General features: G+C 37.9%; 7 protein-coding genes across 10 annotated transcripts; 5 read left to right on the forward strand and 2 right to left on the reverse strand.

The window, feature by feature from the left end:
* Positions 1-291: 291 nt before the first annotated feature.
* On the reverse strand, positions 292-9332 carry LOC148911380 (uncharacterized). Of its 2 annotated transcripts, none has more exons than XM_089029609.1 (6): positions 9126-9332; positions 8748-8912; positions 7834-8061; positions 7307-7406; positions 6550-6613; positions 292-832 (listed from the first exon to the last, which is right to left on the reverse strand). In XM_089029609.1, exons 5-6 carry the CDS (start codon positions 6589-6591, stop codon positions 293-295), a joined length of 582 nt encoding a protein of 193 aa, XP_088885735.1. In that variant the 5' UTR covers positions 6592-6613; positions 7307-7406; positions 7834-8061; positions 8748-8912; positions 9126-9332; the 3' UTR covers position 292. The 2 variants fall into 2 exon arrangements, with proteins under 2 accessions (XP_088885735.1, XP_088885734.1); XM_089029608.1 differs by having other exon boundaries at positions 6550-6622; positions 9126-9328.
* A 5686-nt stretch (positions 9333-15018) lies between these two features.
* LOC116308272 (uncharacterized) lies at positions 15019-29840 on the forward strand. Of its 3 annotated transcripts, none has more exons than XM_089029592.1 (19): positions 15019-15160; positions 15243-15363; positions 15705-15781; positions 18103-18143; positions 18576-18654; positions 19231-19287; positions 19422-19517; positions 19988-20067; positions 20409-20479; positions 20978-21115; positions 21453-21677; positions 22222-22305; positions 23059-23378; positions 24466-24667; positions 25221-25462; positions 26236-26367; positions 26782-26868; positions 27899-27982; positions 28532-29840. In XM_089029592.1, the coding sequence occupies exons 2-19, from the start codon at positions 15330-15332 to the stop codon at positions 28664-28666; spliced, it is 2184 nt and encodes a 727-aa protein (XP_088885718.1). In that variant the 5' UTR covers positions 15019-15160; positions 15243-15329; the 3' UTR covers positions 28667-29840. The 3 variants fall into 3 exon arrangements, with proteins under 3 accessions (XP_088885718.1, XP_088885719.1, XP_088885720.1); XM_089029593.1 differs by having other exon boundaries at positions 15282-15363; XM_089029594.1 differs by lacking the exons at positions 15019-15160; positions 15243-15363; positions 15705-15781; ... (2 more) ...; positions 19231-19287; positions 19422-19517 and adding an exon at positions 19741-19860.
* Positions 29841-30764: 924 nt separating this feature from the next.
* LOC116309113 (large ribosomal subunit protein uL29m) lies at positions 30765-34296 on the reverse strand. Its single transcript, XM_031719676.2, has 6 exons — positions 34203-34296; positions 33994-34112; positions 33327-33387; positions 32964-33060; positions 32249-32293; positions 30765-31565 (listed from the first exon to the last, which is right to left on the reverse strand). The coding sequence occupies exons 1-6, from the start codon at positions 34262-34264 to the stop codon at positions 31320-31322; spliced, it is 630 nt and encodes a 209-aa protein (XP_031575536.1). The 5' UTR covers positions 34265-34296; the 3' UTR covers positions 30765-31319.
* A 5496-nt stretch (positions 34297-39792) lies between these two features.
* LOC116309109 (uncharacterized) lies at positions 39793-40993 on the forward strand. Its single transcript, XM_031719673.2, has one exon. The coding sequence runs from the start codon at positions 40040-40042 to the stop codon at positions 40940-40942; it is 903 nt and encodes a 300-aa protein (XP_031575533.2). The 5' UTR covers positions 39793-40039; the 3' UTR covers positions 40943-40993.
* Positions 40994-50333: 9340 nt separating this feature from the next.
* Positions 50334-53439, forward strand: LOC116309115 (uncharacterized). The gene is made up of 4 exons (XM_031719679.2): positions 50334-50573; positions 51066-51216; positions 51608-51724; positions 52454-53439. Exons 2-4 carry the CDS (start codon positions 51092-51094, stop codon positions 52851-52853), a joined length of 642 nt encoding a protein of 213 aa, XP_031575539.2. The 5' UTR covers positions 50334-50573; positions 51066-51091; the 3' UTR covers positions 52854-53439.
* Positions 53440-55172: 1733 nt separating this feature from the next.
* LOC116293734 (uncharacterized) lies at positions 55173-57376 on the forward strand. The gene is made up of 2 exons (XM_031701195.2): positions 55173-55429; positions 55525-57376. The coding sequence occupies exon 2, from the start codon at positions 55702-55704 to the stop codon at positions 56944-56946; it is 1245 nt and encodes a 414-aa protein (XP_031557055.2). The 5' UTR covers positions 55173-55429; positions 55525-55701; the 3' UTR covers positions 56947-57376.
* Positions 57377-66544: 9168 nt separating this feature from the next.
* On the forward strand, positions 66545-68333 carry LOC116309110 (uncharacterized). The gene has a single exon (XM_089029607.1). It carries the CDS (start codon positions 66902-66904, stop codon positions 67490-67492), a length of 591 nt encoding a protein of 196 aa, XP_088885733.1. The 5' UTR covers positions 66545-66901; the 3' UTR covers positions 67493-68333.
* The last annotated feature ends 2460 nt before the right edge of the window (positions 68334-70793 follow it).

Below are 70793 nucleotides of genomic sequence, written 5' to 3' on the forward strand. Positions count from 1 at the left end.
GCTGATATCAAAGGCTGACTGTTAATGTCAACTATTTGAAACTTTGTAGGGTATTGCTTGCCTTTTCTTTCAATCACAAGTGTTGTTTCTCCAACTGGCTTTAATACTGTTCCATCACATAATCTTAGACTCACTTTTGAATTTTCAACTGCTGGATCTCCATCTTGTAGCAGAATCATTAAATCTTTGTGGCTCATCACATTACAGGTTGCACCTGTGTCTAGTTGACATTCAATCACTTCTTTGCTGTTGTCTGGTGTTTTGAATGATAACTTTGTTGTTAAGCGTTTGCTTATCCTTTGACTGCTGATATTTCCTCTATTGTTAGAACATCCTCGTCCGATTCTTCGTCTGATTCCTCTTCCTCCAGCTTGTTGACTTGTCGGTTGCCTTTCTGCATGCAGACCTTCGCAAAGTGATTTGCTTTCTTACACTTTCGACACGTTTGACCATACGCTGGGCAGTCTTTTCTCTTCGCATGTCGTTTATTTCCACAAAATAAACACAATTCTCTGCTTCTACTTGTTAATTTTGACGAGTTTGCTTGACTTGCTGTCTGTTTTGACTGTGTTGGTTTGCCTGAGTCGCTGGCTTGTTGACCTTTGTGACCGCGTTTGGCTCTCACTATGTTGATATTTTCGCTGCTTGGTTGTTTGTTATGAATCGCTTTAACTTGCTTCTCAGCATGTTCACTAGCTCTGCACATTTCTAAAGCTTTGTCTAAGGTTAACTTTTCTTCTTTGAGAAGTCGGAGTTTGATGCTGCGGCTGTTTAAACCAATGATCATTCTGTCTCGTATGAATTCGTCGGTTTGGGCGCCATAATTACATGTCTGTGACAGAGTCAAAAGAACGTTATTTTGAACAATAGTAAATCGGACTTTAACCTAGTTTTAATTAGTTTAATTATAATTTCGGATACTAAGGAATGTTCTTCCTCTATATCAAGTGAAATCTGCAAACAAGTAGTTAATTAATTTCCTGGGATTACATGAGTAATGTTAGCATAAGCCACGTTTTACGGAACAAGTGCGCCTTGGGCGTATTGCGCGTGGATTATTGTAATACATGAGGAATGCAGACTCAAGCATAAATAGAGCTTTTTAAGTAAATTTAGTCAGTATAGCAAGAGAACTTGGAAGAGCGTCGAACCACAGAGTCAAGACAAAGAACTCGCGTCGTTAGAAGACAGAGAGCTGTAATCTCGTTCTCGTTTTGTACTGATTTGTGATGTACTAAGCTGAGTTGTGAATAAACTCTTTTGCCAACACACTTGCAATCTGTTTAGTGATTTGAGCGCCTTGCCGCCGGTTACATGTCGATGCGAGTTTGCGTAAACGATTTACGTAGCTGTCGATGCTTTCGTCTTCATGTTGACAGCAAGTGTTGAACTCATATCTTTCGTATATGACATTTCTCTTAGGTATAAAGTAAGCTTGTAGGGCATCCTCGGCTTCTTTTACGGTGTTTTCGCTTGTAATACCCAGGTTTTGTAGTACTTGAACACAATCTCTTCCCATGATTGAACGAAATGTGGCGAATCGTACTTTCTCATTTCTTTTGTCGAGACCGGTCGCTATTTCATAATCTCTCCATTGTTGAAGAAAAAATTCCCAGTTACCTACTTGATCTCCACTACATACCATTGAAGTTGGGACAGGAAAATTCGACGGAACCATTGGAGGTTGATCGTTGTTGTCGGACATGTTTGCCTTCGCTATCCACGCACGTGGCCGTTGTGTTGTTTGCTTGTAAGAATCTCGTTAATTCTTTGTTGTGATCCTTCGTCGACCTGTTGTCTGTTTTCGGATCCTGTTGTTGTTGTTCCTTGTTGATCTTTGTTCTCTTATCTCCGTTTTTCACTAATTTCTGACACCATGTTTCGTGTTTCAACGTTTGTTGACAGAGTCACGATGGGGTTAAGAGGTGCTTTGTTCGCTCTTACCTTTCTTAGTTTATATCTTCTACTATTTCATCATTCATATGAAGATAGTGATTCCTTAGGATACCAGATACCGTTGAGGGGTGAAATATCCTCGATATCAGTGAAGGGAAGGCAATTTGGCCAAGAAATATTGTCGAAGTTCACTCCTTATGGATCTATCCCGTCGAGAGCTGTGTTCAGAACACTGAGAAGACCGAGTCTGGTGACTGTTCCTATGAATAAGTACTTATTCGTTTTATTTCTTTTAATTTCCAATGATATACAATTTAATCCTGGTCCAGTCAACAAGAAGAAGTGCACTATTTGTGAGAAAACTATAAGAAGGAATCAACAAGATATTGGATGTGATGGCTGCCTGCAGAAGTTCCACTTGAAATGTGCGACTTTAAGTTATACTGGTCGAAAGAAAAATCCCAAGCCAGTGGAATGGAGGTGTTTTAACTGCGTATTTCCTTTTAGTGATTCTTTCATGGAGGAAATTGTACAAGATTCTTCTACAATTAATATTCATAACCAAGAAGTACAATATTCAAATTCATCTCAAGATTCATTTGTGGACTCCCAACCTCGCATCATCACCTCTAGACAAAAGGATAGTCGCGGCCTTCTGATCCTGCATTTAAATGTGAACAGCTTGCAAAATAAATTTGAAGAACTGGAAACTCTAATTCAACATGATTTTCGAGCGCAAGTAGCATTGTTGACAGAAACCAAAATAGACTCTTCGTATCCCAACAGCCAGTTTAAAATAGAAGGATATAATATGTATCACAACGACCGAACCAAAGGAGGCGGAGGGATTATGGCTTACTTTTCTTCTAATCTACCATCAAAGAAATTAAAACTACCAAGAAAATTCACCACAATTGAATCTCTTGCAATCGAATCTAAGTTTGGCAGTCATGATGTGGTTGTGCTGTTAATATACAGACCTCCAAAGGCGTCTGGCCAAGACTACTACCTTCGACTGGAAAAAGAACTTCACGATATTGTTACATGGGCGTCCCTTCAGAAGCAGTTTATTGTCATTACTGGCGATCTGAACCTGGATCGACTAAGACCAAACACTAGGGAAGGAAAGATTCTGTGTGATTTGGAAGATGTATTGGGACTCACCTCATTAATAAATCAGCCAACCAGAATTACCGAGAACAGTCAGACACTGCTCGATGTCATCCTTACTAACAAACCTCATCTCTTCAAGGAGAGTGGAATTTATAACCCTGGAATCAGTGATCATTCACTGGTATATAGTCTTATGACTGAAGCCGCTATTCGTCATCCTAGTAAAACCATCTCCTTCAGGTCTTTCAAGAACATCAATGTGGACGATTTTCATCAGGACTTGCAAGCTGCACCATGGCATGTCGGGGAGATATTTGAGTCAGTAGATGACCAGTATTCGTACTGGAACACCCTGTTTAATAACATCTTACAAGATCATGCACCCCTTAAAAGGATGAAAGTCAGAGCCAAGGACGTGCCCTACATGACTACAGAATGGAAACGTGCTATAAGAAAAAAACGCAGATACGCAAAAGAATTTGCAAGGAATCCCACGAACGAAAATTATAGAGAGAGAAATAAATGGAGAAACATAGCCACCAAGCTTCGACGCAAGGCGATAAAGGAATACTGGAAAGTAAAGACGGAAGACTTCAATAAGAATCCCAGAGAGTTCTACAAAGTATTTAGGCCGTTTATCGATAGTAAGAGCCAAGGAACTGATAACGGTGTGATTAACTTGGAAGTCGATGGAAACATCATGAAAGATCAAACCCAAGTAGCTAATCATTTCGCAGACTATTTTGCTACAGTGGCCAATGAAATTGGTGATAGACAAACGCTCTCGCTCGCACAAGAACAACTAAAAGATCACGTCAGCGTGCAGACTATAAAAGACAACAAAAGAGTGGTCAATGGCCCGGCATTCGAGTTCAGCGAAATCAACGAAGCTGAGGTTACCAAAGCACTCAATGCATTGAATCCTAAGAAAAGTATGGGACATGACTTAATACCCCCCCAGGTTCTTAAGATGGCAAGTGATGTACTAGCTCCTTCACTAACCAGCATATTCAATGCATGCATCAAGTCCAAGTGCTGGCCCTTAGAATGGAAGAAAGGTATTTGGGTACCTGTCTTCAAGAAAGATGATCACTTAGATGTCAAGAACTATAGACCAATAACATTGTTGAGTGCCATAGACAAAGTCTTTGAGCAGCTTATAAGCAATCAAGTATCAAACTTTATGGAGCCTCGTCTCTGTAAGACCATGACTGCCTACCGAAAAGGTCACAGCTGCGAAACAACGCTAATTGCCCTGGTAGAAGATTGGAAGAAAGCTGTGGATGATAAGGGCACTGTAGGGGTGCTTTCAACCGATATGTCTAAAGCTTTTGATTCCCTACACCATCCCTTATTATTGAGTAAACTGGAAGCTTATGGATTCTCTGCTGATGCTACTTCTTTACTGCGATCTTACTTCCTTGAAAGACAATGCAAAGTGTGTATCACTACATCCTCATCAAGTAAGTGGGTCGAGGTCGAAAGAGGTTGTCCACAAGGGTCCAATCTTGGTCCATTGTTATGGAATGTTTTTCAGAATGATTTACCATTCAGTGTCAACAAGGGAAAACTGATGATGTATGCTGACGACCATCAACTCTATTCCACCGGGAAGAATGTCAGGCAAGTTCAAGATACTCTTAACGAAGAGGGCAAATCTATATCTGACTGGTACCAGGTTAATCAGCTGAAAGGTAACCTTACGAAATATCAAGTGCTGAGCATTGGTTCCAAACAACAGGATAAAGTACTGGACGTCACAATGATGAACACAAGCATCAAGCAAGACAAAGTGCTGAAAATACTTGGAGTATCCATTGATGAGAACATGGATTTCAGTCATCATGTTAGCTCAGTGTGTAAAAGAGCTGCCAAGAGAGTCGGTGTCCTAACTCGTCTTCGTAACATGTTACCTGTAAAAGCAAAGCTAAAGATATACAAGACTGCCATACTGCCAATACTGACCTACTGTCACACAGTATGGCATCATTGTCGTGCTTCGGATAGGAGAAAGTTGGAGCGTGTTCAGGAGCGAGCCCTAAGAGCTGTGTACCGTAATAGGACTAGTGATTATGCAACACTTTTGAAATGGGCTAACCTAAGTACTCTGAACGATCGTAGATTACAAGATATAGCTATACTTATGTATAAAGTTAAAAATCGTTTAAGCCCTTCCTATGTTACTGACTTATTTAATCAGTCCAGTTGCAGATATAATCTTAGGAATTCTGACTTCATCATACCAAGATTTAATACAGTCAATTTCGGAAAACACAGCATAAGATATCTCGGACCAGTCTTATGGTCTAAGCTTAAGAGGAACGTTAAGTCATTAGATACCCTAAGTAAATTTAAAAGACACATAAGAACACTTAACTTAGGTGACCTCATGAGTGATAATTGCCAAAACTGCCTCTTATGCGCTACCTAGTAAGCGTATCGATCTGAGTATCGAACACATGTAAATTAGGATCAGTTGGGGGTGGGAATTATCTTACAGTTACTATGGGGTCGGTGGGGTAAGGATTTAGCTTGTAGTTTACACAAAAGTGTAAGAATAATGGGTATATTTAGTCGGAGGGGTGGGATATTACCGTAAATTAGATAATTGTAAATATCATATAGGGGTTGTTTTAAGGGTTGGAAACATGGGATAAGATTTTTATTGGTTTTATAGGGTTCTAGATAGGTGTCCCCAATTAGTTTATTTAAATAAGCTAGAACGACATGACACAGTAATAAAGTTTATTATTATTATTATTATTATTATTATCTAGACACTTCCTGGAACAAATGCCTAGAGAGCAAGGTCAAGATTCCAGCAACAAAGCTGAGAGATGCCAAGGGTAAGTGGCATGTCCCTGAAACATGCTATTGCTCTGGAACTGTGCCTGATGATGAGGATGACAATGCCATTTCTACAGAGCAAATGATTCAGCTAATAACAGAAGACAGTGATGTTGGTAATGCCTTGGCTGATGATGAGGACAACATGGATGGAGAAGCCTTTACAACTACATGTGACATAGAATCAGAAGAAGAACAAATGGCTGCACATCAAGAGATGACTGAAGAAATGCATGGAAGTGTCTTGGGTGATGACAAGACCAGAGGGACAGAGAATGTATTGACTGCTGTAAATAAAACACCAACAACTGCTGAAGAAGGAAACAAACTACATGGTAAAAGGCCATACACAAGACAGAAAAGTTCTAAAAGGACTACTACATCAGAACTTTGGCTCTGTGTAGACTATATAGTCCCTGCTGATCAACTTATAGTTGGAAATAGCGGAATGACACTGATACTGATACTGATAAAAGGCCATACTCATTTCCTGAGGTCAATGAATGTACACCAGAAACCAAAAAGAAAAAGAATTCAGATGAAACAAACAATCAACAACTCAACTCCAAGACAGCAAAAGCCTTATGTACAGTGCTAGGCCCCTGTGAGGAAGTTTTGAAGTATGACAAACTAAGAGAGAATTTAAGACATAATTCCAAATCAAGGTTTCACATTGAAAGATATGAAACTCACCTTGTGAAAATCCAAATTGCAGTTCTCAAAGCTTTCAAACATCTGAGCTCATTCCTTGACGATGCTGAAGAGCCTGTAGTACAAGTAGATGAGTTCAAAACAAAGAAAGTACAATTAAAAACAGCTTCAGAACTTCTTAAATTATGGAAAATAACTGTACACTTCCAATAGGTAGTATGATGTTTACATGTCTCAAGAAATATAAAAGGGCCATTATATGTATACATCATGTATATTAAATTAATAATTTTTTTGTATGAGATTAATAAGATAGTATTTCTAGATGAAGCTGCTGTTAGAACTATTCACACCAATGACTAAATACAGATGTTAAGAAGCATTCACAAACACAACTACCTACTGCAGTGAATATGTTTGAAAACAACTTTGTATATAGAGAAAGCATCCATTACTGCTATTTTTGTATTTAATTGTATAAATATTTAAATAACTTTGTATATAGATGAAGCATGTATTGTTATTTTTGCATTCGAGTGTATAATATTTTAAATAACTTTGTATATAGATGAAACATGATTTGCTATTTTCACATTTTTAAACGATTTCGTATATACATCAAGCATGTATTATTAATTTTTTACATACTTTTGAGGGCACAAAAAATTTCTAAATAAATTATTTATTTATAAAGTTAGAATCATCATGTTATGGGTTGTATATAGGGAATAATCCAGCTATAGATTGGGACATCAAACTAAAACAAAGATCAATTAAATTGATAATGTACGAAACTTACCATGAGAAACGACAACTTTTGTCCACCAATTATGATGACAAGCTAATGTATTATAAGCCTATCAAATAGCTTATAAATACACCCAGCAATATTACATTGTCTGGAAGCAAATACAAAATTAGTGTTGTAGCAAATTTCTGGAGGCAATCACTGATAAAAATACAACGCAACAACAATTCCTAGGTTAGAAGAACTCGGTATTGTGACCTGTTTCATCCGCAAAACATATAAGATTTATAAGTTCAACTTGTAAACAAGCAGCAAAAAAACCCGGGCAAAAAAAAAAACAATGGAAAATTTGAAAAACATTCTTACAAAGCTTGGTGAATAAGATTTGCATCGCTTTGGATAAGCCTTATTGTGTTTAACCTTCAACGGCTCTAATGTTTCTCAATTCGACTTGTAGCAGAGTCAAACAAAAATGCAAACTTCGTGATAATACGGTTTCATTACCGTTGCGTTCGAATCTTTAAAATTTTAATTGACCTTAAAAGGTCAAGTTAAAACAACAACTTGGTATCACTCACCTTCATTCATCATATCTCATGAACTTCTGTTGTTCCCATCTTCAAACATACAAACTCAGCTTTGTACAACCAAGAAAGAAAAATACCTTTCATAGCAAACAACGCTTCGAATCTCATTTTGAATCTTCGGCCGGGTGTATCCCTAAGCATCCGCCATCTTGGATTTGCCAGCAAAGGAAAAAGCTTCGCGGGGGATATTTTGAAACTATTTACCAGGCCTTAACACACCTGAGAAAACCAAGAAAATTCGAAGACTCTGATACTTAGTGTGAACTCATACATAACTTGAAGGTGCAGTTGGATATTTTGATTGCACTTGTGCAAATAATAAAAGACTGACTCTCAAAACAGTAAGCCAAAGAGCAAAAGATTACAACAATGACAGAGAAAAACACAGTTTTCATCTTAGCTGATGGGTTATTGAATAGAGCGATAGTTTATACACATTTCGTATATTCGACTGTCTGTTCTAAAAAGGCTTTTAGCTTCAAAGCTTTAACTTATATAAAGTGCTCTATGAATAATCGGGAGCTGCATGTATTAGAGCAAATATTTTGAATGTGATAAGATGTCAACATAACTAAAGCAACGTGAAACACGATCGGCACACTCACTCACAGAGAAAAATCAAGCTACAATAAATACTACAGTAGTATAACTATTAGCATTTATATTATGAAATTGTCAAAATATACTGAAATATAATAAGGTTTCAGGATGTTATCCTTAAAAAAATTCCCCGCTACAGAGTTGAATAATTCACATGCATACCTTACAAAGTGTAAATCTAATCAAGAAGGAAACGCGCCACTAATACTTTCAATGCGACTCTTATTCGCACAGTACAAAGTAACGAGTGTTAAGAATTATCTTAGGAATATTAAAAAAATCAAGATGACTATAGGTTTGTTTACCACAAATTCCGCAAGCTGTACAGCTCGTCGCCACAGTGTCGAGCCGGTAGCGTGTTTCGGGAGAGTTCTCCTGCAGTTTTGACGATATATTTACCAAATTTCCCTTGGTATTGTAGAGTTTTAAAATATCGTAAGGGCTTGCTTCAGCAGCACATCGAAACAACTCTAAAAGGAAGTAAATTATAAAAAGAATTCACTAAATTTGTTAGTGATGAAACAGCAGAGTGCTTGAGGCTTTCAATTTCTTAAAAATCAACTCGTTATTTCAGGTAATTACTTATAACACAAGAGTAAAAGAATATGCGAAAAACTAATCGAAAGCTTTGCTTGTAATAATGATAAAAGTATCAATGGTGAATGAAAAAAATAGTATTTAACCTTTGATGTCCTCAGTAGGAACGTCCGGTCCGAACTCTGCCTGCTCGTCTTTCTCTCCGACTTTAAAATAAATCACTTTTGCCGCCATGACTTCTTCAGGAGAGAAGATTTTAAATTAAATTAGCCACTATAAACTAGCGGTTACTTCTTGAAGGATAAATCTGATTCGCTATTAACACGTTGTTTACATGTTGATTTCTCCATCCGGGTGCCTCGCAACGAGACCGCGGCAAACAATGACAGCGGTTAAAATTGCATTCCTCTGATTGACTTCACATTTTCTCATCCCTTCGATCCTTTCTTTCTCTCTTTCTTTTTCTCTTATTTTCATAAACGTACAACACTATCAGGAGTTGACAAATTAAAATGATATAATTCCAAGTTATTTATATGTAATAGCAAATTTTTTTTTGTAATCGATTTAATGTAATTCACTGAGTGCATTCAGTCAAACTATTGAATAGTTGGCGTCACCTAAATTAGATAAGTTAGCTACTATTTTAGCTGACCTCACATAAATTTGAAACTACGAGTAAACAGCTACTGAGAACAGGGGGAGAAACGATGATACAAATGAATGTCTATTCACTCATTCTCTGGTAAAACAACCCCCCGGATTAACATGACCGTTATTTGGCGCGCTTTTAATACTTTAGGTAACGTCAACTAAATAGTTATCTAAGTTAGATACATTTATCTAACTATTCAACAGTTTGAATGAATACACTCTAGTACAAAACTCTACCTTTATTCAAATTTTGAATTTATTTGTACACTTTCGTTATGAATATTAAGAGGGCGTCTCTGTAACAGCGTGCCACTCGATCTGGGCTCGAAAAATAGATTTCTTTTATATTCCTACCATCGAAAGTACTATCTATCCTCACTACAAAATTGCAGTTAGAATTGTTCTAAATTCTTTTTTCCACCCGCTATGCGAATTTTTGTCCATCGACCCCAAATCAGTGAAAGACGCCGATTTTCGAGGTCGGCCGAGGGCTACTTTCAAAGTCTGTTTTCTCGGGTTTCTCTCCACATAAAAGCTAATTTTTCTATCCAGAACTTTAGTCTAGTGTAACTTCTGCATAAAAACAGTAATAGTTTTTTTTGGAATGCTCGAATTCTGAAAAATAATCCTAACTGATCGAGATTACTGAAAGCGTGACGTGGAAAGCTAAGATTATGAGACCTCGAATATTGCAAATTTCTCATTTGTGGCACCTAACCCAGCCCTAAAATATCATTCAACCTTGAGATAAGAAGCTATTTTATAGATGTGTGCAATAAAATTTGCGGCACATTGCGTTTCTACGAAATAAGCTAAGTTTCAAATTGTTCTATTTTCAGTTATTTCCTTGCGTGACACGACAGGCCGTTGGGTCTGTGACGGCTACTTCTTTGCTCATTATCCTCAATACCATTACCTAAAATATAATATGATGAATTAAACCTTAACTTTACAATATTTGTTCCAATATAAAAGAATTCAATGATCTACGGCTTCATTTAATAGTGTTTCTATAAGCTGTTTTGAAATTTCACCGCACAGTATTTTTTTTATTTGAATATCTCGAGGTCGGGAGGTCAATCGCTATTTGTTTATTTAATTGTAGTAAAGAAATCCTCGCTTTATCTCGAAACATACTAAAGAGATCCAAAAATGAGAAGTGTTCTTGTTTGTAGAGCTGAATATTTCTAGTTTTTTTTAGTTGAAGGTAACATATTATTTATATCATTGTGAGTGAAGGATGTACTCGCCCGCGTTAGCAGCGCATTGATCAACTCTATACTTATATTAGTAGTACTTGGAATACTGAATCTATATGTCTTTGTACTGAATACTAGTGAGTTAGACTAGGACGTCTAAATTGAAGACTCTTGCAAAAAAATAAAATAAAATAAAACAAAATAACAATGCATAATATATATTTTTTAATATACATCTTTAATATAATACAAATAACCATAATTACAAATACGAATATATATCTAAGAGCTGAATTATCAGAGAGAAATGAAACTATATACGATGGGCTCCGCCGAGAACCAGACGAAGCTTCTTATACAGTATATCACTTGTTCAAGAGACATCTTCAACACTTAGCATGGGCTGGGCTCTAAAACCAAGATCCGGAGCTGCTCTACAGAAAATGTGCGGTCGTATTTGACAGTGAAGTTTGACCTGGGTGAGAGGACTGGTTGAAAAGCAGACCCTGAACAAGTTGCCGCGGAAATGCGGTGCGCGAGAAATGATAACAATGAAAGGCGCTTTGAAAGAGTAGAATCGGGCTATCGAAGACCCAGATTGCAGGATTCTTCTCGCGTCTTTCCACTTCTCAGCATCATTAAGGCATGGCTCTCAGATGAAAAACTGATTAGCTATATCATAGCCAGTTTTCTACGAATCTTCCCCAAACTTGGCAAGTTAATGTCTTTTGTGAAAAGAAGGAACCTTAGAGCCTTGGTTACCATGAAAACTAAGTCACGTGACCACAAGGCCGCCATATTGGATGTTTAAACAAGCCGTTTGTAAACGTACCGAAACATCTTTAAAAGTCATGAAAATGCAGATTACTATTCATATTTACGATGCCTATATGGATCTAATTGGATATCTTGGAAATTATTTTAAGTTTAATTTTTAGAATATTTTCTATTTTTTCCAAAAACTTAAAAATATTCTAAAAATTAAACTTAATATAATTTCCAAGATATCCAATTAGATCCATATAGGTATTGCAAATATCAAAAGGAATATGGATTTTCAGGATTTTTGAAGTAGTTTCAATACGATTACAAACGATTTTTTTTAAAAATCCAAGATGGCGGTCTTGTGGTCACGTGACCTGGTTTCCATGGTAACAGATATGCGGTAATTGCTTGCCTTGAAGAATTACTACTACGAGCCAAATTTGGGAAACATTCATAGTAAACTGTCAAAGATATGAATAAATAACTGATTTTCCATCACTTCCTCAAAAGAGCTATGCCTTAATGGTGCTGAGTTCGCGAAAAAAATCCACAGTACGAGATATTTCCGTGACCAGTCCTCAACAAAATGTACGATCTTTGGTGGACGAGGAAGACATTCAGGATGTAATACGAGAGTCAGAACGTAAATCTGTTACAAGAAATTGAGGATAGCATTGGCCTGCAACACCCCATTATGCACTAGTCAATTGAAACCCCCACCCCCCGACCCCCGCGAAAGAAGGATAATAAGAACCTATAAGGCTACAATTTCAAGAAAGGTTCCAAACAGTGGAGTTCAGTGTAAAAGTGTATAGGTAGAAACTACTATAAGTTTGTTTGAGCATGTGTTTTGTGTAGAACATACTGCTATGCATTTGGCTACGGGCTGCCTGTGCTTGGAATCACAACGCCTTCTTTGGTATTTTTCAAGATGGCCGACCTCTTGTTTCCAGGCTATTACATATTCAAACGAGCGTTAAAATCCCCGCTCGATTCCCCGCTGAGAAAACCATTCGTTAAATCCCCGAACCCCGGGTGCAATCATGCTCTTAAAAGCACATCAAAAACGCGTCACGACCCCGTTCAGTGCCCGGCTAGCCGCGGGGGTTTCATTTGACTAGTGCATTATGACACGTACGATCTATGCGACTACTATATCAAAGAAACAAGATCTCTGCCTTCAATGGCGGAAGCTGAACATTAAAGAGTTTTAGATTGACCAGGCGCAAATATTCTTTTGATGATCGATGATAATGACACTGACACTGACACTGACACTGACACTGACACTGACACTGACACTGACACTGACACTGACACTGACACTGACACTGACACTGACACTGACACTGACACTGACACTGACACTGACACTGACACTGACACTGACACTGACACTGACACTGACACTGACACTGACACTGACACTGACACTGACACTGACACTGACACTGACACTGACAATGATAATAATAATAATACAGCAAAACAACAATAAAAGAAAAGGCCGTCCAATAAAAACATCAATAAGAACAATCTACCAAAGATTTCAGGAATATCAACCATCACAGATTTTGAAAGAATGCTTTAGACGCAACCATAATAGCTTGGCTTCAAAGTAGTTGAACTTACTCGGGTAGAGTGAAAGCTGAATGTTTCTCTAAGAAAAATGAGCAATTTACAGAGTAGCTCTATATCTTCAAAATTATTAAATTGGAGGAGCCAGTACCCGCAACCTCCACTTCCGAACCGCCGCCCCTATATGATCATAATTTTCACAATCACTCGTTCTGTAGTTATAAATGAATTCATACGTTTGTTTGCACCTGTTGCTATAATACTAGAAGAAAAAATGACCTGCACTTACCTTTACCTAAATTAAGCTTAGGTAAGAAAACGTTTAAATATTCAGGATCTCTTATGTTCAATACACTACCTAGAGATATTAAGGATATTTCATCTTTAAGTATTTTTAAGAGTCGCCTAAAAAAGTATTACTTAGCCTAAAAGTTTCGTTTTTTTTGTTTTTTTTTAGACATATAACATATATTTGGTTTTTTTTCCTAGGTACATGTTATTCTTAAATTTAAATTTTATATAAATATTAGTTAGGATTTTTTCAGATTTTATCATAGAATTAGTTTGTATATAGTGAAGTATATATTTTTATAGTTTGTAATTAGTTTATTGTTTTATATGCAGGGCCCCTATGGATATCAGCCTAGTTGCTGAAAGGGCTACCCTGTTGAAATTAAGTCTTTATTATATTATTGCAAAAATGATAGTATATGGAGTTCGAAAATATCGGAAGGACGAAATACCTTTTCACAATAAAAGATGATGGATAATTTATAAAGGAAATAAACGTTGAGAATGTTAAAAGACTAGTGACAAAGATATCAATGATATATTACCTACAACTTAAAAAAACTATAAATATTCAGCTCTACAAATAAGAACAGTTCTCAGTTTTGGATCTATTTAGGATGTTTCGACATATTACTAAGCGAGTATTTCTTTACTAAATTTACTATAATTAAATAAACAAATAACGATTGACCTCCCGCGGAGCTCGAAATAAAAAAAATACTGTGCGGTGAAATTTCAAAACAGCTTATAGAAACACTATTAAATGAAGCCGTAGATCATTGAATTCTTTTATATTGGAACAAATATTGTAAAGTTAAGGTTTAATTCATCATATTATATTTTAGGTAATGGTATTGAGGATAATGAGCAAAGAAGTAGCCGTCACAGACCCAACGGCCTGTCGTGTCACGCAAGGAAATAACTGAAAATAGAACAATTTGAAACTTAGCTTATTTCGTAGAAACGCAATGTGCCGCAAATTTTATTGCACACATCTATAAAATAGCTTCTTATCTCAAGGTTGAATGATATTTTAGGGCTGGGTTAGGTGCCACAAATGAGAAATTTGCAATATTCGAGGTCTCATAATCTTAGCTTTCCACGTCACGCTTTCAGTAATCTCGATCAGTTAGGATTATTTTTCAGAATTCGAGCATTCCAAAAAAAACTATTACTGTTTTTATGCAGAAGTTACACTAGACTAAAGTTCTGGATAGAAAAATTAGCTTTTATGTGGAGAGAAACCCGAGAAAACAGACTTTGAAAGTAGCCCTCGGCCGACCTCGAAAATCGGCGTCTTTCACTGATTTGGGGTCGATGGACAAAAATTCGCATAGCGGGTGGAAAAAAGAATTTAGAACAATTCTAACTGCAATTTTGTAGTGAGGATAGATAGTACTTTCGATGGTAGGAATATAAAAGAAATCTATTTTTCGAGCCCAGATCGAGTGGCACGCTGTTACAGAGACGCCCTCTTAATTATTGTTCGTCCCTGATATTGGGCTTCCTGTGGAGTAATAGTCCAGGAGTCTGGAGCAGAACTATTATTTTGTCGACTTTCACAACAAAGAAATAATTTCTTTTAATAAAGACTCTTCATTCTTAGGAGATCAAGAGAGCCCTATACCTTGGATCTTAGTCGTTCCAATCATCCAACAACAATGCTAGTCATATGTTAAAGGTTCCATAAATTTGTAAGTAGTTCAAAATACGTTTCTTAGTTGTTTATGACTGTTAATATAGTGTTTGACTTGACATAATTTCCCCTCATAATAGCCTTGGAAGCATAAGTCATTAAAAGAGTTTGGTTCTCAGAGGTTTAGTGTACATGAAAAGAAATGAAGAACTGAACGTTACAGAACTATGATCCCTTCTTGGAGGAAACATAACATTGTTGGTAAGATTTCAACAAAGTTAGCAATAGACCCAGGTAATGTTTTGTAGTGCAATGTCTTCCCATTCCAGACGGCCACGTTTCATTGTCTTGAGAATAAGATTGTTTGTTTGAGTTGTATCATTTATTTGTCTTTTATGCACAACTGTTAAAAAAAGAAATGACACCCTAGGGAATGGCACATGGTCTGAAATGGGAAAACATTGCATCACAACAAAATGGGTCTATTTTTGCTAGAATATTATTTTTCTAATTATCTACTTTTTACTTGTTTTTCCCCTTTGTTTTTGAACTAATATTAAAGCTTGTGTTGTATAATCACATTGTACAAATATTACTGACAGAAACTGAAGAAGAAGTTGCTAGGAACAGAGAAATCAAGAATAGAATCATCAATGAGCTGTCAATCACTGTCAAAGAAGTATGTTGTTTAATAGTGAATCGTTTCTCCTCATACCTGAAATATCCTCACTTTTATCCCTCGCAGATGAATAATAGACGACTTGCACTAACAAGTCACGTGACCCCATCCCCCTTAAAATGAATAAATGAATCAAAATGAACTCCAGAGATGAAAAGAGCATTTCAAATTTAGTAAGAGGGTGAGGTTTCAGCTTGAAATGTTGACTATAGAAGAAACAACATTAAATAGAAAATCAAATATTTTACAAGGATTTGTATGGGAAAAGTGTTGGCTGGTAAGCTTTTGCTATCCAGCGCATTTTCCCATACAAATCCTTATAAAACATTCAATTTTATATCTAATACCATTTCTCCTGTTTTGCTTATTATGAGCTGAAACTCTGCCTCCCTACTGATGCCAAGATGCTCTTTTCATTTTGGTTTTTTTATCTTGACAAAACTGTTCATTTTAAGGGAGTTAGGGTCACATGACCAGTTAGTTCAAGTCATCTATTATAATGGAAGGGAATCGATGATGGTGTAGTTTCTTCTCGCCTCTAGGGTCTTCCAATTCCTGGACTGGGCATGATATGTGAGTCAAGTCTGTCTGGTCTCTCCCTTGATTTAAGGTTTTTTCTCTAGTTTTCCTGGTTTTGGTGGCGAAGAGGATGATGATGATGATGACGATCATATGGTGGTAGTGGTGGTAGTGGTGATGATGATGATGGTAGTGGTGATAATGATGATGGTGGTGGTGATGGTGGTGGTGGTGGTGATAATGATGATGGTGGTGGTGATGGTGGTGGTGGTGGTGATGATGATGATGGTGGTGGTGATGGTGGCAGTAATGATGGTGATGATGATCATTTGGTGGTGGTGATGATGATGATGGTGAAGATGGTGATGATGATGGTGAAGATGGTGATGATGGTGATGATGATGGTGATGATGATGATGATCATTTGGTGGTGGTGATGATGATGATGGTGAAGATGGTGATGATGGTGATGATGGTGATGATGATGATGATCATTTGGTAGTGGTGGTGGTGGTGATGATGATGATGGCAGCAATGATGATGATGATGGTGATTAGGGCTGTCCACAAGTTGCTCCAAAAAGTCCAAAAAGTTGTCCCAAAAAGTCCAAAAAGTTGCTCAATAAAAAGTTCATATTTGCAATCAATTTGATGATTTAATATCATAGAATCCAGTGAATAAGTACTAAGTAATGTCTATATTTAATACTGAGGGTAATACTAAATATGCATATAATATAATATTTTATACAAATTTATAAATAATGTTATAAATACTGTACTATAATAAATTTGTAGTCAATCATGTGATAGAAAAGCAATATATAAGCAAATTTATAGTCAATCATATTATAGTCAGCTTTAATAGAAGTATAAAGGCTTTATATTTTGTTCCTGTTGTATCTAAGCATAACAGAGGCTTAAACTGTACTTCACTGTACCGCAGACATTTCTCTTCTTTTCTGCAGGATTGCTCTGCACTTTCCTTTCTCGGGCAATACTAGCTTTCGTTGGCTAACTCAAATTAGCTCCAGCATTGGCTGCTATTGTTAATGGGCTTTTGTTCTGTGTCAGAATTGTGTCAGAACTTCACAAAGTGTATACAAATTGCAAAGACAAGCATTGAAACCATTGGAGCAAAAAAAAAATTCACTTTTTGTCCTTATTTGGCGTGATAATTTGTTTAAATTCATGTAAAAGTTAAAAAAAGAATGAAAGTTGCTCGAAAGTGAAAAAGTTGCTCGAAATCGGAAAAGTTGCCCAAAAGTTGCCAAGCAACTTGTGGACAGCCCTAATGGTGATGGTGGAGGTTATGATATATAATCTACCATACTTGGACTTGATCCTTGCCGTGTTGGCTCTCAAGTTTTTTGAAACTGAGAAAAACTGAATGCATTACACAGTGATTTAAATATAAAAAAATTAGTAGCTATATTAAAGTCCAACTAAAAAGCCATGAATACCAAAAACATGTCTGGAATGTTTATTGTGTTCTGATCAATCATGTGCAAGAATGAATTCATTACAAAATAATGTACTGGTATATGTTATTGGAACCCTTGTGCCGTTTTGTACCAAGTTTGTTGTGAAAGCTACAAAAATCGTTCTATACCAAAACTGTTTCTCAAATTTCTTAAAAATAAAATGATTAAAATATGAAGTTTGAAACTTTTAAATGATGAACAACTTTGGCACAATTTCAGACATATATTACATGTTCACAGTTTTCTTAGTTTGACTGATAGTAATGATCAGCATGTTCTTGTAAACACACTCCTAAAGATGCTGTATTTTCTGTCATAGATACAGAAGACTCATTTGGATGGTGACTTTGATATTGACAAGTATGTTATGTTTTTGTATTTTATTTTCATTTATTAAACTCATTCATAATTCGTGAGGAAAACACAACAGAAATCACGACCGTGAAGAGTTTGGTAAATCAGATACAGAATCCTGTTCATTTGCATAAACTTTAAGATGGATTTTCTTGGCTAGATTCACTTTTATCTTGAAAATTTTAGCGAAACACAAAGGAACTAACCTAGACGTTTGATAAGTAATCTACAATGTTTGTGTCCGTGTTGTATCGAATATACAAACTCTTGGCTATGCCTCGAGTTTGTATAGCGGATACAACACGGCCACTCATACTGTATATATTACTTATAGATTGGGTAAAAATTGTATTGAAATTTAATTATTAATTAATTTTTTGTTTTTTTGTTTGTTTTTGTTGTTGTCTCCTGTTTTGTTCATATCTTGTTATTTTCCAGGAATGACCAGTATGCATCAATGCTGTGTACATTGATAGAAGCAGTGTTGCTACATGGATACCAGGAACATGGTATCAAGGTGTGCGGAAAACAAAATAATGATATTATATACATATCACTCACTGTGCCACCTCACCACTGAGAGCCCAGAATCACAAAATTGCTTTTTAATCCATGAGTTAGCCATGCCCTAGTTCTAGCTTTGGTTAGCCCAGAGGTTGTTACAGAGTTTAATCTGTGAGTTAGCCATGCCCTAGGTCTAGCTTTGGTTAGCCCAGAGGTTGTTACAGAGTTTAATCTGTGAGTTAGCCATGCCCTAGGTCTAGCTTTGGTTAGCCCAGAGGTTGTTATACAGAGTTTAATCTGTGAGTTAGCCTTGCCCTAGGCCTTACTGTACTTAGATCAGCCCAAAGGTTGTTACAGGGTTTGTTGTGTGAGTTAGCCATGTCCTGACTTAGATCAGCCCATGGCCAGAGGTTGTTTCAGGTTTTGATCTGTGAGTTAGCCATGTTGTAGGCCTTACTGTGATTAGCCCAGAGGTTGTTACAGGGTTTGATACAAGTTGAAGGTTTTTGAAGGTTGAACACACAGCTGACCCTCAGAAGCAAATAAATTTACTACAATTGAAAAAAACATTCTTTGTCTGTGGTTATAGATGTCCAATTTCTATAATCTGCTTGGGAAGATTTCTTCAGAATCCATGCCATCACATGTGAGTATGTATAAATCTTCCTTTAAAACGATAACAAATAATATAGAAAACTGCACTATCAGCAAATATTAAAGGAGCAGATTGTAAATTTGAAAATTAGTTCTGAAAAGTAGTTTTATTTGTTGCTTTTTCAGTCTTTTTGGAGTTTCCTTGTCCATTTCACCCATAAAGACATTACGCAGGAGCTACAGCACCTATCACATATAACCACACCCATTGGTCAATGCAGGGTGAGTACAGCACCTATCATGTATAACCACACCCATTGGTCAATGCAGGGTGAGTACAGCACCTATCACATATAACCACACCCATTGGTCATTGCAGGGTGAGTACAGCACCTATCACATATAACCACACCCATTGGTCAATGCAGGGTGAGTACAGCATCTATCACATATAACCACACCCATTGGTCAATGCAGGGTGAGTACAGCACCTATCATGTATAACCACCCCCATTGGTCAATGCAGGGTGAGTACAGCACCTATCACATATAACCACACCCATTGGTCAATGCTGGGTGAGTACAGCACCTATCATGTATAACCACCCCCATTGGTCAATGCAGGGTGAATACAGCACCTATCACATATAATCACACCCATCAGTCAATGCAGGGTGAGTACAGCACCTATCATATATATCAATGCAGGGTGATGCTAGTTTGTTGATAATGATATTACTGGACTGTTTCAGGCATGGGTGCGTCTGGCTTTGAATGACTGTCTGATGGAAAGTTATCTTGATGCAATGCTGTCAGACACCAAGAAAATACAGTGAGTCAAGATATCTTCAGTATCTGTTATAATTCTCCTTTCCCATAGATCTATTTTATGGGTTGATGCACTTATAGCATAAGCCATTGTTCATGAGGTACACCAATCTTGTGGCTGAATGTTCATTCTTGTAATCAACTGGCTGATCAACTGAAATTGAGTGTCTAGTCTGTCCATTGAAGTAATGAGTACTTCAATGAAGAATGGAGTATAAATAGTTTCACCAGAGTAATGGAAAAATAATAAGAAATAAAGATGGCTAGTTAAAGTTGATGTAAAGATGTTTTTTATCCCATTCTATGTCTTCTACAATTATTACTTTTATTGCATTCCATGGATAGGATGTACTACAAGCCAGTTGCATTCATGCTAGAGGAAGAGTTACCATATATAATGATCAGCTTCTTGCAAGGTAACAATTGCACATGCAATTCAACTATGATAATCTACAAGATATCGCTGGCTGTGGTGGCCTAAGGGTTATTGCATCTTAAGAAAAAGACTGATTAAAATTGAAAGTGCCTCACTCTCCACCAATATTATCTATGCTTCTCCCAGGTCTGTCAAAGGGGTGCCAATAAAATGGGGGGGGGGGGGGTGTGGGTGTGGTAATCTGTGGGGTAACTTGGGGTACTGGAATTTATCCAGGGATTGTAGACAGTGCTATTTAATTTTATCTTTTTAGTACTCTTTTTATGGATCTTCATGATAGTAACGATTAGTGAAGGAGTTCAACATCAGCATATTTTTTAGGGTTTCTTATTTTCCTATTTTGTTTATTCGTTCCTTCGTTCATTCATTTGTCATTCATTTGTTCCTTTTGTTTGTTCATTCCTTTGCTTGTTTGCTCGTTTCTTTAGTTTATAAAATACTTCGTTCATTTTTTCATTTTTTATTTTAATTCTTTTAGGAATAACTGAATTCAAGTTTAATTTTAATTATAACACACCAAGCTTGAATACCTGGACAGGTGATACCCTTGCCCTGGCAGGAATATGGCAGCTACCTCATTATGCCATTCACTCCCCCCAACCAGTAACTACCTCAGGTAACAACCAACAAGCAATCATAAATGTAGCTCAATTATCTAGTACAAAGCATCTTGGGAAATTGAGTATTCATGCCATGCTTCCTCCGATTAAACTCACCTAAAGATTTTTAAGTACATTTTGAGTTTCATAACACTTACAGATAGATCCATCTCTTGTGTCTGCAGTACTCAATTTCTTATAACCCTTTGCGAGCTGTGATGCACATTGTCTACAGAGGATTTGCAACAACATGTGATGGTAGCCATGACAGGGGGCACAACAATACAGTTAAAAGTTTGAAGCTTTTTTTCATAGCTCTAATTCACAATTACAATTTTTATTAATATGATCAAGCATTAGAGACACATGGAGCTACAAGCAGTCAGCCACCATCGAGTTCTACACATGTACGAAGACCAGTAGCCATTCCACATAAAAGGTCTATCAGTGACGAGATAGAAGTTGCCAGGAGTGTACATGAAGTTGCGGAAGGAGAACATGTTGTAATTTGTGAAGAAAATCCTGTTGAAAGAAGGGTGATAATTGACGAACCCCACATTGAGCCTGAGGATGAAACAGGTATGCTACTCATGTAAGAATACTAATAATTTAGGAGAAGGGAGCATGTTGAAATTTTGTTTGTGTCTGTTTATCTTCAGTTTGTCTTAATCTAATAGATTAATAAATAGATCAAATCAAAATTTAGGAGTCGAATTCTTTGGGGGAGAAAAACCAGAGAACCCAGAAAACCTTTGAGCATAGGATAGAACCAACAATCAACTCAACTCACATACAACATGAAGCCTGATGGGACTCGAACCTGTGTCACCTTGGTGAGAGGCGAGCACTCTCACCGCTATAGCATCTGTGCTTCCCATAATGTGACAGGCAATCCTTGTAGTATTTGTTTGTGAGATGAATGAGACAGGTGTTTCTAGTTGAATATGGCACTTTATGGCAGGTTTCCTTTTATTTTACGAGGAGTGTGGACCTTTCAGTAACGAGGAAGGTCCGTGTCATTCCTCTCATAAACAAATGCTACAAGGAATGCCTGTCACTGGTTAAAGTCTTAAGCATCAGAAGACCAATAATCTTACTTTACTCTAATCCTGTTTTGAAAAAGATATGATTGAAGAAAAGCCTTTTTCTACTGAGGAGATATCACATCATACAGCTGATGACAACAAAGATCAAATACCAATACCAGGTATGAACAGCTTTAAATAGCAATTCCCAGAGCCGTTCAACTCAGAGGCTAGAACAATAAGTTTCAGTTCCAATGAGAGTAAGATTCTATTGTTTTGTCCTCAGAATTAGGCTGCATTGGGAGTATCCTGCAAGGGGTCTATGCAGCAAAATAATGATTTTCTGGTTCTGTACAGAAGATTGAATAATGTACAGTGTATAGTGTATAGCTCAAAAAGAATGGTAAAGCCCCTTTGAATAATTTTAAAATAATTTATGCCTGGAGTGAAGCTGTTTTGTGAGGTTATTTCCACAAGCACTACAAACTACAATCTTCCCTACATTCAGCACACAACACTTAACTCACACGTTGATTTTAATAGAGGGAAGAAACCAAAGAACCCAGAACCCAAAAATTCTGATGGCAAGGGAGAAAACAACACATCAATCAAACTCTACTGTCTCGTGTTTGCGGTCGATTTGAGAAACGAACTCACAACACCAGGCATGAACTATGCAGCAGTGAGACAGTGCTGTAGTAATGCATGCTACTCCACAACCTTGTTTGAGTCCACACCATTGCTCCTCAAAACAAGAGAGGATGTTGGATCCACACTTGTCATCGGTAGAACTCGGTGTTCTAAAGAAGATAGTACACAGTCTTGGGTCATATATACAACAGAGGTTCACTTAGGGTACATATATGAAAGAACCTCTATTCAGGATATAGGGATCAGTATATTTAACATAATATTATTTTGCACACAATCTACAGAGGCTGATAGGTCAACAGCGATCAGTCCAGTTCCCATGATGGGCAGCAATAAGCTAGGAGTCAGCACTGGATGGTCATCAGCCTTTGATACAAATACCATACCTAGTACTAATACACCTAAGGAACCAGAAACTCCTGAAGAAAATAAGACCAATGAACAATCAGCTCCTCCTGAAGACAGCAAGCTGCAACATGTACAATCAACTACTGGTATGCCCAGTTATACTAACCTGCTGAGCAGTTATACCGTACAGGGACAAGCAAATTTTGATACTTCTGTGTATGATGAAGAAGATGGAGGGAAGAAAACTACAGAGAAGGTACAATATTACAGACATCCGTGAATGTGTAGTACCAGAAATTATCCATACTACCCCCTCCCCCCCACAGAGGAATTTTGTAAAGACCTCCCACCTATGCCTGGAAATTCCAATTTTCTTACATACGAACTCTGTAATTTTGTTCTTTCTCTGACCCCCCCTACCCCTCGGAAATTCCAAATTCCTCTGTGGGGGGAGGGGGAGTATGGATAACTTCTTGAACTGCACAATGCAATATTCCGTTCCCAATATTCATGTTTCTAAAGAGGAGAGTTCGAGGAGGTAATCTTGTATGTGTTATTAATCGATAACCAAACACCACCACCGATCTTTTACATTAACATCTGCACCAATAGTTATTATGATTACCATAATCATCATCAGTTTTATCATTATCAGATCATCGACATCATTATCATCATCATTATCTTCATGCATCATTAATCAACGACAACAACAGCACAAACATGCCACCATCATCATCATCATAATCTTTATTATCATCAACTTATGCATCATAAATCACCATCACAGCACCAACACACCATCATCATCTGCACTTTTATCATCATCATCATCATTTTTATTATTATACATCATTAATCAACAAGAACAGCACCATGAACACAATCATCATAATTATCTTCATCATCATCATCATTATCATTATGAAATAACTGCTTTATCAGAGCAAGTGTGCACACTTTCAGTTGCCTCATTTCTATCCAAAATAACAGCTAATGAAATTTGTGTAAAAGAAATAAAAAGTGTGCTTGCTGTGCTGCATGGAGTTATAAAGCACTAGGGAATTGACAGAACACTCGAGAAGTGTTGAAAAGCACTCGAAAAGCTATATGCCGTGTTTCTCCAAACACTTCTCTCATGTTCTGACCATCCCCCTGTGCTTTATGACTGCACACAGCACACGCTCACGTTTTCTATTTCTTCAATGACATCAACAGCAGCTCCATTGTCATTGAAGTATATTTCATCATAGTCATAATCCTACCAATTTTATTATAATTAATAAAGGAATATCATTTGATACAGCTTATACCAATAAATGTTTGTGCACCTTAATTCTCAGATTCCCATCCCAAGGCCCATCAGTCCAGACCAGACAGAACCACAAATGCCAGGATTTGAAGTGGTACCACACAGTTCATCTGTACATTCAGAACATGCTGATGACAAGATACACTTCTTGATGTCTATTCTTACTCGGATATCGAATGAAAAAGGGCTGGACAGTCAGAATTACCAGTGCAAAGGATGTGGAAGGAACATTGGTACTAAGGATATTTATAGCTGAGAATTAGACTATTAATCATATCCTTTTTGTAATCACTACCAAATCCTGCAATCTGATTGGTTCAAAGGAGTGCGATTAATTCCAAAATTGCATCCTTAGGAGCTCTTAATCGCATCCTAAAAAATAATCTTTTTTAAACAATAAAATAAAACAAAATAAAACAAAAAAATCAACAACAACAAAAATATTTTTTTAGATGTTTTTTTTTGTTCGCATTTAGTTCTTCTACTACATGAAATTGATTATTCTGCACTCTTTATTGTGTCTTTTTCTTATGTATGATTACAAAAAGGATATGATTAAGTGGTAACTGAACTTCGTGTCGTGCAATTTTGGTCTGAAATCAAAATTGCAATTACAAATCGCACTTCCGCTACGCGGTCGTGTGATTTTGTAATCGCGCATTTGATTTCAGACCAAATTGCACTCCACTCAGTTCAATTACCATCATTTATTTGTCTTCATCATCATCCTTTTTCATATTTCTACATATTATTCTAGCACAAGTCTGACCCATGGTGTGTTTTTAGGCATGATATATGGACAGGCTAAAGTGTGTAGGTATGATGGCTGTTACTACTGCTATGAATGCCATAGTGATGATGAAAATGTTATACCAGCAAGGATCATTTACAATTGGGATCTTAGAAAACACAAAGTATGCCGAGCTGCGAAGTTGTTCTTGTTACAAATTGAAGAAGAACCTTTGCTGAATATCGATGAAATGAACCCTCTGTTGTACGACGTTGTTGAGGAGCTGCAAGAAATTAAGGTGACCCATTAAAAGATTCAATCAAACACATTCGTATGAGACGTATCTGTACAGAATAAAAAATAAAATAAATCAGTTTTATTTAAAGGAGGTGGCTGAAGGAGAAGTCATTGCCATTTTACATGGTCATTCAACACAGTGAAGGTCTAATCATTTGCAGATATCCTTAGAGCAAAGGCAGCACCTTCTATTTGAGATATTTTAATACCCTGAGTGTTGGACTTGCCAAGGCTTGATCCCATGTCCTTCCACACAATAGTCCAGTGCCCAACATACTGAGCCAATTTTAAGCAACCATTATACTATTACTTCATACAAAGAGCTTAGCGATTCACTACCATTCAATGAAAGTCCAAAAGATCTACCATACATTCTTGTCAATAACACATGCAGAAGTGTGAAGCATGGGTGGCGTAGCGGTGAGAGCGCTCGCCTCTCACCAAGGCAACCCTGGGTTTGAGCCCTGCCATGCTCAGTGATGTACGTATGTGAGTAGAGTTGTTCGTTGGTTCTCTCTGTGCTTCAAGGGCTTTCCTGCCTCTGTAAAAATCGCAGAAGTAGGGTCAATCAAAGTGGTTCTATGAAATTGCATGGGCTGCAACTTGTCGGCTTGAAAACGTGGTGTTTTCTGATAATGTCATTAACACTTTGATTGATGTCCACAAAAATCTTATCTTTTTGAAATGGCAAATTCTACTTTTCCATCCATACCTTTGAAAAGCACTGTGATCATGCAATAGATCTTCATTTGCAATTTTTTCTCTGTTCTTTAGATGTTGCGCAAACAGCTTCTACACTTGAAGGGGTTTCTGTTCACCTGTAAGGAACCCATTGCTGATGAAGTAAGACGAAGAATATGGCCTCGTGAATACTTGTGGGATGACATACACCAGTATTCTGTTCTGGTAATTATAATTAACACTTAACTATGCACTTGTCTATCTTTGATACTATTTTATTTAATATAGAGGTTTTGCACCATCACGCGATGGCAGCCATGACAGGATCGAGACAGGAACAATTGATTCTGGTCTAATGTAATTTACATGAGAAAGAATTCACTTTCTCGGGGAAAAAAGACTATTGTTGTGCCTCCTATCTTGGCTGCATTGACGTGATCATGCAAATCCTGATATAATTCACTGTCATTTAAACTAATAAGTTCACACTGAATCATGGTGTCCCTCAGGGAACTGCCTTGGACCATTTTTGTTTTCTTAATCATGTGGGCGGCCAGCTCTATTACAGCACTGTCTTTCCCCACTCACCCCTTTTTTTGTTTTCAGCATTATTGCTTAATTTTATGAAATATATTTCAGGACTTGATTCAAACTAATTCAGGCCAGCTTGCTCATCATTTGAAGAAAGTGATATCATTCTGCAAGAAACATGTCTATAAATGCAAGGTATGTTATTGTTTTGTATTTTATTTCGGTTATTTCTGTAGGCTGATCTCCCTCGTCCTACTGACTGGAGTATTTTTATTTGCTTTAATTTGCTTAGGCTCATATCAAACAACGAACTTCACATGAGCTGAACCTAACTACATCAAAGAAGACCGCTTTCTTAAAGTGCTACTCAAAATCACTCAAACTACGAAAATCACTCAAACTTAGATTCAGCTGAAACTTCCTAAGAATACTCTTTAAGGGTCCAATATTCACTGTATGAAGTGTTTTCTCGATATTATGATATTTTTACGATTATTTTTTGGAGTCTGTGATGTCATACACTCAACATCAAACATTGCTACATATATTTTTTTGTATATAAATCCTTAATTTATTTTATTCCTATGAAGCCCAAAGAGTGGCTAATGTGCTTATTTCACATTACTTGTGACTATAATTTATATTTTGGGGTGTTTGGGTATTTCTTTCTCCCTTTACTACTGATATTTTGATCATAAACTACAAAGAAATGTATGGAGCGATGTTCGATGTTGAGTGTATGACGTCACAGACTCCAAAAAATAATCGTAAAAATATCATACTTTCGTCCTGAATATCGAGAAAACACTTCATACAGTGATTATTGGACCTTTAAAGAGTATTCTTAGGAAGTTTCAGCTGAATCCAAGTTTGAGCGACTTTCGTCAGAGTAGCACCTTAAATCCATTAGGTTTGGCTCATGTGGAGTTTGATGCTTGACTTGAGCCTTACTTATCGATCATCTAATTTTATTAAACATAAATACTAGCCTTTCATTTTTGAATCAAATGTACTTCCCGATACCAGAAATAACATATGGGCTGGCAATTTCTAATGCTGTTTTTTCAGAAGATTAAGAAATTCTTTGCATATATGGTTAAACTTTGGATTTCATCATGTTAATACTCTTTGCAACAAAATCTTAATATTTTTTTCCCTAGTATTTTAAATAAAGGCCATTGCATTAGTTTTCAATTCTCATTTTCAGGCCATTGTTATTTTTCAGCTGTGTTGTCAAAAGGGTTTTATCTGTGAATTCTGTAATGATCCAAAAATTATTTATCCATTTCAAGTCAATACTACAACACAGGTTAGTTATAGATGATCATAATATAATTATGGTTAGAGAACCCCTACTTTATCTCTTATTTATTTAATCCCATTTGTCCATTCATTCATCCATTTATCCCATTCGTCTGTTCTTTGCTTCCTGTCATTAATTCATTGCTCATTTGTTTAATCCCATTCATCCATTTTTACATCTTATTTATTCATCCCCTACCTATAAATATACATCCATCAGTTCATCCATCTATTTTTTCATCTCATTTATTTATCCCCTACCTATAACTATCCATCCATCCATCCATCCATCCATCGATCCATTCATTTATTCATGGTATAACGATACACCGAATCGAAATATGGCGACCAATCTAAATAACTATTGTTCAGGACTGACTAGCGACTGACTAGTTTCAAGGTGAACACAAGGCTAGTCAGTCGCTAGTTAGTGAAGAACAATAGTTAATCAAATTGGTCGCCATATTTCGATTCATTGACTTGCATCCCTTCAATCAGTAAATATCAATCTCATATCATTATTTTATTGTATTATCACTATTGTTGTTGTCTGCAGTGTCCTGAATGCAAAGCCGTCTACCACAAACAATGCATTGCAGATAGAAACTGTCCAAAATGTGCACGAAGACTTAAAAAGAAGGCTGCAACAGCATTAGAATCTACAGCCTTAGAGTTTAATTCTCCTTGGTAACCATACCATGACAACAGCCCGTAAGGTAGAGGATTAAATAATCTTAAATTATCCTGCAGCCTCAATTCATGGTTCCCCTACCCGTAGTTACCGCTGCTTAATGTCCAACTAGCACAACAAATGAGCTAGAATATCTTAGAATCTAAAACTCTGATAGCGGGATAGGCCCTTTGCAGCCTAGAAATCACGTCCTGATTAATTCACTGAGAGCAAATGAATGAACATCTTGATTCCCATGGGTTAAATATACTGGAGAGCAAACAAAATTTCTACAACCTGTTTCGAGAGATCGTAATAAAACTGCATTTCGTAACACACTGGTTACACATCGTTTCAGTTCTTTACAAGTAGCTAAAAAGAATCACCAATTTAAAATTAAAAAATTTGCTTACCAGTACAGACACGCGACCGTTAACTGCAAAGGGCCTATTATAAATTGTTTCTGTTAATTACTGTCCTTTGAAAATAAAATAAAATTGTCTTGTAATTCAAGTAGAACTTTTTCAAACAGATGCTGTATATAGTTTTTAAAAATTGAATTCCTCTCAATGGAAAACGTTTGCAACGGTGATTAATTCGCTAACCTTTTTTAAGGGGAACCATAAGATGAAAACTGTCGTTTTATTCAAGGACATGGAAAAGGAATTGCACGTGGTTGATTTAATCTCTTTTCCCTGTCCCAGATAAGCCCGCGCCAACACTAAATGCGGTTTTAGTTTTGTGAAACGCTTCGTGAAACTCTTCGCGCCCACGCTAGCGTTCTTTTAGCGTTTTTTTTTTTCTCGCCCGTCCAAACTAAAGCGATCAAAACGTTTTCCCTGTTTATACCAATACCATAAATGTCAAATGTATGTATGAGTTTTCAAATGAATGCGTTTTCGATCGTTTTGGGGTAAACGCAAAACCAAAACTCATCGGCGTAATTCTTGCCTCCTTTGGTTAAGCAAGCCGAGCCAGTTTTTCAGCCTTCTTGTTGGTTGACATGTCAAGAGGTAGAGAGTTTTCATAAAATAACTTAGGAAAAGCTCATACAGAGCTAAAGTAAAATGGCTACAAGTTCTATTGAGATAAGTAAACCCTATTTTGAAATTTAAATTAAAAACTAAGTATTTAAATAATAGAATTTAAAAGTTTAAATTTGATAATAAATTTCAATAAAACGAATGAAAGCATAGCTATTATACAAGTGTTCACATTTTATATTCGCGCGATCAGCAGAACACAGACTCAAAAAAAATTACTAAGAAGTGCATGGTTGCCGGTGAACAAAGTAATCCATACATTCCTTATTGAACTTTTTAGTTTCTGAATGGGTTTGTAAAATAACTGTTATAAATCTCCCGTTCTGATTGGTTTGGAGCGCGTGCTTTATGAGAGTACACAGCACGTGCTCGCACTTTCAGTTCAGAAATTCCTAGCAAAACACAACTTGCTTGCCGTGCTGTTTCCAGTTATAAAGCACTTGGCAAATGGCATAACACTCGAGAAGTGTCGAGAAGCACTCCGCTACGCGTCATGCTTCTCCTAACACTTCTCTCATGTTCTGCCAATCCCCGCGTGCTTTATAGCTTCACAGCACGTGTTTGCTATTTCTTCAATATCTTGATTATCGATATTCAGGGACTCGTAACGAGTCCCTCACGATATGAAATCAGGCATGGGGCTATAAACTAGTGTTAACTTTGTACCATACCGAAGATGTATAGTATTTATAAAATTTACCCTTTTGTGGATATATATAGTTTTTGTTAAAACTGAATAAGCAGCCTAAGCTGTTGGTTAGAGAGAGGTAAAGTTCTTGGTCACTGACTTCTGCAACGCCAAATACTATCCAAAAATGGCCCCAGCATATTTATTGTAAATAACAAAACAAAAAATTAATGTTTTCGCTTGATCATTTCATAAGTTTGTGTTATATATGGAGCAAACTATCACCGCCTCAAATTTTCTTCTTTCCCATACCCATAATAGCTTGTGGCTTTCAGGGGTAAACATGGGGGAAAACCTCACTTATATCGCTGAAGGCTGATCAGACAATGATGAAAATACCTCGTTTTATATACAAATATAAAATGAGTTGGTAAGAAACAGAAAGAGATAGAGTCTTGAAAAAGTTTATAGAAAATTCTAAATATTTCTTCGTAAGTTGGTGGATTTTCTGTAACACCCAACCTTTTGACGTTCAGAAAGTGAAAATAAACTCAGAATGAACAGATAATCAATATCGTACAGATAAATGATAGTACAGTGTCCATTCAATTGGAGAACGTTTAAATTCGGGACAGTGTTTTGATTGGTTACCCCCAAGGATATTTTCTCTGACCGTATTTTCACCTCATTCTTTTTCCCACTGATCTATCTGTGTTAAAGTGGGTTTTGTTGGCTTTGAAAAAGTTTGGTGATAATTTCTGATTTTTTTCCTTTTTTTTTTATGTGTTGTTCTCTCCTATACCACAAGTTTTTTTCTCAGGAATTTACCCCCCTTCTCTATAAAAATCATGTGAGTTAAGTTGTGTGCATAGAATATTCAAATATAGTAAAGAGTGTGTGTGGAGGATACATGGCCCCACAAGCTTCTAGCTTTAAAGCCTACTGTGTATGGATGATTAAAAAAAGATTTTAGTAGCACACAGTTTCTTAAGATGTTTTTTTTTTATGTTGGTCTCAACAGGTTTGGTGATAATCCCTGATTTTCAGTATGTAGTTTTGATTTAGGTTGTTCATTGAGTGTTTTATCTTCTGATGTCCGTAGCACTGATGGTTCAGGTGCAGAATGAACCTCACGAATCTCTGGTTTCTTTTCTTCACCAATATTTGTTTCTAAATTCAAGTTATAATCAAACTCTGTTTGTTCATCAAATTCCCACACTTGACTCTCAAGGTCTTGAAGGGCTTTTTCCTACAAGAGAAAACAAAACTTTAGTTGAAGGTATCAAGAATTTTGTAGCAGCAGCAGCAAATTTCATTATCTGGGTTTTAAGTCCCCCCCCCCCCCCCCCACAACACCCAAGAATATAACTTGAACAGGGTTTTGTTTGAAGGAAGTATTAGGAGAAGCAAACAGCACAGCACACAAGTTTTTTTTCTTTTATAAAATACAAATAGAATAACTGATATTTTGGATCTGAAAGACAAAATAGAAAGCTCCCGTTCAAGACAAGAATTTTTTTTCATATATATTCTAATACACATAAAATAGAATTAAGTGCGTGCACATCCTGTGTGCTCTCATGAAGCACACTCCCAGTCAATCAAAATGTGAGATCCATAGCAGTTATAATTTTTAAATAATTGTTATAGAACCTTGCGTTTTGATTGGTTGGGAGTGTGCTTTATGTCACACATCAGGGGTGGACCCAGGAATTTTAGAAGGGGGGTGACTATTACAAAGGTTATACCAGGAATGTGAGGAAAAGGGGGTGACTGTTACTAACGACATACTGAGAAATTTGAGCAAAAGGGGGTGATTAGTCACCTATATTACCACCCCTGGATCCACCTCTGCATATGTAGGTTGAACTCTCTTCCATGCTTTTATTTATTCATTTATTACAGTAGAGATGTTCAAAGATAGTTTATTACCCTTTCTCCAAGAACCAGTTTGATAACTGCCATGGATTTCTTCACCTATCAGACACCAAAATACATTGAATATCATTCTTATGCCAATATTAACATGAAACCTGCTTAATATACACCATAGGGAGCCCAAGCTTGGTTTTTGTTTCAGTACATGACAGTAAATGCATGAGGTTAAAACAGTTTTTGTATGAGTGGAAAACTTACGATAGGGACATGTTGTAAACAACACAACATGCCATAACATTCAAATGGCTTCTTATTTGTCCTCCAGTAATTCATCAGTCACACCTACAGTAAGATACACTACAACTATACACTATGACTACCATATTCTGTAGTTCCAGAAATTATCCATTTAAAGAGAAATTCCAAATTCCTCTCGGTGGGGGGGGGGGGGGGGGGGGGGGGGTTGGATAATTTCTGGAACTACACAGTTGTCGTTTCCCACTCATAAGAAAACCACTCTAACCATACCAAATTTTAGCAAAATCAGTGCACTTTTAATGAAAATAGTGAGGAAGGAAATTATAAGAAAATGAAATGCCATATTAAATTAATGTAATATCTTAAAACAAAATATGAGCATGGGTTGCCGTTCCCTGTATATAAGAGGAGTTTGAATGAGACCCTGCGGTGCATCTAGTATTCCAAGTTCACTCAAAACCAAACATAAATTTTACATTTATTTCTCTACATTAGCCCTAGCTATACACACCTTATGATATCTTTCTGGAGATGGCATGGGTACTCCCTGTCGGTTTGCCTCATGTTTCAGAGTATTAAGCATGTTCCGTTCTTTTAACAAAACATACCTATTTTAAGAAATAAAGAGTTTTTAATATGAATTGCACAAAATGCTTAGGCTTAGAGTAGGTTACTCTAGGCATTCTGGTCTCAACAATTTTCCAGCAAGTGAGCAACTTTTGCTTTAACAAGAAAAAACCTTCCACTACTCCCACAAAGTGTACTGTTAATGTGTCAGCACTTGTGTCCCAAAACTAAGCACTAGACTTTGCTGTACTGTACAGGAAACCCTGTACCAAAAGCTTTTCAAAATTATTTTTAAGATAAAACACACCATAATTTGTGCAAATCCTCATTTGATTTGGTCCTCAATTCTCCAGCTCTCCATCGTCTACCTGTAAGGATAAAAACAACCGTCTGAGGTTCAGTCACATCGATTGTGTTTAGGGTAGAAAGAGTAAAGACAATTTAGAGCATTTTCATGTGACGTCACAGCGGCCATGTTGGTGTACCAAGACAAAACATTTACTATCCTAGGGGAATTGACCTCCATTTTTATGCAAAACTTGTGCAGAAAGTTTCTGTTGTTTGGTACACCAATATGGTTGCCTGCTTTCATGTGAGTGAAAACACACTATAGCACTGGTTGGTGTTCCCAAACATTAGCGATACCATTGTGACCATTTATCATGCACAATAGTTCTTGTCACGTAGGTTTGTTTCATCAGCAGATCAGTCTCTGGTTAGCATATTAATGACAATAGGTTATGGGCAGCAACTACCGCTATTTTACTGAAAATTACTTCTTTTCTATTCACACCAATCTCAACCAATCTCCAATTTTCGACACAGCCACAGACATTTGTTTTTTTTTTTTTTGGCTTCCATCAATCAAAAATCATAACTTAGTCAATTAACGCGACGCCTAGCTAGTTGTCTGGTTCACGTAATGATCAAAATAATTTAAATCCTTTACAACTTATCGGTTTATGAAGTCATACCTGTTTTTACAGTCTCAGGAGCAAGTTCCCCCTTGTCCAGTACACCAGGAGGAAAGAATTCTTCTAAACCACGAGAACAAGATGATGTCTTGAAACCTTGTGAAACGATGGAGGGACACCTAAAGAAACGTAAAAAAATGTTCAGTCCAAGAGATTTAGACATGCTCAACCTGTGAGGAATCTAATAATAATTTTCTGTTGTAAAATACCTAAGTACTGATGTAGAATAACAAGGTATTCTGTACAATACGCTTCGCAGTTTGGCCGCCATCTTGAAAATGCTCGCGCATAAACGGTGTATATTTTAGTTGCGCAGTAGCGTTACCGCTGTACAGTTGACTACAGACTCTCTTTTTCTCTTCCTAGCTTCTTTCGTTGTTTCTTCTTTTTGTATTTCATTTCTTTCCTTCTTTTCTTCTTTTGTCCTTACTTTGTCCTCTTTCTTTCCTTTCTCCTTTTTTTTAATTTCTTTCTTTTTTCCCTTCATGTCTTTCTTTCTTTTTAAGAGATAATTGAAAAATGATATTAGCCATAAGGGGAACATAATTTATATTTAGCCAGAGGCTGGTACTCTTCGCCGGATCTCGTTTGTGGGCTTCCTGTGTTAGATATTTAAAGTAACGCATGCATGACTTCCTGTATCTTCTGCAGGAAATCAATATTCTTGAAATTTCGCGTTGCAGCATCGAGTGTTGGCTTGACATGGCTGCGTTAACTCCTTTCATCAATGATGTAGAAGAGAAGGTTATTTGTTTCATTTGTAGTAAAACCTTTACAGATCCTAAAACTTTGCCATGTTTGCACAGTTACTGTACAAAATGTATCACACAGTTGTACGAGAAGAGCGAAGAACTTGGGGAGGTTTATGCTTGTCCTCAGTGTCAGACACGAATCGACTTGTCGGAAGGAAGAGATGCTGATCAACGGCGTTCCTTCTACATTGATGCTCTTTTGAAATTACTTGTCGCTATGAAAAATTCTTCAATTCAAGATAAAGAAGAGGAGGAAGATATGATAAGAAGTGAATGTACAAGCTGTGAAAAATACGCCAATCTTGTTGCATTTTGCCCACAGTGTAAAGGAATGATTTGTCAAGAGTGTCTTGGTGCCCACAAAAGCGTGAACCAACTCCGACGTAAACATCAGGTAGCCATGTTAAATGAATTCAAGCAAGAAAACTTGAAAGATTTTGTCGAAAAACAAATGTTCTGTATGGAAGAATCCCACGAGGAGAATAGTGATCAGCCAACGGGTCAATATTTTTATTGCAAAGAAGAGACTTGCAAACGCTTTATTTGCCAGTGCTGCTTATTATTGGCCCACAGAAACCATAACACAGAAATGGTAGAAAAGGCAGGAAAACAGTTCAAGAAAACTATAAAAGAAGACATCGATAGACTTAAAAAAGTCAAAGAGGGCTACGAAGAAGAGCTATCGCTATCCAAACAAAACATGGTTCGCATTTTAAACGAAGTAGAATTAGCCAGGCTTAAAATCGACGAAGAAAAGGATGCCGTAATCAAGATGGCTAATGACCACGCTAAAGCAATGAACGAAGCTTTAGATAAACTGTTACTTGACCAACGAACTGCATACCAAGGTGAGCAAAGCACTATTAACGAAGTTAAGAAGCAAGTAACTGAATATCAGGGCCGATGTCAGAATGTCATTGAAAGAAATATAACGTACGATATGTTTGAAAGACAAGAACTAATTCAAGAAAGTACTAAAGCTTTATCACAACCATCTTTCAAACCAATGAAGCGCTTGAGAGTACGATACCGCAGCGGTGACTATGCTCATTTTTTGGCCTCGGGTATTGCGGGAAGCATTGTTGAAAGCGTGATTGACCCCTCACGCAGTTCCATCGAATCGCTGAAAGAGGTTAGACAATGTTTTTTGAATGAGTTTGAAATCGTAACGAGAAATTCAGACGGGAAAATGTGGTATGCACAAGATGAGCGGATTTGCATATCAGTCACTCCCTCGAACACTACTGGGGCTTATGATATATTGACATCCTTGAATAAAGAAGTTATTGACGAGAAAAATGGAAGGTACCGCGTGAGATTTAGAGCCGCGGAAGCCACACAATACGAAATTAAAGCGAGCATTGGCGAAAGAGATGTTGGAAGTGAACCGATCAAGAACTCACCTCAAATCATAAACACACTAAGTATTGATTCAAAATTCAACCCTCTAAAAACCTTTGGAGAATATGGTGTGGGTAAAGGGCAGCTACTGGTTTCCAGGTCCATAGCCATTGGCGATGGAAAGATTGCAATTGCGGACTCTGCAGCTCATCGCATCCTATTATTTGATCTTGACGGAAAGAATTTGCGAGAATTTGGAAGTAAAAGGCTGGAAGGAGGAGGAGGGGAACTAACCTGGCCATTTGGCGTTACCTTTTTCAAAAGCAAGCTAATTGTCAGTGATTATCCAGGAAATGGTAGAATACAGGAGTTTGGCTCAGAGGGTACTTATTTAAGAACTATTTACAAACCTGAAGAAGAGTTCATACCACGTGGAATGTGTGCTGCTGATGATAACGTTGCTGTGTGCTGCTGGAGAAATGAAGGAGAGGGGAGTGTTCTGCTGCTTCTTGAAGAAGTAGAAGAAGAAGAAGAAGTGATAAACGAAGAGTTTACCGTTACAGGGCTCCCCTTACACATCACTTTTGGCGACCGTAAATACTTTGTATCGTTTGTTAACAAAAACTACATTCATGCCTTCAATAAACGTGGTGGTCTGTTGTTTACATTTAGAGACCTGGAACAAGTGGATGGGCTACTTAATACAGTGTGCGGCTTATCCTTTTATGGTGGTGAAATGATTCTTGTTTGTGATGGTAATAACCATAGAGTGGAGCAGTACACAAAGGAAGGGAGGTTTGTGCAGTCATTTGGTACTATTGGTTCAGGCATTGGTCAAATGCTTCACCCTCTTGATGTAGCCGCTTCGGCTGATGGACGAGTGTTCGTGTTAGAGTCGGAAGGTAAAAGAGTGCATGTGTGGAAGTAGCTCTATGACGCGAAATACAAGTCAAAATACATGTATAAATACATGTATCAAATACAAGTAAGCTATTGTTTTCAACAATAGAACTTGACACTTTTTGTGACATTGATTGCGCATGTACAAGAATATGGCGGATTCTTCGACGTCAGATTTCTACGTAACGTACTATGCTGAATGTTTGAGAAATACTATACCTCCAACGATAATAGATGTAAACGATACATCTATTTGGGGAAAATTCAATGGAAACAATAAACCAGTAGAAAAAAAATTAGATAGAGCCCTCAATTTCCTCCAAGTTCCTCCATAAACTCATTTAAGTCTGTTCCATCCCGGTATATCTCATTCGTCGCAAAAATATTACAAAGTTATGATCGCCTTTGGACGTCCTCTGATTGCCCCCGTGTTATTTTTATGAAGACGTCTCACAGTTTGACAAAAGTTCTTTAACCTGAGAACGGCAAGTTGGTTGCACATTGTCATTACTGAAGGAAGCTTTCCTTCGATGTTTAACTGTGAGACTATAAAGCAGCATATTTTATAGTGGGCTTAGAGGCGTTTTTGCTGATCAACATTTTGATTCCTTGTATTTTTTGCCTCAATTAGCGAAGAGGTTACTTCAAGAAACTTTGATATTTCTTCTGAAAAGCCACTCATTTTGCAGTCAGTAACGACTAGTATACTTTACTTAGTAGTTATTTAATGCCTTTTGACCTGAAAAGCCACTCATTTGCAGTCAGTAACAACTAGTATACTAGTAGTTATTCATGCCTGTTGACCTCTGTTAGTTATTAAAAGGTTTTCAACATGGTCAAGTATAATAATATCTTTCACTTTCATTAACTAAAACGGATTAATAAAACAACCAATCATGTCCTGTATTCTCGTTACTGTGATACATGTACCAACCAATCACGTCCTGTCTCTTTCTCAGCACCATTAAGGCATGGCTCTTTTGAGGAAGTGATGGAAAATCAGTTATTTATTCATATCTTTGACAGCTTACTATGAATCTTTCCCAAATTTGGCTCGTAGTAGTAATTCTTCAAGGCAAGCAATTACCGCATATGTGTTACCATGGAAACCAGGTCACGTGACCACAAGGCCGCCATCTTGGATTTTTTAAACAAATCGTTTGTAGTCGTATTGAAACTACTTCAAAAGTCCTGAAAATCCATATTCCTTTTTATATTTGCAATATCTATATGGATCTAATTGGATATCTTGGAAATTATATTAAGTTTAATTTTTAGAATATTTTCTGTATTTTCCAAAAAATTAAAAATATTCTAAAAATTTAACTTAATATAATTTCCAAGATATCCAATTAGATCCATATAGGTATTGCAAATATAAAAAGGAATATGGATTTTCAGGACTTTTGAAGTAGTTTCAATACGACTACAAACGATTTGTTTAAAAATCCAAGATGGCGGCCTTGTGGTCACGTGACTTAGTTTCCATGGTAACCAAGGCTCTAAGGTTCCTTCTTTTCGCAAAAGACATTAACTTGCCAAGTTTGGGGAAGATTCGTAGAAAACTGGCTATGATATAGCCAAACAGTTTTTCATCTGAGAGCCATGCCTTAATGATGCTGAGTTGTTTTCAATACATGTATCAAGAACGTGATACATGTACCAGACACATGTATCTTGTCACTTTCTTTACAAATACATGTTTAACAAACCTGTATTTAATTGAAAGGATGTATTTAAGTACACGTTCCAAACGCCATTACATATATGATACTTGTATAATACATGTATACTACACGTATTTTTGACCGGTATTTTACCCCATATAGCTCGCATGTCACAAACTCATGATGCACAATGCACCATGGGACATGTTGCAATGAAAAGCGGGTATTTGATGTAACGGCAATCATGGAAGAATTTGAAAGTAAAAAGTAAATACATTACTCCATGTATGACTAGATCGCAAGATCATAATAGATTATTAAATTTACGTTTTATATGAATAAATTATTAGGCAAGAGAATTTTTGGAATTGAAAGAGATAAGTTTTTTAATTCAGTGTATTTTTGCCATCAATCTGAAAGTTAATTTTGCTGAATCAAGTGACTAGTCTGAATTTGAGATCTCGTCAGTTTTTTTGTGAGAGAGACCTCCCCCCCCCAAACACCCAACAGCTGGACGCATTTCGCATTTCGCATTTACAATCGACAACATAATGGGCTCAAAACTAAGCCTACAGTGGGACGGGCAGAGCATAGAGGGTGCTCAGAAAGCGTCTGTTGGTGCAAGGCTCCGACATTTAGCAAATTTCAAGCTCTTGACTATATATCTGCTAGCTCGTTGAGAATAGTCAGGTTGCTCAACAAAATAAGCATGCTAAAGCAGGGTTTTTTGAGGCAGTATTGCGTGAAATGAGGGGCAAATCTAGAACCCCAGATTCTTAACTGATTGTAAAAGGTACCTGGAGGTGCTCCTAGGCAACAAAGACTTTTGTCAACGAAGACCATTTCTTTTTGACAACAAAAACAACAACACACACACACACACAAAAGATAGAGAGAGAAAAAAAGAAATTATTGTCAGTTAAAAATATCATTAAATGCAATAAAAAAATAGTTTTCAGCGTACTTTTTCAGCAACACTTCAAACAACTGTACTCTGTGTTTTGGTAATGATCATTTGTGTCCTAAAACCAAATCAATTTAGAAAATGGTTGATAAAGTAGAAATTAATTAAACCGTTTTCGGCTGACTTATTGATAATCATGGCATGGTCAATTCTAGTGTTTATTATCTGATGGTCAGTTGTAGAGAAAGAATGGGTTACCAGGAGAGACGTCACAATAGTCCAGTAATCCATATGATAGACAAAGCCGGTCATTGGTATTCAGTACTAATGTCTTTACGATCATGTCGTCTTTCATTTGGGCAGGCAAATTTTCTAAAAGTTCATCAAACGTCACTCACTTTGTTTACCTAACGAAGATTAGCTTGTCTATGGATTTATACAAGACAGCAGCGAATAGTTAATGAAAGAGGACTGTTTTTTTAATGAAAGCCGATAGACAATTGAGTAGCGCTAGTGACATCAGTCGGGCTTTCAGCTTTGTGCTGATGATTATGGAGGATTTCGATACGGATTCCTTGTCGTCAGGTAAAAAAGTACGCTTTAATTCGAACGATGAAATATTTGTTATTCCAAACAAGTGGGATAGGTTAAGCAGGAAAACAGTTGCTGGCAAAGAAAAACTCCAGAGAGAATCACGCACAACTAGCAAACCAAAAGCAGTGGATGCTGAACGGCGAGGCAAAAGTAAACAAAGAAGCAAAAAAGTCAAGAGAAGTACAAAAAGCATTTACACTAAAACTAGTACAACAAAAACGCTTGCTTCACCTTCAAGTCAGGTAATGGAGCTTGAGAGTTCTGTACTATCAACTGAGATATCAAAAACTACAAGGGAAAGGTCTAAAATTTCTAGTCTTGAGAAGGACTCAAAGAAAACTGAAACACCGGAAGTCAAACTCAAGCTATCTCATCGAAATAACAAAGAATTATCTCAAGATGACATAGTATTACCCAGGATTAATTATAATTCAAATTTAAGAAAAAGCATCGAGAATGCTGTTGTTAGGAATCGTCCATCCTTTGAAACAGGATTAGCAAGACTACACGAACAAAGTCGCGACAATTTGGGCTTTTCGTCTCTCAGAACTCGATCATATTCTGATACTAATTCTTCTACTAACTCCTCGATCCTAAGTGAAGATCAAGACAATATAACATACCAAGAAGAATGTTTGTTTGTTTTGCCTGAAAGCGAAACGGCAAAGTTTAGTGAACTTTCACGGTATGTGGAAGGTTGGTCGCCATTTTCAAGCGGCCACTCGACGGAAAATAGATTAACAAGTAGGCAGAAAATGCCGGGAAGTATTCCAAATAGCATTTTATACTGAATGTTTATTTATAATTTAAGAAAATAGATAATAAAGAATTTTAGCTATTAATTCCTTGCGGTAGAAATTTAATTAGTGCTTGTTTGATCAGCCTCTTCTAAACGACCATTATCCTGTAGTTAAACCTTGGTCAACACAAGGGTTCCTGGTGACCACAGTTCAGTACCTCCACGAACGACCAAATCTCACGAATCAGAAATCTTTGATAAAAAATACTTTATAAACTCCATAAGCGTCTAAATCTCATGGTTGAGCAACCTTTACAAGCAAACAGTATCATGCCGTAGCAAAACCTCTCAGAATAGCGACCAATTCTCATTGATCACTGCGGGCTACAACCTTTATATCGACCACATCACTGTCCTTAGTTAAACCTCCATGATCGAACGCCCAGACCGCGTTTTTTATAGTGTTAAAACCTCTTAAGCCGATTATACTTTTGCATATTAGATGTGAGAGAAAGTGACAGGTTGCCCTGCAAAATGTTTTCGAATACTGTAGATTTTAATTAATAAGGATTTTGGTTAATCCAACCTTGATCCTGAAGTATGAATTCTTGAGAATTCTCTACGCTCCATGAACAACTGAACTTAAAAAATTTGACTTGTCCTTCATTTGTGAAGGTCTGTTTCTGGTAACTAACAAAACCGATCGAATTGTTGCATTTGTTTTAATGTTATACGTTTTCTTTTTCTTTTTCTTTTTCTTTTTTTATAAAAGAAAAATAATAAGTTAAAATGAAGTTGCTGAATTAACGTAGAGACTCTTGAATTTGAAAATGAGTATTTTTACGATGTGGTGGATAATCTGGTCTAAACTGACACGACGGCAAGCTGGGAGAACCGACAAGACAAACGCAGAAAAACCACGACGCCAAGATTCTTGCTCGTTTTAGAAATGCTCTGAATGCAAAATTCAAAGGAAAAATTCAGAGCTTTTTACCTAGCGTTCACAAGGTCAGTGTCTTTACTTCAGCAACGAGAAACGAATAACACCCCAAGAACATGCAGAGATTACATTCCAACTATACAATGGAAACCGCTGAAATTCTTCCAAGAAGACTATTCTTTATATAATGTACTGAATTAAAATCAAAAGAAAAAATTCAGAGCTTTTAGCTAATGTTGTTAAGGTGTTCTAACTTCTGCAGTGAGAAACAAATAAGACCCCATAAGAACATGCAGAGATTACAAGCCAACCGACAATGGAAACCACTGAAGTTGTTTCTCGCCATAAATAAAAATGGGAGTTTTCATGTCACCTTGGAGAAGTCAGTGAACGTAGAACAGAAAGCTAAAACAGACTACGAAAAAAGGCCATATTTATAGGTACCAATTAAGGTGCCAAACAAGGTCGAGGACAAAACTCGGCGAGTATGGAGCAATATTATTATTAGAGCTTTCAAATTATAACTTAAAAAGAACATTTCATACTTAAATGTGCAATAGTTCCGATATGATAACTAAGGAAAACTTGTTATTAATATCTTGATTATGGAAAAACCACTCCTACTTATAATCACCTATGAATATTGAAATACATATATGTGTTTATCTCATCTTGTAATAAATTGTTTATCACTAACACACGATCACATCAGTTGTACTGTAAAAAAAATCGTGTATAAATAAATCATCGGTTTTTCATTATTATTATTATAATTAACGCGAAACAAAGCAAAATTCAGTCTGAAAAAGACCTGAATTAATACAAATACTGAGAATATGGCGGCCCCAATTCTCACAGTGCCTAGTTCGTGTTCAGTGTTAATATTTGATATTAAAAATGACATGCAGAAAAATCGGCTCCACGCAAGCTATACTTTTTTAGTCATTTCATTAATCAATTTTCTTGCGAATAGAAGCATTCAGTGTTGAACATTCTAATACACTGAAAATGTTTTTTTAAGCGCTGTAGTTGCGCTGTGCGCTCTTTTCTATATTTTATAATAGACATATTCATTTTACATCGACGCAGCTGGACTAACGTACTACTCTATGGCCTGCATTCCAAGTGTTTTTAGACGCTGCGTAGCACATTTGACCATTCGTAAGAGCGAAAAATTGATTGACATGATGTATCTTCGTACCAGTTGGTCCTCGAAAATCTTTTGGAAACCATATAAGTGCTTTTTGCATTTTTTCTTTAATTTCAAGACCAGAGGTTTTTCGAATTGAGGCCTTCATTAGATCAAGACCATGTATATGAATAGAGTTCTGCTCCAACACCTACGACAATTGGCTAAATTCTTTAACCCATTAGTCTTTTATATTAAAAAGCTTAACGACCTGCTATTAACTCGTATGTTTAACTAACTCCAGCATTAGATGGCTTCCTGCTTGATGGCCATTAACATTTTGCAAGTTCGTAAGAATTACATTAAAGATGCATGTCGATGCACTTAAGTTAATAAAACGAAAGAAATTTGGCAAAGAAAAATTGCCAAAGAATAGTTGCCTCATTATTGGTACAAGACTCATCAGGGACTCAAGAAAAAGATGAAGTTCTAATGAGTTGACGCGGATTGAAGACTCAAGGTACGAGTCTGCATGATGATTTTGCGAGAAGGGTTGTCTTTAGAGAAATTGTATATTCTTACAGGCCTGACTTTGATGTTCCAATTTCAGATACACCAGCCCCCACCACCGAAAGAAAAATCTTTAAAAAGTAATTTGTCCTGTTCAAGTTGAGTTTACGATTTCTCGCTTAAACCTCTGAAATCCGTCAATTCTCGAGTTTTTGCTTCTACAGTACCACTAAGGTGAATGAATTCATCTGAGTGGACGATCTACACAGAATTGCGTGAAAGTGTAGGCGAATGATAATCTTAACATCCTGTTTCTTGATCCATCAGTTGTGTTGGACAGGAAAATACCAAAACAAAAACACAATCAAATTGTATGAAAATATTGACGTAGTAACTTAATTATGGCGTCAAATGACAGAACAAAAGTGCTACAAAGTCAAGCACTAGTAGAACAACGGAGCTCTGCGATAAACTGTCCTACTGTCGATAAAATGCTATAAAAGTAAGAAATAGATTTTCTCTCCAGTGGATTCATTATCGTTGTGCTTTTCAGGGCAACGTGTTGAGAGCGCAGCAAGGCTGGCAAATCCGATTTCCAGCAAACTGCGCAACAATCAGTCTTACAGACAGTGCAAGTCTGCTATTCATGACCAACTAGAAGAAATCCTTCACTGGAAGAGCCTTTTTACTTGTGGAAACCATTTAAGGGGAAATAAAGATTCACATAAAGTTATACGAAGTACCCAAGGTCAGGCGATCGTGAGTGAGAGCCAACATTATTAGTGCAACACAAAAGATACTTAGTGATATTGGATCGTGGTTCTTGCGAATGAAGTGTTGAGTTGTTAGGTGAGTTTCTGGTTCATTGTCTCCTAAAGAGAAGGAGGGCAACCAGTAATATTGGCAATATTGCAAAGTCAAGAACAAATGGTTTTAAGAAATTCATTCAAACTGAAAGGACTGGTGGTTATATGAAGTCCTCATCACGGGGTGATATTGCAGTGTGAGTTGAGTGTATTTTTTGGATATTACACTTAACTTATATGCATAAATACTTCCAACTTGGTGGCAATGTGGATTGACTTTGCATTTAGAGTCAAGCCAAACCCACGTCATACAATAGAGTTATAACCATTTAAACTTATTCCAAACTGTTTGATAATTCATGTAGTTTGACTTTAAATTTTCGGGTGCTAATTTCATTAGCAGTTGAACTTCACACTTCTGAAAATATTGTACTAAAAGAGCTCGTCGCTGCTAACAAATTTCTTGGTCGCAACGACAAACGAACGATCCTTGGCTTTCTACTCTGAGTCCACACACAAGCTAAGCGACAGAAGAGAAGAGAAGTGAAGACATGTCTTGGAGCCCACCGAGTAATGATTCTCCTGTGTCTTCAGGAAGCGAGGACTCATCCTCCGAGGTGCAGAGTCAACTTCAGAGCGTGTTAGTGAGAGTTAAGATTCAAGAACCAAGCAAGCAACCGTACGAGAAAAGAGTGAGGTTTAACAGCCTTGTGGAAGTTCGGTTCATTCCTAAAGTGAAATCAAAGAAAAACTCTGACAAGAACAAAGACGACAAAAACAAAACTGAGCTAACTGAGAGTATAGTGGTTGAAAACGAGAAAGATGTTGCCAATGGAAACGATTCGAATATCTCGGAGGAAAAAAGCAAGGAGAGAAGTGATCCAGAGAAAAATACAACCACTGAAGACTGTAAAATAGAAAGCAAAAATAAGAATGAGAAGAGCGTCGGTAAAAGTAGTGCTACAAAGTCTTTCGACGGTGGCGAAATTCAAGTCAATGTTATAGCACGTGAAGGGTTGTGTTTACCTAAAGTAACTATCGGCCAGGAATATGAAGGAGATAAAATGCGCACAACTAAAGCTGTTCCTAAGTTACAACCGAGGAACTCAATACATAGGTATCTGAGACGAGGAAACAATGAGTCCAGGATGAATAGCTTGAGCGCTAAGGCTGTCATCCATCTTGAAAGACAAGCGATGGAATACTACAAGGAGGCAAATGCGATGCTGTTTGGGCAAGAAGAGAAGAAAGAAGATATAGAGAACCAACAACCACAAAGTACACCTAGAAGTAAGTCTTCGTCAGATAATGTTGGAGAGTATCAAAATGGAGAGAGCAATCGACTTTATCGAAGCAAGAGTTTACCTGAATTTAGAAGATCGAGTTTGCAATTAGTCGACGTTAAAGAAGCCAAGGAAAGCGAAAAGGTACGTCCAATGACGGAAGAGACACGGAACAACGAGAATATGAATAAACTCTCGACTTCTCTCCCTTACATCGACATCACACCAAATCTAACAGGAAAATCGAAACAGGATACAAAGGAGTCCTACACGAAACTTTATTTACCTCAACTGCACAGAAGAAGCGAGGAAATTAAAAGACTGAATGAAACTGTGCTTAAGAAGAAACCTAAGTATATTTCCGATAAACAACCAAGCTCGCCGAACGAGTCGAACTCTCCGCTTGGTTTTGGAGTGGAAAAGAAAAATGATAAAACAGAAAGCCCACCACCAGCGAGTTCGCATTCTATAATACGATACTCGCACGGTCTTGATATTGCACGGCTGCTTAACACAGCACATCTTTCCTTCTGATGTCCGGTAATGAGGGCCAGTGTGGTAAAATAACAGGGAGCAGAAATGGAAAAAGGGTACAGGTGCACAACGTTATAGAATTTGAGGTGTAGAGAATGTTACAATTATTAACTCCGCAGCTTGCTTACGAATAGATTGTGATCATTCCTTCAATTGACAGAAATACGCTCCCTAGCTATCGCAATTTAATTCTTAGGAAATATTAATCTAGTAAATAGAGGATATTACATGGGAGCGCGGAGATACGAATTTTATCTTCGAGTGTTCAAATTGATATCTCACGAGTGAGCGCAGCTCCACGCTCGCATGTAATGTTCTGTTTATTATATAGATATCGATGAAACTTAAATAAAACAAAAGCTTAAAAATTCTTTATTAAAATAGCAAGGCGATTCTTTGACAAGTTTGAAAGCTAAATTTGATTGGTTGAAAAATACGTTACTATGTCAACAGCGATATCTTCACGTGTGAAAGATATGGTATCTTCCACTGGTGAAAGATATCAAGTTTTCGACAAAAACCTGGTATTTCATCGATATCTATATAATATAACTTGATATATCAATGGATAAATATAAGAGATGAACGAGAATTTAGCTTCTGTCATATCATATCAAACTTTCCACATAGAAAAGTTGTCCTTCCGCTCGAGACGTTTCTTTTACCATATAAGGAATGTACTTACCATATTTGGAAATTGGAATATAATTTTCTTCACTAAATAGGCGAATTTCTGGCTCAAAACTGCTCAAATTTACAGTAAATCGAGTGAAAACATCACTAACTAACAGCCATCTTGGTTTTGTCCGAAAAAGGACTAGAAATGTGTAGGGGAGGGGAGCGTGGTTTGTCACCACAGGAAGCCCGCGAACGACAACAATTGTTTGATATAATTCTTTAATTGCTGGTGTTCGAAGAAAATGCTTGAAATAAATGTTAGATATTTAGATATTTTAATAGCTTGATAAAAAAGCATTAAATACATTATTTATTGTTTTGTCGTTCTTAAAATCAATATATTGCTCCATTCTTTATTGATTTAGTCAGTTCAATCTTATACCCAGAGCCTGCGTTTCTTCTGGCCTGCGGCGAAGAACGAGAGTTTTGGCATAATCCATTTATTTGGCGCTTGCAAAATTTTCTGGAAGTGAAATATGATCAATGAAAATCATTCTTTAAAACAGAGTTCTGTGTTTACTTCCGATCAAAATAAAAATTAGAAATCGGGAACATATTTTTACATTTTTCCCAGTCTTTGAACGCATGCGCTCTCATACCGGAAGTCCAAGAAATGCTGGTCTCTATTGTTTTTCGTGCGCATGCGTGGCAGGAAACAATCCCGAAACCTTTGACGTTCAGTGAAACTTCTCATCAACGGAAGCCATATTGTTTTTTTGAAGATTGAGCTTGGTTCATGGTTTATTTTCGCGCAATATTGGACACATAGATTTATCTAATTAAATGTTCATCATGGTCATACCCGTAAAAATATTTAAATAATGGTTATGACTCAAGTGTCGGCTCTAAGTGATAAATGGCGGCCCCATCTCTCCACACTTCACCATGACTAACCAATATCGGAGGGACGTAAAAAAACCACTGATGATGTAGAGAAACTGTGTCAGTGACGGGCCACTGTCAGTGCCTACACTTCATTATGAACGAACCATCTCTCATTATTCTAAGAGCCTTCTGCGAAATAAACCGTTATCAGTGTATCAAACTAGCTAGACCAGAAAGCATAGATCTTGAATGTGTAATATATAGAAAAGTTAAGGTCAATGCCCTTATACAAGTTTTACTTGAATATCTTGGACATCTTACATGGTTGAGCCGAAATTTTCACTGAAAACTATCCTAATTTGTTGTTTTTGCAGTCGAGGTTGACTGAATATGCATGAGTATTCCATCAAAATAGATGATTACTCTCTGTATACTTCGATTAACTTCCTTCTTTCGCAGTTCGACGTCAGTGGTGATGATCGGCTTGCTAGTATCGTTAACAAAAGCCGTATCTTGCCTGCTTGCCTTTCAGTAGGAAGGAGTACATGACTAGACTATGTGTTTGTCTTATATATCTAGCGTTCATATGAATTATTCGAAACCGCTGGTCATTGACTGTATTTATTTTTCATTCATGTTAACTAACGCTGTTTTGGTAAAACACAACACGAGATTTTATTATGAATATGCTGACAACTGCACGTTTACCGGAAATCCACGTCAGCAGAACAAAACTATTCTGGATGGTTCTTTTGTTTCCTGTCTGCGCCAATACTGTACGACGTCATGCACACTTTGTAATGGTGTACAATGTCACGCACAGTTAAACACGGTATCAGTTGTAAAAAAATTACATCCGGGCAAAACTTTCGTCTTCTTTGCTACCATATGCTGCATGACTGGCTTTGCCACCAAACCAGTGAATACGGAATCAGTAATTACGGAAGCCATTTGACAGTCAAGGAACTGCACGTTCGCGCGCTAAGAGACCTCAAAATAAGTTGTTCCAAGTTTAATATTGATAACAGTCTTCAGTATCGTGGCATCGTGGTGTACGGGTTAACCAAGTGCGTCATAGGTTTCCGAACACACGAGTGGGACTCCTGGGGGGATTTTTCGAGGATTTTGATTCTCCTCACTTAGAAAAATAAATTCAATGGCATGCAAGATTCGAAACCGATACACTTGGCACCAAATGATAATACAATGCCTATCCCAACCCTACCCTTAAACCTAACCACTTCCACGAAGTGAATTTGCTGGGATGCTTTCCAATTCATTGTCATTTAAAACGATGTTTCATTATATGCTATCGTAGGACACGACTACTAGCCGAATGAATTTGCATATCGGAATCGGAATTTGAAAAGAATCCCCCTGACAATTCCCGCACACCACGATACTACCATTTATAAACACTGCAAATCTTTTTATTTTCTTAAAAAGTCAAGTGTCCATTCTATCAAAAGATATACAATATTAAAGCGTTAGGTGAAATAGTGTCTTCTTTCATAGCATTTGTGTTAAACATTTTGTACAGTTGTAAGTGCTGCAAACAGGTAGGAATGTGATATACATTATACAGCCGCACGCCCGTTCGGCACAACATGACGTCACGCATGCACTGCGCCAAACGCGTAATGATTTTGACTGGTGGGAATCTGATTTCATGGAATTTCATGGAATTGTCTCGACATACTATATAGGAATAATTGAATATCCTTCGAGTGTCGACTAGAGGCTAGCCGCTCCACACCTTACTGCTTACTGGATGAATCAGAGCAGAGATTTTGAAGTTGCTATGCAACGGAGAGAAGTGCAAAATACAGGCCCGAAATTAAAGATCTAGATTTTCTAAAGGTTTTTAATTGATATCGATATCCATTTAAGAATGAAAATATACTTTGGTAACACTATAATCACAAGGCTGCAACTTTTTCGTAGGTCGTGACAAGATGCACCGAGAGTGTTCAATGTACTACCACAGGGAACCCAGTCACACTTTTAAACGACGTATGGTATGCGAGTAACATGAGAAGTGAGTTACAATTTCCGTCCATGCTTCTTGTCACGACTACAGAAGGAATCAAAGATGAAAATCTAAACAAACACGAGGTAAAACACAGATCGTAGAGTACTATAGACCTCCATCAATTTTGAAGAAAGGATGTTAAAATGTAGAAATAACCAGGGAGGTCTAGCCTCCTATATACGCGGACGTTCTTCTTTCTCACTTCAGCATAACATTCCTTGTATGGTCCACTTTGTATCGATCTGTGTTCAACAAGGCATGAATTTTCACGACAGGTTTTGAGTTTCCAGAGGGGGCACAGCTATTAGAACCTTTATACCAAGTACCCCTTGCCTCCCCTCCTTTCACTGACCCTTCTTAAAACTTAAAACTTATCACCACACGCACTACCACTACATTCTATATTTATAACGTACAACACTCAACTCACATGTTGATTTTTACGGAGGAAGGAAACCGGAGATCCCGGAGAAAACCCTCGTGGCAAGAGAGAGAGCAACACATCAAACAAACTCAATGATTCAGTCTGAGCCGGGACTCGAACCCAGACCACAGCGGTGAGAAGCGAACGGTAAACCACGTGGGTGGCATGGGTGGCGAGTGGTTAAATAAGAATATAACCTAAGTAAGAATATGACCTTGGCATGAAATTTCAAAGTCAAGAGTGCTAATATTAATGTTCTTGTACAGTATTATATTTCTGTTCACCAGTACTGCACGATTAGATTCCTCTTCCGGAAGTATCAATAGAATCTGTGTATTGAATACATGCACCAAATGATCACCTCCGATGGCAATGTAAACATATCCTCGTTTCCTATTAGCAAGAGAGGAAGAAAATACTTCGAGAAGAAATTGGAGTGTCATCATCGACAGTGCCCTATAAATATGACCACACAACGACCTCACTGTTAATAACGAGCTCAAACAGCCAAGCAAACGAGTGGTAAGTGGTAGATAAGATGACATTAGCCGTAACATCGTCAGTCACTGATAGTCCATGTGAGTTAATGGTGCTTAAATCATCCTAGTCGGTGTACCATTACTGCACTTGCCTGTCTCGGCACACTTGTTTCAGAGTTTTCTCCGGGTTCTCTGGTTTTCTTCCCTCTGCAACTTTCCGGCCCAACTCGCTAGTCATAGCAGTAACATCATCCCACTGATAGTCCATGTGGTGTGCCATTATAATTACTGCACTTACCTGTCTCGGCACACTAGGCAGTTGAGTTCTTAGGTCTCGGCTCCCTTGATTTCAGAATTTTCTCTGGTTTTCTTTTCTCTGCAAAACCCAACTAGCTAGATTGCAATTGGAGCTGTGAATTAGCTGTGCCCTGACTTAGATCGGCCCAGTCGAGGTTGTTTCAGGGTTTTATACGATATTTGTTGTTGTTTTTATCTGAGCATTGTCACTGATATCATTTGTTTTTTTGATCTGCAGACATTGAAAGGTGAATCTTGTTCAACATGTCAATGAAAGTTGTTCTCATATCTTGTCTCCTGGTGCTGATCGCAACCGACAGAGGACTGAGTTGCTTCCCCAGCCGTGGAGGAGGAGGCGGAGGAGGAGGTAGAACAACTAATAAAGCCCAGTAAGTCATGCAATCATGTTGGCAAACATGTAACGATAGGACGACCGAGCCGAGGAATGTGCTACTACGATCCCCAACTGCAGCGTTTGGCGTACAAAGTACACCTGAAACAATCGCCAATTGTAAATTCTATTTTTAGCATCATTGAGGAATTAAACAGGATGGGGATCAGACATGGGCAAACATCAATCCCCTGGGTTCCCTCCCCCAAAACAGTACATTCCGTCCCAGTATAAAAGGCGCACTGGTATTGTGTGGAGTCATGAGTTTGCTGACTTAAATTTCTTGTATTGTGACATGCAGTCTGTGACTAATTTGAGATTTAAATGGAGGCTTGCTTGCTTGTGATTTGACAGTCATGTCATATCATTTGTTTTTCTCCCTATTCCAGGATAACTGTGCCATCGTGTTGTCCAGAAAGCCAGAGTCCATCTGGAGGACCAAGTCAAAACAAAGGCGCTGCAGTATGTTACTTTTACCGATCTTCACTGCAAGTTAAATGCATCAAGTAAGCATTCACTCGATAGCTCTCTTATTTAAGTGAGTGTGAGAAAGAAAGTCACCTTATGAGTTCAAATTCTAGATTTAGAACTTACGATAAGTCTGTATATGTAAGGCGTCTCTCACCTATGGGGTTTCAGGTTCCATTTATAGAGTAAGGTTAGAGTAGAGTTTGTTAGGTCTCTCCCTTGCCCGGGGGTACTCCCCTAAAAAAACCCTCAGTTCCGGTACTTACAAAAATAGAAACCCTGTTCCAGATAGAGAGAGAGCGTGATTTCCCATAGTGTTCCAGATAGAGGGAGAGAGCCTGATTTTATATACCCTGTTCCAGAGAAAAAGAGCGTGATTTCATATACCCTGTTCCAGAGAAAGAGAGAGAGCGCGTGATTTCCTATACCCTGTTCCAGAGTAGAATCGCTGAAAACCATACCCTTTTTGGCGGCACACGTACCCGTATAGCGAATATTTTATATGCAACAGAGTATGGTTTTCAGCGATTTTACTTTGGGCCCCCCGGGCTCCCTTGATATAAAGGGTTTTTTCTGGTTTTTCTGGTTTTCCTGTACGTCCACAAAATCTAAAGCGATAAATCTGAATTCGATGTGTGAGTTAACCGTGCACTTTAATCAGCTCAGAATGAGGCTGTTTCGGGGTTTTGATAAATTGAAGGTGTTTTGAAGGTTTGATCATTATATTGTAAGACCACGATGAATGTGGGATTTGTTTTTGTCACCAGGGACAATTCCGTGCACACCTGTGATGTGGCAAGAGCCCCAGACAGGTATGAAAGTGACCCGAAGGGTCCCACCCCTTACGGTGAGTACTTGATCGGGAAACATCGCTACGACACCAACTATCCTGGACTCGACTGGTTCAACCTCTACCCAAAAAAAGAAGACAATACTGGTTACTATGGTTATTTCTCTGCTAACAACCAAGGACGCTCTCAAATGGGCCTTCACCCTGGTCGGGTCTCTTGGGGTTGTGTAACTGTTTCTACTCCCCACTGTAGCGGTGGCGATATTATAAACTGCTACAACAGCGACTCTTGCTGGACGTCAATCAAGAATATTGTGAACAGCGGTCACATGAACTACAAAGGGTACTCTTACTCTGGCATTCTTTATGTTGTATAGAGAACATAAGTGACATTGCATTGCGAGTCTAATCAGATCGACATTTAATTACTGAAGAATAGACTGGCTGCTTTATTATAGAATCTAGAGGGCACGGAGAAAGGGGGAGGGGGGAGGGGGAATGAAACTCGGCCGCCGGAAGACTAGTACTTTCCAGGATCGGAAAAGCGAGTGGGACCGCGGAAATCTCGCCGGGACCTTCGCCTGATGTTAAATCATGATACTATGCGGGTACAGGCTTACCAGCTAGAGATGATGTTTCTTCATATCCCAACTTGACACAATACCCCCCCCCCCCCCCCCCCGAGCTTAAAAAGCCTATGCTCTTAGGTGAATAATATGACAAAGCCGAGAGTTAAACAATGGCGACTTGATCGCTTACGAGCTGCCAAACAGTTTATTTTAATGTTTAAAAACATATTAAAACAGTGACCCTAACAAGTATTTTCCATTTAATCATTACGCTGTCATAATAATACTTGTCTATTCGCTTTTTACGACTGACTTCAACGTAAAGTGCAAACGTCTATCGCTCTAGCAGTAGTTGTTCTTGATGAGTAACTAATTAAACACTATTACAATTACAGTGTAAGAGTGCCTTTTCATTAAATAGTATACTCAATATAAGCGGTGAGATGTTCCTTTTGAAAGGGGTTTTCTATAGTGAGTACTTGGAGGTAGCCGACTTTGTTGTTAGTGAAAAATAGTGAGTTGTTCGCTTTACGGAGCTTAGGGTGGTCGCCGTTTACAAGAAGGTCGCAAAATTGAGCCTGATGGTTGTAATCGGAGGTTGCTGTCACGTAATTAATTTTTGTGTTGGTCGATTTATCTTTCTTGTTAAGGGAGGTGGTTGCCGTTAGCCAGATGGTCTCAAATTTTAAAGTGTGACGGTCGTTGATAGAAGGCTGCATTTGCAGTAGCCTTTTCTACGCAGGCTACATTTGCAGTCGACTCGGTGTTGGTCGGTTCAAAGGGAAGGCCTTGTTGATTGGGCAGGTGGTCACTTTAGGAAGTCAGTGATGCGAGCTCGTGTTACGATATTCATCACGGACACCTGCCAAGAGCTGCGTCCGGCTTTCAAACCATCATCAATCAACACCTTCCTTTGTTCAACATTCAAATCCTAAACTCAATAGAGGACTTCCTTCTGACCCTCACCACATTAACCAAAACGAAACAAATACAATGGAAATAACGAAATCGAATACTAGAATAGAAAGTTCCCGATCGCAGTTCTTCTTTCTTTTGTTGTTCGCTGGAACTGAATAAATTTAATGCCAATTATAATGACATATCAGGAAATATAGATTTACTGATGTGTCGGGACAGGGTTTTAAGAGGTGAAGGTGATTGTACAGACTGCAAGGGCTTTACCTCTTCCTATAGTAGCCGATCATAGTCAGTACCATAGTTTTGTGTCCTTGTTGAACTCAAATGATTTCCCCTTTCTTACAGAGGGTTGTTTCGGGATCCTTTCACCATCCCCAATCGCGGTTTCTCCCTTAGTCAAGCTTAGTATTTTTCATGTAACATAATCCAGTCATACCCGGTGGGTATGTGGTCCATCATTGCATCCAGTTGAAAGAAAAAACTTAACATAAGAATCGTCGTTGTTTTGTGAGCAATACTTGATGTGGTTGTTATAAACCTGTACGTCGTTCCGTGAACAAAATGGGATTGGTATGATTATATTTACGTTATTCACGTTAGAGTATTCTCCACATGACGATCATAGCCTGAGTTCTTAGACTGTTTTACTATCTATAGGGTCAGCAAGGTTGCTCTACATGACGGATCGGCACGTAAAATAGTCAGTACTGTTAATCTACTCAAAGAAAAGTCAAATGACTGTCATGCCATATTTAAAAACATCTTTCTACTGAGAAAAAGGGATTTTTTAAAAACCTCATCAACCTATTGACAGAACTTGTCAGCCCTTTGTCTTGAAAAAACTGGTACTTTTTGAGTAAAAAATGATTTTTTTTCAGACAGTGAAATTTGGCCAATGATTGCTTTTCGGTATGTTGTTGAGCTAGTTTTTGAACATGTTTGCCATACATTGTCTCAATGTTTACGCAATAAAATCCACCTCACTTTCTTGTTTATTGTAGGATTACATGTATGTCAGACATAGACGCCATAATTATTTTGTTTTAGCGAATTAAAACCCTACAGGTTGCTTGCTTTAGTCACACGATCTACAGACCACCCGTCCTCCTCAATAATCACGCAAACAAAGAGTCACTCCAGCTGCTATGGCTCAGCCAATCAGATCGCGCTTTAACGTGTCTCACGCTTAAGTAGGTTTGCATGTAAATCAATCATCAAAACTGAAACTGCCATAGGACACCGAATATCTTGGAATATTCTTGTGGTGGAAGAGCGAATTTAATGAATTGATTTTCTGTCTGAGTGACTCTCATACCAAGTCTAGCGTAAAGAGAATAGAGAAAGATATTTTATCGGAATCATTTGTGCTCTGAGAACTTGAAACTCCGCGAAAGACAGTCTTTGTTAGGGTTTCTGTAAGGACTCGTCACCTAACCACGAATTGAACTCTTCTTCAATCTATTGAGGTTTGTGTTTCATTGTATGGTCTTTTTGATCTTTCTTTAGCGATACAACTCGTATTTCGAAATTCTTGGGAACAATACTGCTGTTTTGTGTTCAGATTGGAAAATATTGGCGAGAAAACACAAACCAAACGAAGAAGACGCTGAATAAACACCGAAAGTGACTGTATTTACGTGTGAATCTTCGGGATCTTTATTCACGTTACCGAAGGATGTGACTCGCTTCATTTTCTCCTAGAAAAACGAATTTATTTTTTGCCGTGATATATATTAAAATGTCGGCGGTGTTTCATCACGCCGTAGTTGAAGGAGATGTGACTAAAGTACGTTTCCTTCTCAAGTACAGCCCGGGATTACGAATAAACAGTACGAATAATTATGGCCTTACAGCTCTGCAACATGCAGCACAAAATGGAAATGTTGACATGGTGAACTTTCTACTCGAACGAGGAGCTGATTTGAGTTGTGTTGATCAGTTTGGCCGTACAGCGCTTCATTTGGCTTCACAAGAAGGTCACCTTGGTGTTGTTAGTTTATTAGTCACTTCAGCTTGTGCGAATGTGAACGCGAAAACAGAACGAGGTGAGAAAGCAATCGACTTGGCCAAGTCAGACCAAGTTCGCGCGCTTCTTTCTCAGGCTATGTTGACGGAGAGTTTCAAGAGGAAGTGCTCTCTTGAATCGGATGATTTGGAATCGAGTTATAGTCCTGATGGATTCAGGAATACCCCAGGATGTCGGCACTCTTTATCGAGTGCTTCAACAGACTCTGGAGTCTACGATGAGTCATGCTCTTCTCAGGACAGTAATAGCGATCCTAAATACAGCTATCGCTATAGTCGCGGTGGCAGTTTGCGGGGATATCAATCATCGGCTTATTCTACGATCAGTGAAGATAGCGGTGTTAGTGGTTTGTCGTCCAATTTACGCAGTCGACATATATCAAGGTTAGAAGGAGGGACGAACCGCGCAAGAAGGGTAGATGGATCTCCCGTCACATCCATTCTAAAGAGTCAGTCGTTCTCTGGTAATCGCAATGGGGATCTGAATACGGAGGACCGAAGTCCAAGACACGTACAGGATAGGATTGACAGTACAAGAGAAGATATGTACCGCTACAGAAGGCAAGAGAAACCATCGTATCTTAGAGATGCTAGCCGAAGAAGAACCGTCACCTTTGGAGAGACGGAAAAAGTATCGGTAGAACGAGATCGCCCAAGTACGTCCGTCACGTACCAGGGTTCTTATACTGCTCGAAACTTGCCACAAGTACCACCACGTATGTCGACTCACAGATCTTCGTGTACGAGCGAACAACCGCCTCCGGTTCCACCTCGAATACCCTTGAGAAATTCAGCTCGTTCATCAAGCTTGAAGGCCCGGAGTACCTACGATAGCGAGGTGGTCTTTAGACCCCGGCCTTGCCCTCGAGTTCCGAGAGGTGAGATGGGGATAGTACATGGGAACACTAAAAACCGCATGAGTATGTTCGCTGATATTTCGACAAAAGGAATGCACTAAAATTGTACAAATCACATTGTATAGGGAAATCAGCTGTTTGTACATTAATTATTAATGTACAATTTTACCACAAAAGTATTTATAGAGATTTAGTCAAGACTTTTTCGAGTAACAAACATTACAACTTGTCAAAATACTATATATTTGTATATACAAAACATACTGATTTATATATTGGTCTTTCAATGCAAAATCTTATATTTATATTCATATAATCGAAGCGATTTATTGGTTGGTAGGCCACAAGTTTTGTATTGAAAGGCAGTCCTCAGCGGAAATAGCACTTTCCCAATGCTAAAATATGGTTGTGATTTTTACAGAATTTTTGCCCTTAATTTGTAATCTAAACTCAAAAACTTATATATATTTTACCCGAAATAGGAATGATGTAATATGAAAATCAATAAATATTTAGAATAATGTATTCAAATCTCGTAGAAAATACTTATTTGAAGGGAATAATGCTTAGCAACCGTATGGAGTTGTAAAGCTACATATCGCAAAACTTCAATGAGACGTCAAATACGTGAGAAAACCTCTCTCCAAGGACAGAAAAATTCCTTGTGGGCTTTCATCTGTTTCGATACTAGATAGAATTTCTTGTCAGGCAGAAAATAAAGGATAGCCAAAGAAAAAAATTTGGACACTAATTGAGTAGGAAACGAGGGATAAAATTATTTGTTTACTTTTAAAAAGGAACATTATAAAATGTTTAGATGGAACGAAAATTAATTGGAAAAACTGTATGTGATTCGTGTCCTTAAATAAATAAGGCAGACTAGCTAGTCCGATGAAAAAATATAAAAAGCAACGAAGAAACAATCGGATAAAGCTTTGACGTTTTCTTGAGGGAAGGAAATGACGGAAAAAGAAAGGGAAAAAACTTGTTTTTTCCCGTTGGACTTCAGCATGTATGATGATGACATTCATTCACTTCGTGAAAACATTATGTGGAAGAAAACCGACTCAATCGATATATACATTGCATAGCTCGGAATCAGATAAGTTAGAACATCTTTCACTACAGAATACATAACCACAAGTACAAGCTTTCTTGTTGTTTATTCAACTTGCGGTCAGGTTTTTCGTCCTCATTAACAACCCAAGCCTGTCTCGTTTTTACTAAAAACTTGGTTGATTTTAGATAACAGTGTTACGAAATTCATCCAAGACGTTCTTAGAAAACTAGAACTTTCAAGGTACCTACATCATAATAGTCACAAATTGAGAGGGATGATGATAAATTTTGTAGAATGGAAGTGAATTACTGTAAGCTGTTTTAGTTCAAAGATCGACAAAAAATGGCGTTTATTGAATCCTGTTTTACTGATGCATGCGTACTTTTAGCTGACTCAAAACATAAATGTTTTAAAAAAATAAATATTTTTTGCAATTTAATACCGTTTAGTTTTAAAGGCAAGAGATGTGAAAAATCAACTCTTCCGAAGTGAGATTTGTCCCGTACAGCGAACTGAAACGTCACATGATGGCATCAACTTCACAGTGGAGCGCAAAGCGGAGGCGACTTCGATCAAAACAAATTGAGACTCGTTTAAAACTTACTTATCCAGTTTGCAAGAAACTAGAAGACACAGGAAATCTGAAAACCTGCAGTGAATGCCTAGAAAATCATAGATAACAAAGAGGATATCATGCTGTTGAGATGCCTGAATAAATGACTTTAACTCATGCCACGATCTCGCAGGATGCATAATTAGAGTGACTCATGCTGTCTGTACTGACGTATCTAAAAGTTGTGGTACATGGAACTGGTTGTTTTCAAATTTTCATGATTCAATGCAAGTAACCTATGCGAAGTTAGGCAACCCAACAAACTAGCCCTTATACGATATCCGTTGTGCTGACATGTTCTCAAAATATTTAGCCATTAAAAAAGTAATCCTTACGCATTTGATGACGAGCTACGCATTGTTCATTAAGTATGTATTGTACAAACGTGTCAGGCGTCCAATGATATGAAGCCTGCTTGTTCAGTTTCAATAGGAGTGCCATCTAAAAAAAGAGCAGTTTTACAACCTTCGTATAGAAGTGATATAGGTGCACAATTATTGGAGAGCATTTAGTGTATCAAAATTCTCACAAACATTGTCCAATTATTATATTATCTGCTTCGGTGATCTGCAGACTCGCAAGCCTTTGTATTTTAGGTAAATGTGTTAATAGAAACCCTGCTTGGCACATGAAAAGATACATGGGTACAATAATCCTCTGGTATTTTAACATCTACAGGGTGCCTGTTTTTGAATTCAAGAACAATCGTTGTTTACGACGATTTGTTTTCTCTCTTTCACAGTTTGAAGTCGGTTTAAGTTGAACTTGCAGTTTTGCAAGAGCATTATTTATTATGTCTTCTGCATTTAGTGTGCAAGAATACTATTTTTACCACTGGGTTACGAGTTTCCGTTTTCTTAGATAATCAAACTTCAAATCCCTCGAACAAACTAAGGCAGCAATTTAATTGCAAACAAATTATGTTTTATTTGTACAGACTTTGATATTCAAATTGCTATTTGCTTTGTAAATCCGGTATTAATTCTGTCGAACAATAAACTGTTCAGAGTGGATGCTTTGAAAGACTAAGAAACAAAAGTCTAGTGACGTCAATGTAGTCAACCATTACTAGTCAATTACTATCGAAAACAAAAGTATAATTGTGTGTTTTGGTGTTTAAACTAATTATAGCCTGAAGTGGAGTAGGTATATAGGCCTGATTGTGCTACGGTCATAAACTAGTCTATTATCTAATGCTGTAGATATCGATCATGTGAACCTCAGGGTATGATGGATAGATGGATGGTCCGCGATGTTATCCATCCATCCATCCATCCAGTTCTTTTTCATTTCCTTGTTCTTGTGACTAATTCGGCAATGATAACAGATTAACCTCTAGCTCATAATGCCTTCGCATGGTCAAACCAGTGTTCCACAATACTTATGTTTAATTGAGTATATCGGAATCATTATGGTCACTAAAGGCCTTTGCACAAGTGACTGGTCAGTTATTAAGGTATCACATCTTACATGACCTGATTGGGAAGCACTGGTGGCGTGCGCTGCTAATGCGCCGCTTCTCATCAATGCGACCCGAGTTCGAGTCCTGCCGACCTCGATGTCGTATGTGAGTAGAGTTGTTTGTTGGTTCTCTCCTGTGCTTCGAGGGTTTTTCTCCGGGTTCTCCGGTTTTCCTCCCTCCTCAAAAATCAACTACTAAATTCTAATTCGATCTTTGGGCTTTCACCTATATGGAGCCTATCTCTGTTGTGATTGTCCCACGCTGTGATACAACAGCTAAAGTTAGTAGATTTTAGATTTTAGATTTGATTCGAATAGTTTCAATATCTGTGGATGGACCAGCGCATGGTATTTGTTCATGGTCGGTGTTTTTAAAATAGATATTCAAAAAACCCACCTTATTTGAGTAATGGAACTTGATTCAATCCTATTGATCCTATTGATAATCCTATTATAAAATACAAGCATACACTTTATATATTAATCCTATTATAGTTAGAGTGCACTTGGTTCACTGTCCTCACGAGTTTTACACGGTCTGCCTGCAACCATGCATCAACGACTGATAGCGAGAGAGTGGATCGGAGAAATGTTTAGGGGTAGGGGGTGACATCAGTTTTCCCATTTGGAATTGGATGAGTAGGGTGGGCGACTGTAATATAAGCGAGGAAAAGGTTAGGCAACAAGTCTGTAGGTGCATGCCATCTCTTTTACCATCACCTGGATCCACCCTTGACGGCTTTGATGAGGAAACATATGAACCATTCGTCCACGCAGAAAACAATGCATAACTTCCTTGTGTGCTTTTTTTGTGACCTTTTAAAGGGGCACTTGGATGAAAACGCCCCGATTTTTGAAAGTCCGAATAACTGAAGTATATGAGCATAATATAACTCAATTATGATTATGTAAACCAGATTAGTGAACATTTTAGCCTGGGAGCCACCTGCTGCTGGGATATTTTGGGTTAAAAGTGAAAAGAACGATAGGGTTTAGTAAATGACGTCATTTACTCACAATTTAGATGCTGAATAAAATTGTTAAATTTTTCCTGCCACTTTTTACTGTGAAGAAAACATGTTACTTGGCTACTATCTGGGCCATATAGATAAATTTAAACAAGTTTCAAGTCATTTCCAATTTTTATTGATTTTCATCCAAGTGTCCCTTTATATTAATCGCAGAATAATCTCTTCATGACTGCCTGTGATAACACCCAATGAACTACTAAGCTCCATCACCTCCATAACTATTGATGAGATCAGCCAAGCTTACACGCACAGGTTTTTATATCAGGATACCCTTACTGAAATACTAAGGACTGACTATGGTTTTCTGTTGAAAATGGCGCCACATCCACATTCATGGTTAAACTCTGAAGAACTCTGAATAGACCTCTTGACCTTCGTTGTTTGTCGTGAACATTTCAAACCACGTGATGCCACTCTTGGGAGTCGATTCCTTCATGAGTAAATATTTTAACAAGTTTGTTATAAAGGAAAAATTCTCAAGGGAATGTTAAGTGATCTGAAATGGGCAATTTTGAGACGAAGGTAAAGAGGTCTATTTTTGATAATGTAAAGCACTGCACACACGACTAAGCTCAACGAGATATAAATCTCGCAGGGGAAACTAACGCCGTTGTCAGACTGTTGCGGACTGGCGTCCAAACACTAGATAATCCTTCTCACTCTGATAAAAATCTGTATAAAACCGAGTGAGGAAGCCACTAATCTGTATTGACGACATTGTTGATCTGTTAACCACACAGGAAAACAGTTGTTATCAATAATTGTTGCTGAAAATTGTTATGATTTCTTCCACTTTATTTAATTAGCTGAATAGTGATGAGATGTTTGAATGCTTGTTTTTGCGGTTTGCTGTGTAATCCTTGGTTTGTGGTAAGTAACAGGTGCACAGACTGTCAGGGGGAGGGTAAGTGGGTTTTGGTATGCTGTATATGTGACAAACGATTGATATCACAGTATACAACAGGTGCACAGAATGTCAGGGGGAGGGTAAGTGGGTTTTGGTATGCTGTATATGTGACAAACAATTGATATCACAGTATATAACAGGTGCACAGAATGTCAGGGGGAGGGTAAGTGGGTTTTGGTATGCTGTATATGTGACAAACAATTGATATCACAGTATATAACAGGTGCACAGAATGTCAGGGGGAGGGTAAGTGGGTTTTGGCATGCTGTATATGTGACAAACAATTGATATCACAGTATATAACAGGTGCACAGAATGTCAGGGGGAGGGTAAGTGGGTTTTGGTATGCTGTATATGTGACAAACGATTGATATCACAGTATACAACAGGTGCACAGAATGTCAGGGGGAGGGTAAGTGGGTTTTGGTATGCTGTATATGTGACAAACAATTGATATCACAGTATATAACAGGTGCACAGAATGTCAGGGGGAGGGTAAGTGGGTTTTGGTATGCTGTATATGTGACAAACAATTGATATCACAGTATATAACAGGTGCACAGAATGTCAGGGGGAGGGTAAGTGGGTTTTGGCATGCTGTATATGTGACAAACAATTGATATCACATTATATAACAGGTGCACAGAATGTCAGGGGGAGGGTAAGTGGGTTTTGGGATGCTGTATATGTGACAAACAATTGATATCACATTATATAACAGGTGCACAGAATGTCAGGGGGAGGGTAAGTGGGTTTTGGCATGCTGTATATGTGACAAACAATTGATATCACATTATATAACAGGTGCACAGAATGTCAGGGGGAGGGTAAGTGGGTTTTGGTATGCTGTATATGTGACAAACAATTGATATCACAGTATATAACAGGTTCACAGACTTTCAGGGGAAGGGTAAGTGGGTTTTGGTATGCTGTATATATGACTTGTTCTCATCAAGAATAAGAACTGATTGAATGATCGAGTGGTGCATGAAATAAATGATGAAAAACGAAAAGAAATCATAAAAATGCTTGTGTTTTGTTTATCTTGACCATAAAACTTTTCCATTTCAATCAGTTTTACTTCAAAAACTATTAAAGAGAATTTGAATTTATAATTCAAACAAGGAATCGCTTATTCCCAAGGAAACGACTTTTCTGTTGTCTTGTGAATTACGTACACGCAACAAGCTCATTAAGAGAAAGATATAAAAATATATAGCAAGAAAAAAATAATTATGAAAAGAAAAAGAAAACCTTATTATAATCAAATACTAACTGCAGTGCAAAATAGCTCCGTCCGAGCCATTAAAAAAGACAAAGGAGTTTAATTTGCACTAGCTATTTCAAGTTCTATTTAATAGTTTTAATACTTTAGCCGGGAAGCCCTGAATAATGTGAAGAAGGCGACGAAGACTGAGATATAGTGTAAAAAGAAGTGATGCGGAGAAAAAGAATCAAAACAGGTGAAGACTAAATAATAATAACGGATAGAAATTAAAGGGTAAAAAGCAGAAAAATTAAAAAAGATTAAATGTCGATCCATTTAGGAAAGGTCTTTTTTTGGGAGGGGGGAGGGGTGGGGCTTCAGAGGGGAGAGTTATCAGTAATTATTTCAACTTTTGTGGAGGGTCAAACCTTTTTATTTTGAAGAAAGCTGTTTCCTTGTTAACTTAAATAGAGTGTCATGGATGTCTGAGTGAAAATGGGAGGGCTACAACTATTTCAAAAACAATTTAATGCGAATCCCTCAACACTGCCCCAATAGATAAACGTACCTTTCCTTAGAAAGAATACGTTCACACCAGCGTCATAATAATGCGGTTAAAGCCCACCATTCCTGATATATTATTTCATGATGAGGTTGTGTATATAACAACTCTTGTCACCATGGTTACAGTCCTCGATATATACCACAAACACCTCACTATGGTCGCAGTTACGAGAAAAACAAGAATTGGTTTCTTATGTTTGATTTGCTTTGGGATAATTCTATGTTGCTTCGAACCAAACATTTGGTTTTCAAGCTGTGTTTGCTGTTGGTCTGTGTTGAAGGGATACCGGGGCAGAGTGACTGCACATTTGGTAGTGACAGGTAAATGAAAAAAATCGTAAAAACGAAAGGGAACGGTATTTGAAGAATGATAGCTTTTCTGCTGAATCTGAAGCCGTAAAGATTTTGATCACGGAGCATTTTTCATCTATACACGAACCAAGATAAAGATAGAAACATGAAATGCCCCTGCAGCAAATTAAAACCAGGCAGTTTCAGTCAGAGTCATTGATGGTACGACTAAAGTTCTGACAAACTACGACTAACGATAATTTATTCAACAAGAACTCCGTTGACTATGTCGAAGAGATTTTGATTGTAAGTGAAAATTGATAGCCACAAAATAGCGCTGATCTTTTGGGATGATATTTGAGCGAGACTGGGAAGCGAAATATCAACCATGATTAATAATCTAGGAATACGAAAATTTGAGGATGATAACTTTATTATCGGAACAGGGCTTAAATACGATAGGATGCGCCATGATGCCAGGCAGCTTCAACGAAGCAAGTTCAAGGAAACTCGAAGTAAAGCTAATTTTGCGCGGTTTCGTAACGCTGCCTTGAAATGTGCAGTAGAAGAAACAGGAAAAATTATTGATCAAGAAAAAACTATCCGAATGAGAGAGATTGAACGAGAACGGGGAAAAGTGATTGCAGTACAGGAAAAGTGCGGTAATTATTTGCTCACAGCTAAACTACAAACTCCAATCGCTTCCGAAAATAAACACAGAGGAAAACAGAAAAGAAAAACAAAAAATAAAAGCATTCCTACAAAACAAGACTCTTGTACAGCGGGTGTTCACAGTCTCAGCCCATCAAGCGCATGCGCGGAGTCTTGGGTGCAGAGGAACCAATCCGCTGACCTTTCCCAGCTCAACGATATCATGACGACCTTAGACCCTGAGGAAGGGAACAGCTCAAGAGGTCATGTGACAACTTCTGCACAATCAAACAAGGGTCTATTGGATGTAGACCAGTTCACTTCTCATTCACGAACCACGCTACCAGGGAAAAGGAATTCTTTGCCGCTGTTTTCAGGCACCAGTTCTGTTTTATCATCAACGAAAGATGAAGAAAAGAAGAGCGCTTGTCTTTTGGACGTAAATGCCAATGACATATCTGTTGGGGTCCCATCTGGTTTGTACAGGTCTTCTTCCTCAAAGACTGTAAGGATACATTCAGTTGATACGAATATCAAAAGAAGGAACACTATCAGTACTGTGCGCCATCTTTACGAAAAGAGGAGAGAAAAAATCTTCGAAAACGAAAAGAAAAAGGAATTCCAAGTATGGCAGAATTTCGACGAACTCTTGAAGTGGTTTGCCGAGTTCATGCAAATTGACTACAAACCACGATTGGTAATCAAGGAAAGTGACGTCACTAAAGACGCGCATGCTCAGAATACTCCTAGAGTTCCACTGCCAAAGGGTTCTTTCAGTCCACTGTACTTTCAGTATGGTGTGCCTGAGAACTGTGTTATTAGGCTATGTTAAACCGAGTTGGGTATTGAAACTGGAATATTTCATATTCCAAGTTCTATATTCTTTGGGTGCATGTTACGTCATGTTGGTTCCTCAGTAGCTTCCCTCTCTCGTTAGATCAACCAACATGGCGGCTGTTTCATCGGTTATTTTTATCGCAAGGGATCGGTATTTTTCATGTGGTATCTTCTCAAGTCGGCAACCGCAAACACGACAATCATTTTTATGGATAAAAATGCCCTCATGACAAGAGGCATGAATTGGACTGGAAACACAGTTACCTTAAAACTAAGAATAAGGTCTAGCAGTGGTGCAATCGTGAACGAGTACGAGCGGCCCAGAACATGCCATCTTAACTTAGTGCGGAACATGCAGGCTCATGTGAATGCTGCTGAACAGAAAGGATGCAGGCCCAAAAACGGACGTGACCACGATTACAAGACGATTGATCGATCATAGACTCTTCCACGACACTCCACAATACGGGAACGGCCGAGCTGAAGAAGGCTGAGAAAAACGAGAGCTGACCATAAGGAGCGCTGGCTCCATGGAATTGCGCAATTGCAGACCCAGAGGTTGTTTTAGGGTTAGATGAAATTTGAAGGTTCAATTCACCATCTAGATAAACTTTGGTGATTTGATGATATTTGCATCTATCACTAACGTCATTGAATTGTCACTCTACCCGATAGGAATCGCGGTCGTCTGTATTGGTCAAATAGTATATTACCACAGGTAACCCAAACTAAGCCACTGTGGTATCATTGATTAAGAGAAAACTGATGTATGGCGATCCTTAAAGACTTCAAAACAATCGTCAAAATGTGAAATAAAGTGGATAAAATCTTAGTTGACCTCTAAAAAGTAGTACCTCTTTCGCCCTGTGTGGTTTGAGTTTGGATTAAATTTTTTTAAATGTTTTGTCCTCCACCGTTAAAAAAGAAAAGAACTCTGCTTTTATTCATCTCGAACTTAGCCTTTATTCATCTCATTAAGGCCCTGTATCTTTTATTTCCTTCAAGCGGTTTGTAAGAATGTGGTTAAATTCAGCTACCGTTGCTTAGCAACAGTAAGACAATTCTCCTGAGAGGATCGCAATAAAGCAACACAAAAGCTGTTATGGTTTCTTGATTAAAGATGGATATTAATTATTAAGTGCGTTAAGCCGGCTTGATTCCTTCGTATCGTAGACAACAGACGAAAGCAGCTGCGATTCTCTACTCGTCGCCTGTCAAGCGGCTATCTTCTTTTCTTTCTACGTGAATGAAGTGAAAACATTCAAAACAAACGTGTAGGTAAGGTCGTCAAGAGCTTTAGGAACTTCAGGAACCGTAACAACAAAGCTATTTCATGAAAGGTGTTTGACATCAGTGTGTTGTATATATCGATAGCTTTGTTTACGACTACTACACTGATAGTCGAGCTTTATACGAATATTAATCGTTGTAATAATGGTACAACCGCCGACAGCACGTACTTCATCTTACCCAGAACGAACTGTACAGATCCAAGACAATTCTTGGAAACTAAGGGCCAAATCTGTACCAATTAATGCCCATAGCAAACAATCACCGACAAGAGCGTGTGATAAACGATCGGCAGGTACTCAGTCGATGAAATCTTGTAGCTCTGCATTAGACTTGGGGTCAATCAGTGTTCAAAATCGTGAAAGGTTACTAGACGCTTTTCTGCCTGATATTCGTCGAATTCACTCACGAATGGGTTACGAATACCGAGTTCGTCCGTTCAATCTGAACCACGAGAAACTCAAGAGTGTACAGATTCGTGCCAAGACGGTCTGGGACTATCGCCATCTTCGGGAACATTCTGATGAAACTCTTGGTCATGGAGGAAAGGCTGCCACTAGTATAACACCAAGACCGGCATGGATTGCCAAGGAACTGCCTGTAAATTCAATGAATGATAAGTTATTTCCTGAAGAAGGACCTTCTATGTATGCGTATGTTAAAAGACAACTATGGGACTACGAAGATAAGCGCTATATGCAGAGAGCTACTCCTAAAAGGTCCCATAATAAGTAGAACATTAAAGTACATATATTTATACAACATGGAAAAGGGGGTCACGGAATCATAACGTTGAAAATACGAAGTGTCTAGATACCCGCGGCACCTGGGAACCAATTTTAAAATACTAGATTCCCTGGAGTTTTTGATTTTTGAAAAAAATCGTCAAATAAACACACCTTTGCCCATTGAAAGTATTCTTACTTTATTTAGAATAGTCAAGCGCTTCTGTTAATGATAAAAGATCTATATTTTCCCTTTCGCTGTTTCCTCAGCACAGAATACGAAGGTCAATTCGAAGACACTTAGGAAAATTTCTATCAAACATTTTTTTTCAGAAATCAAAAACTCCCGGGTATCTAGTGTTTTGAAATTGGTTCCCGGGAGCTAGCATGTTTGATGGAAATTTTTCTAAGTGTCTTCGAATTTTTGCTAATTACCGACATTTTAACTAGTCTAATAGTGAATTTTTGACGATAAACTGCACTCGTTTTAGTGGCGGAGTGAATATAAGAGTAATTTTGCAGGTTCAGTTGTGGTGTAAAAACACAGAGTGTGTACATACACTTATGTCAATAAAGTTAGTCACCAGAAAAGCTACAAAGCTGAGACCGACAAGGATTATGGGTAGATACATTTTACATGTTTTAACCGCTTGATAACTGTTGATGGACTTGAGATCTTCTACCAGTTACAGTCTCACCTCCTCTGGGCATCCTCAACTGCTGAAGTTTGTGTCAAAAACTTTAGTGTTGGATATAAAACATTTCCCATGATTCTCAGCGATCACAGCTTTCTAGGTTTTTGGTGACCAACTTTATTGAAATAAGTATATATAATAAATTGCATAAGTTCAGTATTAGTTGTTTGGCCTATCACTTTGATTACCGGTGGTTGTAGCACGAGAAGCAGCAGATCAGCAGCAGCAGCACTTCGCGTCTATACATACTTTATTAGGACGCGACTAGAGTTAGTGGCGGATTTCTGGGGATCGTGTGCATTTATACTATTAGGACAATTTTACGCGACTAGAGTTAGTGGCGGATTTCTGGGGATCGTGTGCATGTATACTTTATTAGGAAAATTTTACGCGACTAGAGTTAGTGGCGGATTTCTGGGGATCGTGTGCATGTATACTTTATTAGGAAAATTTTACGCGACTAGAGTTAGTGGCGTATAAAAATTTCTAAATTAATACAAACAGAATTAACTGCGTAATTATTTTCTAAAATACAGACAATGATAATGGGGTAATATATCAATATCTAATGACCGATTCTTTAGCGACGGCTGCATTGTTTGATAACGCAGAATGGTGGTTATTTGAGACGTGAAAGTTGCGGTTTCCGGTGAAACCAATCGTAATTCCAATGTCAATTCCATTTAGTAAATCGTCAACAAAGTTTTGATCAGGATAATCACGTAAATTTGATTTCCAAGTTGATGAATCGAATGGTAATTTAATTGTTGTTTGCTGCGTTTGTTGTAAGCTTGCAATCGGCCAGAGGATGGTTCCCCCTGCAAGCTTTGCAAACATGTGCTCGTTTGCAATCTGATCCCTGTTGACACGAGCGTCGTTGAAACAAATTGCAATCCACAGGCAGCTCAAACAAGGTTCCCGTGTATGGTTTATAAGGGAATGTATGGAATGTATGCCGTTTCGTGGGTTTTTTCAAAATCCGCTCTTCTCTACCTAAATAATGTAAACGGCCTCAAATCGCGCTGAAACTTCGCCAGAAGACTGAACAAAGTAAAAGCAACAACTGCAGCAAGTTTTGAGGCAAATTGTTGAGTGAAACACTTTATTTTCGTAACTTTATTATAACTCCCATACATTCCCTTATAAACCATACACAGGAACCTTGTTTGGGCTGCCTGTGTGCAACCTTGCTTGTCGTTGGCGAACCAACGTTCAAACTTCCAGCTGTTATCCTGGCTCGCGCCTTCTTTCTTCGTTGTTTTATTTTCTTCCAGCGTCGATTTCGGACGAAAGGAGCCATCACTTACTCGGTGATTTTCCGACTTACAACGTTGGCATGTCAAACTCTCCTACTGGACGCTCGAGGAATCCAAAATAGTTGCATATAGAGTAGAGTCGACCATATCTAAACGCCCTGGTGAGGCAACGTTGGCGAGACTTTTCCTAAATTGTGTATCGTATTCATAAACGGCAGCCCAGCGAAATTTTCGATTTGCCTTGTGAATGATGGTGCGGTAGCGCGCCAGCTCGTTGTACCGCGTGGGGTCTTTCGGTAGTGACCCTCGTAGATTGTCCACGCTTCCAACCACTGGTCATCGTGGTAATCCGTTTACCGTTGTCGTCAATATGTCCTGGCTGTGGCTGTAGCAATGTGTACAGATCGACATAGGCATTGTTCGTTGTTGAATAATTACCTTGCGATGTTGCGGGGGCACAACCCCCTTTTGTGTCGGCTATGCGGGACCGCATTTCGTCTTGCTCGAGTTTGAGCGCTCCCACCTGGTCCGATAGAGTGCGGATGGCCATCAATATCTGAGTGTCTGGATTGGCATGGAGGGACATATCGTCGTCCGACTGGATTTGTGGGCCCTTGCAATGTTTACCAGGTGTCCCGAACGAATGAAATGCTTTGGCTGTTTTACAGCCCGGACACAGACTTTCTCTACCTCTCTTTGACATTATTTTCTTCTTTTACGAATATACTAGATAAATGAAGTTTTAAAGTGATGTGAGAGCAAAAAGGCACGACCGAGCGTTATGAGAGCAAAAGCACGACCGAGCGTGGTGAGACACAAGCGGAGTGACACCGAATACTCTTGTACCCTTCCATTCCACATTAAACTATATTAATAGTTAACTAATATCACTAAACTTCCAGTAAATGACATTTCTCCTTGTATTTTCCTTGCCCGCCATTTTCTTTTCTGCTACACATCAATAATTAGGACGCGCAAAGATGCATGGGATTGATTTTTTTCCAAAAAAGTGATTCGCGATTTGATTGGCTGATCATTTTTCCTCAGATCACCTGGGTTGTATATCCACAAGTTCAACACAGGTTGCCTTTGATTCATTATAAAAAGTTCTCTAGTACAAAGTAACTCAAAAATGGAAGATAATACTCCTTGCAATATTGTTTTTTCAATCCTTGAATTTCACATTTTATTTCTCATTGCGAACCCTGTGTTTACTGCCACGGTTTTTGATATTCTGTAAACTCTGACATTTCAATGTCATTTTGTGAATTTGTGTCTTCACTCCCACCGGTCAAGAATATGAAAGGTACTGCCTGATTATCTTTGGTTGATTGCAGCAAAAAATCTAACTTCAGCGTTC

The sequence above is a fragment of the Actinia tenebrosa genome, unplaced genomic scaffold (assembly GCF_029948245.1).
Source record: "Actinia tenebrosa isolate PJP-AT-01 unplaced genomic scaffold, QUT_ActTen_1.0 PGA_scaffold14__42_contigs__length_11649687, whole genome shotgun sequence".
Classification (NCBI taxonomy): Eukaryota; Metazoa; Cnidaria; class Anthozoa; order Actiniaria; family Actiniidae; genus Actinia; species Actinia tenebrosa.

What these genes read in the sequence shown, in the direction of transcription:
- LOC116309113 (XM_031719676.2), bottom strand. Translation starts at nt 34,264, where the DNA reads ATGGCGGCCAAACTGCGAAGCGTATTGTACAGAATACCTTGTTATTCT. An exon ending in TATTCTACATCAGTACTTAG is followed by an intron (nt 34,113 to 34,202) that starts GTATTTTACAAC and finishes ACGTTTCTTTAG; the next exon opens with GTGTCCCTCCATCGTTTCAC. An exon ending in GAGGATTTGCACAAATTATG is followed by an intron (nt 33,061 to 33,326) that starts GTGTGTTTTATC and finishes TTCTTAAAATAG; the next exon opens with GTATGTTTTGTTAAAAGAAC.
- LOC148911380 (XM_089029609.1), bottom strand. Translation starts at nt 6,591, where the DNA reads ATGTTTGAAAGCTTTGAGAACTGCAATTTGGATTTTCACAAG. An exon ending in GCAATTTGGATTTTCACAAG is followed by an intron (nt 833 to 6,549) that starts GTGAGTTTCATA and finishes ACTCTGTCACAG; the next exon opens with ACATGTAATTATGGCGCCCA.
- LOC116309109 (XM_031719673.2), top strand. Translation starts at nt 40,040, where the DNA reads ATGAAAGCCGATAGACAATTGAGTAGCGCTAGTGACATCAGTCGGGCT.
- LOC116309115 (XM_031719679.2), top strand. Translation starts at nt 51,092, where the DNA reads ATGTCAATGAAAGTTGTTCTCATATCTTGTCTCCTGGTGCTGATCGCA. An exon ending in AGAACAACTAATAAAGCCCA is followed by an intron (nt 51,217 to 51,607) that starts GTAAGTCATGCA and finishes TCCCTATTCCAG; the next exon opens with GATAACTGTGCCATCGTGTT. An exon ending in CTGCAAGTTAAATGCATCAA is followed by an intron (nt 51,725 to 52,453) that starts GTAAGCATTCAC and finishes TTTTGTCACCAG; the next exon opens with GGACAATTCCGTGCACACCT.
- LOC116309110 (XM_089029607.1), top strand. Translation starts at nt 66,902, where the DNA reads ATGGTACAACCGCCGACAGCACGTACTTCATCTTACCCAGAACGAACT.
- LOC116308272 (XM_089029592.1), top strand. Translation starts at nt 15,330, where the DNA reads ATGATCCCTTCTTGGAGGAAACATAACATTGTTG. An exon ending in ACCAGGAACATGGTATCAAG is followed by an intron (nt 18,655 to 19,230) that starts GTGTGCGGAAAA and finishes CTGTGGTTATAG; the next exon opens with ATGTCCAATTTCTATAATCT. An exon ending in TGAGCCTGAGGATGAAACAG is followed by an intron (nt 21,678 to 22,221) that starts GTATGCTACTCA and finishes GTTTTGAAAAAG; the next exon opens with ATATGATTGAAGAAAAGCCT.
- LOC116293734 (XM_031701195.2), top strand. Translation starts at nt 55,702, where the DNA reads ATGTCGGCGGTGTTTCATCACGCCGTAGTTGAAGGAGATGTGACTAAA.